This window comes from Magnolia sinica, chromosome 1 (assembly GCF_029962835.1).
Source record: "Magnolia sinica isolate HGM2019 chromosome 1, MsV1, whole genome shotgun sequence".
Taxonomy (NCBI): domain Eukaryota; kingdom Viridiplantae; phylum Streptophyta; class Magnoliopsida; order Magnoliales; family Magnoliaceae; genus Magnolia; species Magnolia sinica.
In genome coordinates, this window is record NC_080573.1 from 28,396,782 (window position 1) to 28,468,870 (window position 72,089).

The 72,089-nt window shown below is 39.1% G+C and overlaps 2 protein-coding genes and 1 non-coding gene across 4 annotated transcripts; 1 reads left to right on the top strand and 2 right to left on the bottom strand.

The window, feature by feature from the left end:
• Window positions 1-15,316: 15,316 nt before the first annotated feature.
• Window positions 15,317-15,423, top strand: LOC131222035 (small nucleolar RNA R71). The gene has a single exon (XR_009159748.1). It is a non-coding gene; the product is annotated as a small nucleolar RNA R71 (small nucleolar RNA).
• Window positions 15,424-17,500: 2,077 nt separating this feature from the next.
• LOC131245274 (probable calcium-binding protein CML25) lies at window positions 17,501-28,279 on the bottom strand. The gene is made up of 2 exons (XM_058244615.1): window positions 27,985-28,279; window positions 17,501-17,712 (listed from the first exon to the last, which is right to left on the bottom strand). The coding sequence occupies exons 1-2, from the start codon at window positions 28,277-28,279 to the stop codon at window positions 17,501-17,503; spliced, it is 507 nt and encodes a 168-aa protein (XP_058100598.1).
• A 29,717-nt stretch (window positions 28,280-57,996) lies between these two features.
• Window positions 57,997-60,160, bottom strand: LOC131238999 (galactokinase-like). 2 transcript variants are annotated; one of them, XM_058236590.1, is made up of 3 exons: window positions 59,514-60,160; window positions 59,024-59,158; window positions 57,997-58,228 (listed from the first exon to the last, which is right to left on the bottom strand). In XM_058236590.1, the coding sequence occupies exons 1-3, from the start codon at window positions 59,622-59,624 to the stop codon at window positions 58,220-58,222; spliced, it is 255 nt and encodes an 84-aa protein (XP_058092573.1). In that variant the 5' UTR covers window positions 59,625-60,160; the 3' UTR covers window positions 57,997-58,219. The 2 variants fall into 2 exon arrangements, 1 of the variants encoding a protein (XP_058092573.1); XR_009168068.1 differs by lacking the exons at window positions 57,997-58,228; window positions 59,514-60,160 and adding an exon at window positions 59,235-59,501 and having other exon boundaries at window positions 58,648-59,158.
• Window positions 60,161-72,089: the final 11,929 nt, after the last annotated feature.

The window sequence follows — 72,089 nt, forward strand, 5'->3', positions numbered from 1 at the left end:
TAGTTTGCCCCACTCATATTTCAGTTTGCCCCGCTGTTTTTCTAGTTTGCCCCGTTCATATTTAAGTTTGCCCCGCTGTTTTTCTAGTTTGTCTTGCTCATATTTCAGTTTGCTCCGCTGTTTTTTTAGTTTGCCCCGCTGTTTTTCTAGTTTGCCCCGCTCATATTTCAGTTTGCCCCGTTGTTTTTCTAGTTTGCTCTACTCATAATGCAGTTTGCCCTGCTATTTTTCTAATTTGTCTCGCTCATACTTCAGCTTGTCCCGCTGTTTTTCTAGTTTACCCTACTCATATTTCAGTTTGCCCCGCTCGGGTGGTAGACTCTTAGGAGTTTCAACACCCGGTCAAGCGTTCGAGTATCCGTAGGTGGTGAAATTCCACTAGTGTGAGTGTGTGGGGGTGTGTGTTCATGTTTCCCCTGCTAAATTTCATGTTTCCCTCGATCAATTTTCTAATTTGCCCCACTCAATGTTTTCTCAAAGCGATCATTTTTTATATATCGCAATGGAGAATTACATCGTTTATAGTTGAAAAGAAGAGTCAAAAGAGGTTTTCTAATCTGATGGAATAATAGAAAATAACTGGGTTGGTTGACTAAATTAGCTTCTCCTACCCCAAAATTATATGTGGTAAGTTAAGTAAATCATCCTAGTTTAGGAGATATGCTTGTTAAATAAATAGACAAAGAAATAAATTAAAAGATAGAAAAATATTTTTATATACTTATATATACATATTTACATAATTATGTATTAGAGAAAAATGTAAGGGGGAAAAAGTTCTCCATGTAAAAAATAAAAAATAAAAAAAGAGAGAAAAAAGTGTATAGCATTATAGTTATGGCTACGGTTATTATCCGTAGCCATAGGCCAAGCTCTGACCCGGTCGACCGGGTCCCAGCCCGGTCGACCCCAACTCGCTGGCTTCTTTTCTTCTTCTTTTTTTTTCCCTTTGTAATCCCCACTGATTTTTGTGGGTCTCATTATGAGCTATATGTTATATCCAAACCGTTCATCTATTTGACGAACTCATATTAAGGCTTGAGATGAAAAATAAGACAGATCTAGCTAGCAAGGGGACCACAATGTGAAAGGCAGTGTGGAATTGAACCTCTACCATTGAAACCCTTTTAGGGGTTACAGAAGTTTTGGATCATTATGCAATTTGTTTTTCCTCTCCGTACAGGTCTTTATGACCCTATGAATGAACTTAGACGGAGAGGATTTCTCACAAACATCACAGTGAGCCCCACCTGAGTTCCCATTGCCCGACCGTCCGTCAGCGCTCGTCTCTGCATGCCTGCACGAGGAAGGCAGGGGTATTTTCGTCCTCAAATTCGGTGTCCGTACGAGGAGGTCTTGGTGCGTATGTTAAGTTTGTATTGCTTCGTAAAAACCACTGGATAAAAGGTGGGGTCCACAGTCGTAAATTTCTCCGTTTCAACAGAGTAGGAAACGGATTGGCTACTCTCCCTGCCACCAGCCCGGTGGCTGATGGGCAGTGCTCTGTAGCCCCCACCATGATGTATGTATTTCATCCATTCCGTTCATCAATTTTTACATATCATTTTATGTATTGGTTCAAAAAATGAGAGGGATATAAATCTCGGGTGGACCACACCACAGGAAAACAATAGTGATTGGATATCCACCATTAAAATCCTACTAAGGCCCACTGAACTGTTTATTTGACATCTAATCTGTTGATTAGGTCATACAAGCCCAGATGAAGGGAAAAAACAAAAATCAGCTTGATCAACAACTTTTATGGCCCCCAAAAGGTTTTTAGTGGTCGACTCATTCAACACTGTTTCCTGTAATGTGGTACACTTGAGGTTGGGATATACCTAATTTTTGGTCTCATATCATAAAATGATCCGGAAAAATAGATGGACGGCATGTATGAAACACATACATCATGGTGGGGCCCAAAGAGCACCGACCACCAGCCATTGGCTGGTGGCAGGGGGAGTAGCCAATCCGTTCCCCCGAGAGTATACCAGTGGCCAGGTGGGGCCTATATAGACTTGCTATTTACTAGGCCTGGCCTTGGCCCGGCACTTAAGGCCCAAGGATCCAAACCAGCCCAACCTGGCATGGCCAGCATAGTAGGTCTAAGTTCCAACCTTGCTTGGGCCTATATATATATATATATATTTTTTTTTTTTTTTTTCTGACCATTGTTGAGTGGGTTATACATACACAGAGAAATAAACATGAAACCAAGGATCTTTACCTAACCAACTGTCTGAACGAGAACATTTACAGGATATAACACATGAACAATAATGAGATAGACTAAAAGGACACAGGCCCAAGTCCAATTTGAAATTGGTTGGGCCATGCAAGCAAGGCCAAAAGCCCAACCCACCGAAAAACCTGATAGATCAAGCCCAGCCCGAAAGCTATGTCAGGCTTAGGGCTGAAAGTCGGGCAGGTTGGTGCTCAACCCTAGCCCAACCTAAGGTTCTTATACCTCAACCCTAGCCCAACCCAACCTGAGCGGGCTTGGACGGGTTGGCTGGGTTGGTCAGGCGGATACATACTAATATTTTTCATTATTACCTTAGTTTATTATATTTCAATACACGTATTATTTTTTGTACCTATAATTTTATTTTATTTTATATATATATAGTTATTTATTGTAAACAACTTCACTTTTTCTAAACAAAGAAGCTAAAATACAGGACTACTCCTTTAAAAGTCATGTTGTGTAGTTGATGCAGTTTTCCGGCAGACCTTCTATCTATCTTCCCCTTCAACCTTTATAAGCAAAGGTGAGAGACAAAGGAGGCTCTAGTTTGTTTAGGGGACTCTCCGCTGCCTAAGTCAGGCTCGTGGTCTAAGAAGGATCTCCACAAAAGAGATCAAAGTGGTGATTAGGGTTTTGTAAATGTACCTTTTTAGTGAAATATCTCCACATATTTATAGGGTAGGGAGAGATCCGCCGTATGGGGACTCTCTGACTGTTTTGGAGATTTGGTATGATATAGGATCTTCCCAAGGTCATAGGATCCCGAAAACATCTGGATCCGGTCTTATCTCTTCGAGATCTTCGGATCTTTCAAGGATCCTCTGTTTGATAGATCGGCTTTGGGTCGGATCTGGATCGGGAGATATCTCGAGCGACTCAGCCCTCGTTGTAACTCAAGCTTTGAGATCTTTCAAGATACCCCGACCCCACCGAGGAAGTTGTTCTGGATCATGACAGATCTGTGACCGGGCTACGGTCGGTCTATGATCATCTTATATCTAATCTTTGAACGATCTATGGCCGATCTATGACCGAGCTATAGCTGGTCTGTAATTCGTCCTGTGAACGATCTATAGCTGACCTGTAATGACCCGGAAAATTTTGTGTCAAGACCCGAGTACTACCTCTATTTTCCTTAGAAGCTTTTGTGAGGTAATTAGCGCTAAACTCGATTGCTTATGAAAATTGCATCAATCACTTTAAATTAAATCTGCATGACTCAAAACCTGTAGAATCATTAGCGCTAGGTTACTCTGAAATGTGGGCTTCAACGCTAAATCCAGTTGCTCTTGAAAATTTTTGGAAGCTTTGAATCGGACCTAGACCTTGCTTCGAAAGTCCGATAGTAATGATCTTAGGCTATATTGGTCACCATGTTGGACTTGGCCATTACCTCAAAAATCAAGTCCAGATGATGTTCTGGGTCGATTTGATTGAGTCCGGAGTGAAGAGTGTGAGAACGGTGAGAAATTAAATATGCTTTTATGAAATCTGAGTTGTGTCGCTTGCACGATGATTTTAAGCAATCTGACCGTTTGATTCTGACCCAATTTCACCCTCGGATCAGGGAAGGTGGCCCAGGCATGTCATTATGCTTGTGGACCTGATCGAGTTTTGGTGACTGTTGAATTGAGTGTGGTTCGCCACGGTCGATCTGAAGATCCAATCGGTATGAAAACTCAGTCTGACTTAGATCCATGGTCAGTGAGCTTAAGTCCGACCGCACATGGAAAAAGGCCCACCGGAAGTGTTCCGTTGGATCGAGAGAGGCCTGTTTTGGTTATAACCTAAGTATACCTTGGCCCTGGGGTTATTTTCATCAATGTTAGGCCTATATAAAGACCTTAAAACCTTAACTCTCTTTTCCATACGAATTTCCTAACCCTAGCTAAGAAAGAGAGAGGAAAAGAGAGAGAAAGTGAGAGAGAAGTTGGTGAATCATCTTAGATTCTTTCCTGTTACTTTACATGCTTAGACCATCACTTTTGAATCATTATTCCGGTGATTCTAAGTTCATCCTTGGGTAAGTTAACCTAACCCTAATTAGTTTTAGAACTTAGAATAGTCTTTGTGTTGTTGTAGCTCATTTCTCTCCTTGCTTTAGGTTATCTTGTCGCCGTTGACGAAGACATATCGTCTGAATCAGTTCGGTGTTCTTTTCTGGTTTAAGGTGCGGACTTTAATCGTATAGGTTATGGTTTTCAAGGCTTTCAATTCCAGTGAATGGTTTATTCTTGTTATGGATGAGTTTTCACATGCCAAATGCTATGTTTATTTTGTGTTCCTGATATGCATGTGTTATATTGAGATTTGTGTATTCTATGTGTATGTAGGAAGTACCGTATACGTATAAAATATGAGCATGTGTTTGCCAGGATTATTTGTCATGTATTTATGCTAACTGTATGTGTGACAACTCCTTGGTAAAAGAAATTGTCCAAATGCGTGTATTTCAACATACGTCATGTATGTTGAACTATGTATTCTAGGTATTTGTAGAAATGTCTGAATAATCTAAAGTGTGATATATTAACCTAATCGCGGGCGTTGAGAAGCGATTCTCAACACTCCTATTGATGTGTATGATTTACCACATGCAAGTCAAATTCCTTGTTGTTTAAGTTCAAGTATTACTTATGTGAGAATCCATGCTAAGTTGATACTCTTCAAATGCTTACATACCACATGATTTGAGTTGTTGTTCCATTACTATTCTGAATGGTTGATATGAATATCTATTGTGGTGGAATGTGTTTGGGACTATGAATTAGTCCAGGAAATCGGTAATCGGCCTTGAGTTCGTGGTTGAGGTTGCTTTCACCACGAAGGACATGATTTGGCGAACCCGAGTCATATTAGAGTTGTCGGCAGTGGTTTGGCCACACGGAGTGTTTGCGCAGTCTATGTCGTTCAACCCAATGTGCGCTCGTGCTACTCGAGTTCGTCAAGTAACCCGATTGTCCAATGTATGTTCACCATGTATGGACGCTATTGTATGAATCTAGGGTACCAAACTTACCAGTGCAAATCCTATTAACCATGGTACCTTAATCCGCTAAGACTCATGAGCCAGATATAGTGGTATGGGACACCGTGGTCGAGCTGTCGGCCTACGCTGGGGTGACGAGCCTCCCCCTAGTGACCAGTGAGCAACCAAACCCGTGAGCCGATTATGGTGGTATGGGACATTATATTCGTGCTGTCGGCCTACATTGATTAGTGACGAGCCCTTTGTAGTGACCTCAAGCATACCTGGATACCGCATTGAGGTGACGAGCCTTATTGTAGTAACAAAGGTATGATAGATGTGCATTGATTGGTGACGAGCCCTTTGCAATGACCTAAAACCATATGATTGTATGAGATTGTCTAGGACTGACGACCTTAGAATGGATCACTATTTGGACATTGATATGAGGAAGGTACCTTAGCTTCCCAATCCTGCTGTATGAAAAGGACCAATAACAACTTAGTAATCATGTTCATGCACCGCATTGCACGTGCCTGGAAGAGGTGGAGCACTTTGAGGTGATGTCAACGTAAGATGAAGACGCTGAGGGTGTACGCGCGAGGGTACACATCATTCTATATACATCCTTGCACTAACAAGAGTACTTAGGACATGTTTGGTTATTCTGCTTTATCATACTGCTTAATTGAATTGATAACATGTTAACCTTTGCTTTATTGTTCCACTGAGTTGATCACTCACTCCCACGTTCTGGGACGGTGTTTAAACACCCACCAGACTCTATCTTAGTTGCAGATGTTGATGAGACCCCTGAGGCAGAGCAGGAGTTCGAGGATGATGAGGCTGCATTTTCTTTCATGTAGTTTTCAGGCGGGTTCTAGTGAGCCTTGTTCTGATGCGTGGGATTCTGGGATTTCTTTTTGGGAATAGATGATGTCATTTGATACTTGTAATTTTGATAGCAACACTTGTAATACGACCTGGTATGTATATGTATTTCAGGGATTTGCACATGTATACATATATTTTTTTAAGTCTTCCGCTTGCGTTTCTCACTTATCCCTGAATTATATTTGCAGTTTGGCTTAATCTATTCCATGTTTTATGTACTCTTACAGACAACATACATCTATCATCAAATATGTTGCATAAGTGATGTTTTAAAACTCGGGAGCTGAGTTATGCTCGACCCCCGAATTTCAGGGCGTTACATGACCTGTGATCGGCCTATAATCGAGCTATGTTCGGTCTGTGACTGATCTTTGGCTGAACTATGGTTGATCCGTAATCGACCTTAGGCTGACCCAAGAATTAGGTCAACCTTTTGACCTTCTTTTGGCTTTTATGGTGTTCGCATAGGCATTACCCTTTCAGGAGGGCAGTCAGTTCTTGCGCATGGAGGTCATACCAGGTTTGGACCACAATGGGTCCAAGCCGAAGAGTTGGTCCATTCCATAAGCCAACTTTCGAACTTGTATATTTTTCCCCAACAGTGAGCCTCCCTTGCTTTTCGAACAGTGTTTAGAAAGTAAGCTCAACCATCATTTGGTTGGGTTATGTGCGGTCTAGGTCGGACTGCGTAGTTATTAATTCAAGGCATGGTGGTCAGCATGACAGTCGAGGCATCGCTCATTATGTGTCATTGTGTGGTTCGAGGTCATGTGGGAGTTGAGCCATCGTTTCGATGACCGGCTAATAAGGCCACGTAGCGCTGCGAATTATTTTCCGACCGAGCGGTGCTTCTGGTTGTGACAAGTGGCGCGATGGGGTAGATGAGGGAACGTCTGTACGGTGTGAAATTAATGTGCCCTTAAACCATCGCCACGTGGCGCAGTTATATAAGGAGAGCCCTGGCGTTCTAGGGCTCTTCCCATTGTCTCTTTCGTCTTCTCCCTTCTCATTTTTCCCCAAATGCACTTCGGCGATCGTCCTTGCTGTAATCCACTGTTATCCCGCAAGTCCTGTCTCCGATGAGCTCTGTTTCTTCTCCCTCTCCATTTGATTTCGATGTCTGGGTCTAGGAGCTCACAGGAGGTGATTTCTGGTGGCAGAAGTGGGGCAAGCAGTCACCTTCGGGTAATGTCGAACCCACCTTCGCCATTAGTAGTAATGGTAGATGCCGCTTTCTGGTATTCGTCCTCCATGAGAGCGGAGGAGAGGTCTCCGGCACAGAGACCGGCGCCCGCTGCCAGGGCACCTTCCATTAGGGTGCTGGAATTATCGCTCAGACAAGAGAGGGCTTCTCGCGTGTTAGAGCCCAGCCCACCTTGGCCAACCGACTGGGTTGCTGAGGCGAGTAATCCTCTTGATGATGGCAACGGTGCGTGTGAGGGGGACCCAAAGGGGCCAATTCCCTCGACTCTGACCACTGACGATTTAGTCCGGATCAGATTCAGTTACTACATCCCCGAGTCTGGATCTTCGGACTTCCCTCGACAGAGGATCTTCCAGACCGACCTCCTGAGGGAGCGGTGGCGGTCTTCCAGGTTGCCCTTCAGTGTGGCCTGCGTTTTCGCTCCAGGGGATCGTTCGGCGTCTCCTGGCCTGCTCGGTTTAGCCCCGGGGTAGCTAACTTCGAATGGGTGGAGGGACTTATTCGGTTGTGCAGTTCTATGGGCTGAGCAAGAGCAGCCCAAGCTGACGGTGGAGGAGTTCTTTCATCTATATCAGGTGAGACCTAACCACTCTCGACCTGGCTGGTATTACTTCTCCGCATGGCGGAATACTGGTGGTCCCCTGATAACCAACTCTCCCTCCTCTAATAAGCACTAGAGGGATAGGTAGTTTTAGGTATATGGAAGTTGGGAGACGACCAACCCAGAGTCAACACATTCTCTCGTTCTCCGAGCTTTTTCTACGCCAGGTTTGTATTTCAATGATGGGTCATCCTTCGTCGGTCGGCTCATGCTGTTCGCTGATCTTATTTTCTCTTTTGCTTTTCAGTCGTCCTGAAGAGCCAGCCCTTGCTCAACAGCGGGTCCTTGGCTCGGATCAGGGACTTGTGGGCTTTAAGCTGGGAGAGGAGATCTTGGAGAGTGCTCCTCCAACCAGAGCGTCTCCTCCGATCAGGCTTGGATACAGCTCTGACAGGTACGATTTTTGGTAAGGCCTTCTGTCGAGCTATTAAACTTCTGACTTTTAAGTTAAGTAGATGTTTCTGACGTGTTATCGCATTTTGCAGAGATGTCTGAGGCTCGGCCTATCCTTCGACCCCCTTCCAAGGTACGGGCTCCTCTTAGGGACGACACTCCTGCTTCGAAGAAGAAGAAGAAGAAGATGTCCGCCAAGAGCAAGGGGAGAGTTGCCCCCTCTTGCTCGACCGTTATAGAGGGTGTGGACGAGGGTGCGGACGTGGCTTCCTCCGAGCCATAGGAGCCTGCTGAGCCCCCTACCGAGGTGCCCCCTTCTGAGGTGTAACCTTCGAGAGGGGAAGAGGCCGAAGAGGGGAAGGGGAGCTTCCGTTGGACAGTGGAGGACATCCTCCCGTGGGCGGATCGTTAAGGCGCCAAAGAAGAATTCGCCAGCTTGTTCAAGTCCTCCATGGATCAGATGCTGGCTCACATGACGACCACGCTCCTTGAGGTAAGAGCTTAGGCCGATGCTACTCCTTGCCTGTTTTGTCTTTGGATGACTTGTTCTGATTTTCTCTTCTCTATTGCAGTTTTCTCTGTGCACGTTGAAGGCCCTCATCTAGCTTGCTCAGGCTCATAGGCGAGCAGAGGAGGCTGAAGATCGGGCATCGGCTGCTGAGGCCGAGCTAGAGGCGACGAAGGGTGCCCTTGAAGTAACTTCTCTCAAGAAGGCTGGGATGGCCTCGCGATTGCGAGAGGCTAAGGTAGTGTACGATGACTGCCGTGCATGGCTCATTGACACAAACGCCATGCTAGATCGGCTGAAGACGGAGACTAAGGCTGCCCTTGATATCACAAGAAGGGATGCTGTGAAGGACTTCCAATTGTCTCAGGCATTCTCGGATGAAAGGGATACTCTCTTTCGCAAATGTTACACTGAATGCGTGAGGGCGATGAAAGAGAACTTCCCCGAGCTATATCTCTCGGCCTTCGATGATCCTGAGTTAGGCTCCGATGGGTCGAGTGACGAAGCAGCTCTTGAGGCGGCTCCTGAAGTGGCTTCCCAAACGGCCTCAAAGGTGGTGGCTGAGTCTTAAAGTTAATTTTGTAGAGCTTTTCAGCTTCAGATGTTTCAAGCACGCCAGGAGCACATCCAGCGTTTTCTTCCTATTTAGGTTCTTGGTCATCCTCTACTGTACAACTTTGGATTTTGTAGTCGATGTAAACAGGCATTTGAGTCTTTATCAATGAAAAGTCTTCTTTCAACTGCTATGTGTCAATTTTCATGTGTTTGAGCTGACCTAGTAAGATTGTGTTTTCAATTTTTTCTGCCATTACCGAGCTGTTGCCGAGCCACCACTTGGGTGCTGATCCAGGTCAGGCTAAGGTCATCAGTGCAGATCGAGCCTTGATCGGACCTGGGACAGATCTTGCTCGGACTCAGGTCGAATGTAGGTCGGATATCAATCGGACATAGATCTGATGAAGCTCTTATCATTTATTCTTGATTATTATAAAGAAGAACGAATATTATTTCAATCTTCATATGGATAATAGATCTTCAGATGCTTGGCGTTCCAGGGGTGCAGGAGTAACTGACCACTGAGGTTCTCTAGTCGATACGATATGGGTTGGCTTATATGTGATACCATGTATGGTCCTTCCCAGGTCGGTCCTAAGGTTCCTACCCCCTCTTCTTTGGTGTTCTGAAAAACTTTTCGGAGGACTAAGTCCCCAACCCGGAATCTCTGACCTTGACCCGAGCATTATAGAATCATGGCACTTACTGCTGGTGAACAATGGTCCGAAGCCGAGCCAGCTCCCTTTGTTCTTCAAGGAGTTCGAGGCTGAGGGACATGAATTCGTCATTAACTGGTTCATCAAACAAACTTACCCGAGCTGACAATAATCTGATCTCAATAGGGGTGACCGCCTAAGCCCCGTATGCCAAAGAAAATAGGGTTTCTCCGATGGTGGTCTGAGCTGTCGTTCGGTAAGCCCACAGAACCTTGGGAAGTTCCTCGGCCCAGGCTCCTTTAGCCTTCTCGAGCTTGGTTCGAAGATGATGTTTGATCACCTTGTTGATCGCCTCTACTTGCCCGTTTGTCTGAGGATACCGAGGCGATGAATAAACGTTGCGAATCACAAGGTTCTTACACATCCCTTGGTATTGTTGGTTATCGAACTGCTTCCCGTTGTTAGAGACGATAGTGTGCGGAATTCTGAACCTACATATGATATTTCACCAGATAAAATCTGTGACCTTTTGCTCGGTAATTTTTGCCAAAGGCTCGGCCTCTACCCACTTAGTAAAGTAGTCGACTGCGACGATGTCGAACTTGGTCTGACCCTTGCCTGTGGGGAGAGGACTGATAATATTGATCCCCCATTGGGTAAAAGGCCAGGGCCCGACCATCGGTGTGAACTCTTCCAGGGGCTTTCGAGGCATGTTCGCAAATGTCTGACACTTTTTGCATCTTTGGACGAGCTGTCGAGCATCATGTTGGATGGTCGACCAGTAATATCCCTACCGGATGACTTTATATGCTAGAGACCGCCTTCCTGAGTGATTTTTACAAATTCCTTCGTGGATCTCCTTTAGGATGTACTCTGCTTCTTTTGGACGGGCGCACCTTAAACAGGGGAGGTAGAACCCTTTCTTATAAAGTATGCCATTAAGTATGGTGTACCGGGCTGCCTTGACCTTCATTCGCCGTGCCTCTGTCTGATCTTCGGGTAGTTTGCCATTCTCGAGGAATCGGATGATCGGATCCATCCACGTTGGTTCTTGAATACTCGGTTTAGCCAGGAACTCGATCGGGATGGACCTCGGAATCTCATCCTCGTCTGTTGTAGCGAGCTTCGCCAGCATGTTGGCCTTGGTATTTTCTGCTCGCGAGATTAGGGCGACGTTACATTTCTAGAAGCTCGCGATCAGTTCCCTAGTTTTCTAGAGATAGGCTTTCAGGCGATCTTTCTTAGCTTGGTAGACGTCGGCTGACGATCAACTGTGAGTCATTGAAAACCTTGAGGTTCCAAGCCCCCATGTTCATTGCTAACTTGAGGCCGACGACTAGAGCTTCATATTCCGCTATATTATTTGAGACTTGGAATCCAAATCTCAAGGCATACTGCATGCACATATGGTCAGGGGTCTCCACAACTACCCTGGCATCGCTTGCCTTAGAGTTGGATGATCCATCGACGTAAAGTGTCCACAGGGGCGGGTTGGGAGAAAGGTGAGAATTTGCATGTGCTGCGACTGACTGATCAAGGGGAACTTCGGGTCCCTTTAGGTCGGCTAAGGGTTGGCTTTCGGACAATTCTTGCTTGGGCGAATGCGTTAGTTCGACGATGAAGTCAGCTACCGCCTGGCCTTTTATCACCGTGCGCGGTTGGTACTTGATATTGAACTCGCTCAATTCAATTACCCATTTAGTCAGTTGGCCCGAGGCCTTAGATTTCTACAAGACTTAGTGAAGTGGATGATCGGTCAGGACCTTAATCGAGTGAGCTTAGAAATACGGTCGCAGTCGCCGGGAAGATGTAACTAAGGCTAGAGCCAATTTTTTCAGGATCGGATATCTTGTCTCAGCAGAAATCAATGCTTTGCTGACGTAATGACGCGTAATTGCTTTCCTTTGCTTTCCCTTGCTTTCCCTTACCATTGTCGAGCTTACCGCTGTATTAGACACAACTAGATAAAGCAGTAGTGTTTCCCCGGGCTTAGGTTTGGAGAGCAAGGGGGCGATCCTAAGTATTCCTTGAGCTTTTGGAAAGTGGCTTCGCACTCTTCGGTCCATTCATTAATATGCCTTCCCTTTGACTATTTGAAGAAATGAAGGCATTTATCAGTGGATTTGGATACGAAACGATTGAGGGCGGCCACTCTTCCAGTTATCTCTGAATGTCTTTGATCGTCCTTAGAGATTGCATCTCAAGAATGGCCTTTATCTTTTCAGGATTGGCTTTCATTCCTCGTTGGCTGACAAAAAATCAGAGGAACTTTTTTGAGCCTACGTCGAAGGCACATTTGCTCGGTTTTAGTTTCATCTGATATTTTTGGAGGAGAGGAACATCTCCTCTAAGTCGCCCACATGCTCGGCGGATTTTATACTCTTGACGAGCATATCGTCGATATAAACCTCCATGGTCCGACCTATCTATTTTGTGAACATCTTATTGACCAACCTTTGGTAGGTCGCTCTTGCTTTTTTTAAACCGAAAGGCATCACTCGGTAATAATAAAGGCCTTTGTCTGTAACAAAGGCAATTTTAGATTTATCAGTTGGGTGCATTACAATCTGGTTTTATCCTGAATAGACATCCATAAAGCTAAGTAACTCATGCCCTACAGTGCTATCGACCAACTGGTTGATCCTAGGTAGAAGGAAGCTGTCTTTTGGGTAGGCTTTGTTCAGGTCGGTGTAGTCTACACAGACGCGCCATTTGCCATTGGCTTTCTTCATCAGTACGACGTTGACCACCCATTCTCGATAGTAGATTTCTTCGATGAACTTGGCCTTGAGGAGCTTGCTCACCTCTTCTCCGATTATTGTGTATCTTTCTGGGCTGAGAGCGCGTCGCTTCTTTTGGGTCGGACGGTAAGATGGATCGATGTTCAGTCAATGCATCATGATAGTGGGGTCTATGCCAGGCATGTTTTTATGAGACCATGCGAAAATGTCGATAAAGCGTCGAATGAGAGCTACCAACCTGTCGCGCACTAGAGGCATCAAAGACGACCCAATCTGTACCGCTTTGGAAGGGTCAAACTCGTCCAAAAGGATCAGAATGAGGTCTTCCATGGGTCGGCTACGCACTTGGGATTCTTCTCGTAGGTCCAGAGACTCGATCATCATTGCTTCGCGGTGAACCCTTGAGGCTGTAACATAGCACTACCGAGCTTCCTATTGATCACCCTTGACAAATCCTACACCATGCTCCATCGGGAACTTCATAGCGAGGTGGTATGTGGACACTATTGCTCGGAGAAGGTACAACAACAGTCAGCCCAGGATGGCATTGTAGACGGAGGGTTAATCGACCACAAGAAAGTCGACCATCACAGTAGTCTGATTGGGGTCATCACATAATCGCATCGGTGGTATTGTGAAGTTCCATGTACGTCTGGAATGACTCCATGTATGCTCCCTGTATAGGGGGTTATTTGAGGTAGCCAAAACCTATCCGGCAATCGTGCTCGCATAATATCGTCCATGAAGGGAGATTCTGTCTCTTTGGGAGTGGCCACATTGCCTCGATAGGTCTGTTTTATGTCGAAGATTTGTCGCTGCAGGCTTTGCAACTCATTTCTCTAAGGCTCCCCACTGTCGGCGGTGGCTTCGACCGAGGCTCCGCTGCATCGCCATCGATCTATCTCGTGCTGCAAGTCAGAGGTAGGCAGTGGTGTTGTCCCCTATACATGAGATAGAACTGGCTCGGCAGGAGCAGACTGCGGGTTCAGTTATGACGGGATATGCACGACGGAAGGTTGAGGGGGATCGGCATGTGTTTGAGCATGGCTCGACTGGCCCTCTCCCTGATGATTTGGCTGACGTGCGTACAGGGGTTGCATATTCTCCATCATCTACTTCAGATAGCCTAGATCGGCCCTAAATCTCTTACTTCCCTTTCGAGACCGTCTCGCCAACCGCATTTGCTGACCACGTCAGCTCAAACCTGAAGTAGCCTGGTGTTGCAGGGAGCCATGACGGCTCTCCTGTCGCTCGAGACTTTCGATGGGATTCAAAGCTTGTACGACAGAAGTGGGTACGGTCGCAGTTGGGAATCAGATTTACGCTCGCTCCTAAGTCAAGAAGTGCATGATCAATTCGATGGTTCCCGATTACACATGATATGGTTGGGCTACCGGGATCCTTGAATTTCTGCGGCACGTCTTGCTTCAGGATGGCACTCACTTTCTAAGTCAAGAAGATTTTCTTTTGAATAATTTTCTGTCTTTTGGTCGTGCATAAGTCTTTCAGAAATTTGGCATATGAAGGAATCTGTTTCACGACATCAAGTAGAGGAATGTTGACTTTCACTTGTTTCAACACCTCTAGGATATCCTGAGAGTTAGAAAGAGGTTTTGGTGAAACCAACCGTTGGGGGAACGGAGTAACTGGCTTCTCTAGAAGTTCCGGTTCTAATTTTTATGGGGCATCACTAGCTCCATCATTGTTGTCCTCTTCTGGTTCTTGAGGTTTTTCGGGTCTAACCGGAAGAGTTTTATCAATGATCTTCCTACTCCTAAGAGTGGTGATGGATTTAGCATGCCCCATCTGATTTGAAGAGCTGGGATCATTAATCTCGTACTGCGGTTTAGGATTGGGGAGAGGTTGTGCAGGAAGCATCCCCTTTTCTATAACCGTCATATAAGAATCTATCTTTTGCATAAAATCTGTAATTTCCCGCATTGCCTGAGCCAGCTCTTGTATGGGATTTTGAACCGATTCCTCTTGAGGTTTCACTTGATTTGGATTTTGATTGAAGAAACCTAGAGGGGTCGCCGTTTGTCCATTCCTCCAACTAAAGTTTGGATGATTTTTCTAGCCAGGATTGTATGTATTGGAGTTAGGTCCAGTAAAAGGTCTTTGATAGTTGTTTACGGCATTGGCTTGTTCATTCAACACTCCTCGAAAGGCGAGTATTGTAGGACAGTTTTCAGTTGTGTGAATGTTGCAATCACAGATGCCGCAAACAATTTCATTGACCTTATCCTTCTTTCCTTCCATGGCCTCAACTTTCCTTATGAGCGTAGTCACTTTACACTTGAGATCATCCTCTTCTTTCAAGAGATATAATCCACCTTTCTCCTTTAATTGAGTCGGCCTAGACGTGGTGTTCGACTTTGGGTAATAGTCCCAAGATTGTGTTTTTTCAGCCATACCGTCGAGGTAGTCCCATACCTCATCGATATCTTTATTAATGAACTCTCCATTACACATTGTCTCGACCATTTGGCGCATGGAAGATGTTAGTCCATCGTAGAAAAAATTTGTAATGCGCCACGTTTCAAATCCGTGTTGTGGGCATGAACTGACCAAATCTTTGAACCTTTCCCAACATTGGAAGACTGTTTCATCTTCCTTTTGGGCAAAGTTCATGATCGCTTTTCTGAGGGTAATCGTTTTATGATGTGGGAAGAATTTTTTTATGAATTCCCTCTGCATGTCGTTCCATGTGCCAATGGATCTAGGACGCAGTGAATGTAACCACGTCTTAGCTTTCTCTTTTAAGGAAAGGAAAAAGGAAAGAGTTTCAGCCTAATTGTATCCTCAGATACATTAGGAAAACATAATGTAGTTATAATCTCATCGAACTCTTTCAAATGTAAATATGGACTCTCTTATTCAAGTCCATGGAATTTGGGAAGGAGTTGGATAACTCCTAGCTTGATGTCCATTTGTCCTGTGTTTTCAGGAAAAATCATGCATGAGGGCGTACTCACTCTCGCCGGTTGTAGATAATCTCGTAAAGTACGAGGTGGGGGTGCCTGTTGCACCTCATTTTCATCTTAGGTATCCTCCCCCCTAGGTGGAAGTAGAGGAGGTTGGTCTTCAGCCATAACCTCAATTAACTCAGGGAATTTCGAGCGGTGTCTAATCCTGCGATGGATAGTCAACCCCTCAACCAATCCTCCTTCAGTCAAGAGACGTCGAGTGTTGTCACGGGCCCACTTGGGCATGAAAACACTCGCAGCCCTCAATTAAAAACCTAATCCTAAGAAAGGAAAAGAAAATCTAGAAAGAAAGAGAGAGTTGGAAAGAAATTACCAAATTGGAGTCCTGAGTTAAAACCTGCAAAATAAAATAAAATAAGTTAGATTTTTAAAAAGAGAAGGACAATCCTTTAAAAGGAAGATAGAAGTGAACTAGCTTCTAAAAGAAAGAATTCCTAAAAGAAAATGAAAATTTCTAAAATAAATTAGGAGAGTCCTAAACTAGAAAGTAAATTACTAAAAGAGAATTGAAAAATAGAAAGTAGGGAAGGAGCTTACCGAATTAGAAATTTCTATCTTAAAGGCCTACAAAATAGGAAGGTTAGTTTCTAAACAAAAATTCTAAAAATAAATTAGGAAACAAATTAGATTTTAAAAGAGTTAAAATTAGAAAGTTACTAAAATAGAAAGTTTAATTTCTAAAAAGGGAAAGAAATAACCTAATTTCTAAAAATAAACTATTTCCTACAAAAGGGAGGATACTAGAATTAGAAAATTTCTAAAATTTAATCCCTAATTCTAAAAATAGGAAAAAGTAGAGAGATTAGGAAGGAATTACCAATTGAGAAACTTATGTCAAGATCCTATAAAATAGGAAACAAGTTAGTTTTGAACTCAAATAAAAATAAATAAAAAACTAAGGTTAGTAAAATCCTACTCTTAAACTAATCCTAAAACCAATTAATTTCAGAGAATCGTAACCGTCAGTCCCCGGCAACGGCGCCAAAAACTTGTTCACTCCCCAAGTATAGGGTTGTGATGTAGTAATAAACTCGGTAAGACCGAGGTCAAATCCACAGGGACTGAAACTTGTACGTGATCTGAAACCAAGTAGAACTAGAACTAGACTAAGATGTGATCTAAACCAAATAGAATTTAAGGAGTAATTGTGGAGTAATTATCTAATAACTTAAGGAATTCAAAGGAAGGAAACTAGGGATTCAGAGGATCCACTTATAGAGATCAGGGAGATCTTATGCCTGTTCCAAAAATTATGGAAATTAAACTGAACTTCTTCTGTTATAATTTTAAAGAGATGAAAGGTATATGAATTAGAATGGATTCCATCACCAAACCATGCCCAGGAGACAAAGTAAACAACAGAATTAAACTAATTACCAACCAACCAACAATGTATGAAGATCAGGAAGAGTACTGTCAACAACAGAGCTTCCTGACTTCATAACATAAAAAAAGGGGAAAGAAATACTCAAAGCCATTGCAAACCCATTGTAATTTCAGTCACAACAGACCATTAAAGACTAAGAAAAATATTCCTTAATAATCAACTAAATCAAATTCAGTTTATGAATTTTAAATTAAAGGCACAAAATAGAATTTTCCATCTCGCTACAGGCTTCACCTCTTAGCCCTAGCTAAGAGGTTCAGCCACACACAGGCATGATGCGGCTGGATCCCTTAAACCAAGTAAACTAAAACAAAAAGAAAAAGAAATAAACGGAAAAAAATACCAAACTCCACTACTCTTCCTCTTGTGCAATCGTCCAAGCCCAACTGTTGCTCACGTCCCTGCCAAGCTTCTTTCCCCCACGTCCCAGCTTCACAGCCAAACAAAAACCGAGCACACGTCCAGCGTTTGCCCCTGTCTTCTCTGATTCCCTTTCTCTCTCCCTTCCTTCACGTCCCCTCCTTTCAGCCACGTCCAGCAGAAAAACCACCGCTGCTTCCAATCCTCCCACCGAGCAAAAAAACAAAACCGAGCACACACACCCCTTTCTCTCTCCGTTTTCCTTCCTTTTTAAAGATGAAAAACTCCCTCTGGCGCTGCTGTGGAGTCCTGAAAGGATTAGGCTGCGGAAACAGTCCCTCCGCAGCCTGGAACGCACGTCCCTCTGCTGCGAGGTACCTCACGCAGTCCCGAATTCCACGTCTTGGTTCTTGTTCTTCTTTGCCTTCTTTCCAAAAGGACAGCGTCCTCTGGGAGATTTTTGGCCCACCTACATGATGAACGGCTCAGATCAGCCGTCCGATCGCCAAACAGAGTGCACAACTCGCCGTGAAAACCGGACGGCGTCCGATCGCAAAACAGAGTGCGTTACGCACTTGCGCTGGCTGATGGTGGGGCCCACATAGCTTTCGTTTTGGGAAATCCACGCCGTCCACTGGTTTCCCCTCGAAATTTCAGTCAGGAAGGTATATTTTTGGAGTGAAATCGAAGGGGTACACAAGATCTTCTACTCCGCCGTTCATCATGCCTTTAACGGTTAGGATTCTGCAATATTTTACATGGTCTCAAAAGGCCGCCTTGGTGAGGTAAATACCCCACCTACGCACACAATGGACGGTCCCGATTGATGCTATGCATGATGTGTGGGGCCCACAAGCAGAACCGACGGTCGGGCAGCGTTACGCTGTTGCGTAATTTGAAAATTTTGAGTTTGAGTCGGTCAGCGCCTGCTGACCGACTTTGAGTGCACGGGTGCACGGCTGGTGCACGTGATGTTATGCACATTCATCACAGGCGGGGCCCCACAGGGATGTTAATGAGAAATCCGTTCCGTCCATCAGCTTTTTCACCTCATATAATGGGTTGAGAAAAACTTGAAGCATATCCAGATCTCAAGTGGGCCCAGAATCAACTGTTTATGGGCTGATCTGACCGTTGGGCCACTTCTACAGTGATCCAGGAGCTGAAATTTTACGTGTACGGTTCATTTATGGTCTTCAGGCCACGTATGGAGTTTTGAACTGATCAGATGGTGGGAACCCTATGATCTTGCATTCTGGACACTTTTCAGGTCACTTGAGCTTCAGTTCCTCAATTTTCTTGGATCCCTAGCATGCACATCCGTCGATATTGGTCTCCTGGGGTCCATCCCATGCTTTGGTATCATCAAAGCGTTAAATCCATGCTTTAAGTATCCTTTTTCAATCAAAGCTCCTTGTTACATCCTGCAACAAAAACACGATTAAATTATAATATTAGGTATTATCGTGTACATAAAATCAGGCAGTAATCGGGGTCTGATATGCAATATTTGACCCTCAACAGTAGCAAGTAACCTATTTGGGAGAGAAATTTGGCATATCTTACTAGCTTGAGTCATCAAAGTGGCATGGACCAATGAGACCCAACGGCCCTAGAATTTCATGTGACTTCAACACAAACAATCCTTACTCAATTATAATTTATTACATCGATCGGGTTCGGGTTGGGTTGGGCAACCCAGACCTCAACCCAAGCACAACATAACTTTTATTGGGTTGGAGTTTATATAGCCCAAACTCAAAACCAAATCCAATACATCCTGCCCGAGCCCAACCCAATGCCGGGTTAGTCGGGTTGAACTCGCAAGACTTTCAGCTTCAATCAGGGTGAGGCAACTACCTACCCCATCGCTACCCTTAATATAAAAATGGTACCCGGGCATTTTAGAATACCATGAATCATGAGTAACACTTTCATTGTAATGAGGCACATCAGATTAATGGACTATATAAAACATAAACTCTGCAGTGGACCTTAAAAAACTAACGGTTGGCATTCATTCCATCCTAACATTTATTTGAGTTGTGGCCTACATGATTGAGTTTTGGATTATCATGATTTTTGGGTTCAATAGTACTTAAAATGAAGAGTGAAGTTAGGATGTGTTAGATATCATGAAAGTTTTATTTGACTAGACGTTACCCTAGGGACCGTTGATAGGTCAAGAATTCCCTGCAAAAGGAGTAATTGAGTCAATGGGGAGTGGAAGCAAATTTCCAGTAAGGGAGTGGAATGATACTCTGTCTGCACGTGTTACTTGATATGCGGATAGTAAGATAATGTGGCATATATTAGCTCAAATAAATCAACTAGGTAATTGGGAAGCTTGCAACATTTGATTTTAAACAGATTTTTATGGCCATTATATATATATATATATATATATATATATATATATATATATATATATATATATATATATATATATATATATATATTCATTATGACCGCCTTTAATCTGGATTGTTCGTTAGATACCACCAAATTATTTATTTTTTCTACTAACTGTAATAGATTAATAACTTATTTTAGATAAATAAATTTGGTTTATGATTAATCGTAAATAACTTTTTTACGAGACAGGCTCATAAAGTTACTGAAACACTTTAATTCAATAAGTAGAAATCAAGATAAGTTACTTATGACATAAGTAACTTATATTAAGTAATTTACAATCCAAACGTCTCCTAAACATCCACCAATCTAATAGCCAAATAATCAGATAACCACTTTTTTTGTTCATGATACATTTGTGATACATTTGGCTATTATAATTTGGATAGTTTAATTTGACTTGTTTTCAAACATGGAGTGTCAAATAAAATTTTAAGTGCTTGTATGGGGATGCAATTTGGTTGGTTGGTGAACCTAACACTAGTCAACTAACTAATGTCAAAGGTCTAAGCTTTACCATGGTTGACGCATGGATGGATGTGATGAGGTCCAACACCATCTTCCCCAATGATAACTACTCCGAATCCATCGAGTTTCTCTAGATTCCTCATAGAGATTCCTTGAATCTACGAGAAAAATAGATAAATTCTAATAAAAATCGAAAATAACTTCATTGATGATAAAAACGCATTTACAATCCTTTAAATAGTGATACCAAACCTAGGAAGAAGTTTCAGAATCAAACACTCTAAAATAATAACTTACTATAGATAGTAAACTTATTATTTATAAATGATCATGATTTCCACTAGACTTCATGGTTTCAAGCAAAAACTAGTAAGTGTCCAATTTGGCCTAACCACGTTAATCCCCTAATTTTTCTAAACCCTTTTCATGTTGGGCACAATTCCTAAAACTCAATGGATAAAAAGTTATGATCGAACTAAAACTTACTATAAATAGTAAAAACAGAAATAAAATGGATTTTCGACGATCGATCTAATGGAATCTCGCAAATTCGGCGTAGCCAATCCGGCGTAATAGGTTGGTTGGCTAAAGTAGCTTATCCTAACCCAAAATCATATATGGTACATGCAATAAGTCATTTGGGTTTGAGTTATGCATGTTCTAAGGTTCTGACTGTCCGGATCACTTCTGCCTCCGATTGGGCCTCCTTTGATCCATCTTGGCCATGAAATTGTCCATGAACTGCTCTACATCAATGGTGTATTTATTTTATCCACGTTACTCATTCATTTTGCCACCTCATGTTAAGAGTACTAGTAAAAAATAAGGCAAGTAAAAAAATTAAGGCAGATCTAAAGCTCAACTAGAGCACACAGCGGAAAAAGTGGGAATTGAACTCTTACCATTGCAAACTTCTTGGGGGTTATATGTGCTTTCCTTTCATCTAAGTTGTGTGACTTTATGAACGGGTTCAATGACCAATAAAGATCACTATGGGTCCTAACAAGGTTTTAACTGTGGATATCATTTTCCTCACTATATTTTAGGGTTTAGTATACTTGAGCTCTGGACTAGACTCATTTACTAAAATAATTTGGAAATGATTGGACAACATCAATACACATACATCATGGTGGGTCCCACGGAGCTTTGATACCAAGCTAGTTGGCCGGTGCTGGGGTAACTATCCAAACCGATCATTGCCTCTCTCTCTCTCTCATGTAAGACTAGACGGGAATTCATCCTGTTGTCAACATAACATCGATAACATCAATAAATCCGCTCCATCCATTAGCTCGACTAGGGCCAACATCAGCAGTAATATTCAAAGCTCAAGTTAGCCATACCCACTACAACAATTCAAACTTTTTACGACAAGTGAACTTGTTGTTAAAAACTCTAAACTCGTTGCTAAAAACTTTTTGTGACGAGTATTGCTCGTCACCAAGTTTATTGCAAATCCGGCTTTACAAATTCTACTTAGTAACAAAAACGACAACCCGTCACCAACGACTCAATTATTTGCGACGACCTAATAACTTGTCGCAAAATATATCTAATTAGCGATGAGTTAACACGTCGCCATTGCATACCGTAAAATGTCGCTAAATATGAAACTCATCATGAATAAAGACATTTTACGACGAGTCCTCATCGTCGCTAATAACCCCAAACTTGTCACAAAAGCTTTTTTGCAACAAGTGTTACTTGTCACCAATTTCGTCGCAAATACTAATTATTTACGACGAATTAATAAATTGTCGCTAAATATAGCTTATTTGCGACAAGTTTACATATTGCCATTACATATGATAAAACGTCACTATACATAAAACTCATCGTGAATGAAGATATTTAGTGATAAGTCTACAAATTACTTAAAAAACATAAAGTCATTGCAAAGCCTTTGTAGCGACGAGTGTTGATCGTCATCAATTTTGTCATAAATTCTATTTAGTGACAAAAAAGAAAATAGTCGCTAATGAGTTAATTATTTGCCACGACCTAACAAATTATTACAAAATATTAACGATGAGTTGACACGTCGCCATTACATATCACTAAACTTAAAACTCATCGCTAATAAAGACTTTGTGTTATAAACCTACTCGTTGCTAAAAATCCCAAACACGTCACCAAAGACTTTTGTCAAAGAGTATTGGTCATCATGAATTATGTTGATTTATTTATTAGCGACAAGTAAAAGTTGTCCCTAATACAAATATTTTTTAAAATATATTTTTCCTATTTGAACTAGCTAATCGAACAAAATAATTTATATTAATCAATATTCATCATTATCCATTGAAATATAAAAATAATTTAATTAAATTAAAACCAAATTTATAATTATTCAAAACACAAAAAAAAGTACACTTATCCAAATTATCCAATAAAAATTAATAAAAAAGAAAGAAAAAAAATGTGCGTCCTTGATAATGCGGTGGGGCCTAAGAAGATAGCACCAGTCTGTAGGAAAATCTGTAAAATAATTAAAATAAAATATGATTAGTGACTATTCTACACTACTTGCATAATTTAAATGTGACATTCAACTTACCACTGAGGATGTGATTAATGTTGCTCTGACATGAGGGTACGTACCATCTCCTCCAACTGAGCTTAGCGTGTTTGCATATCATTTATCGTCCTCTACATGACCTACACCTTAGTCCTAAGCTTAGCCACTATTGCCTCTACCTGCTCAGCCCTCCTCATACCCTCATTCACATCCAGTTACCTTTACGTAGGTACATATTCACAAGAACAAAATCATCTGTGCTTATTATTTCATCAAGACATAAAATTTAGCTAATTGTCTAATGCCCTCTCAAATGGGAGCTTATTACATTATTCAAAGTGTGTAGCAGAAAATAAATAAAACTAAACATAAAGCTATCTCCTCCTTTATTCAGAATAATCTTTCGAAGGGAGATTTTCATCTGTATCTTCAATCTATATATCACCCGCATCATCTGTATGGTTGGAGATGGTCAATGCCCTACTCATAGTGATGGTTATCCTTTAAGATTAACAATAATTCAAGAGATTTATAAGAATAATGTGAGGATTTTGATACGTCTTGTACTTCACCACTACGAGTGGTATCAGTATGCGTAACCAATATATATGAATGCATGCCTAACAAAGTGTGTATGGTCCATCATACGTAGTGATCATCACAATGTGGAATATAATTCATAGAAAACCCGATTCGCCATGCATCCCATACTACGGAGATTCGTTGGCATGTCTAACGCTATCGTGGATTTACGTGAACACATCAAGACGACATAATACAGAGATTAGATGAATTACGTGATACGATTTGTTTATGGAGCGACTATTTGCGACATCCAATCCCATGAGTAATGTAACACGTATTGCGGATTACTTACATCGATTTGTGCACCACTACCCAAAATTTATAGAATTACGTGTCAACCAAGAGGGTCATTACCCAGAGTGCATTACGTCCATGATATATAATATATGAATTACTAAATGTGAGACTTCTAACACATCACTTATATCAATAGAGAAATAAGTCGACCTATGAGAGTTTTAGATTTCTAAGACACATGTCTAAGCCATAAAGGGAGGTATCACAAGGTTGACCTAATAAAGGAGAAGAGTAGCAATAAGCTAACTCAATAAAAGAGAATAGTAACAAATAGTTTAACTCAATAAAAATAAGGGGAGAGGAGAAAAAGACAACTCAATATAGAGCGGAAGCACGCATTGCTCTCAAAATTGGCAAAGGGCAAGGCTTGTATTCATCACCCCACATAAATTCATAAAAATCATGCATAATTAAAATCATAAATCTCAAAATGATAAATAATTGATAACGGTCGATCAATTAATTGCATGAAAAATCATAGTAATATGAAAGTATATAAAAATAAGATAAATGATATCAACTCAAATTAGTGTAAGCTTTAAAGGAATCCATCACCTTAACTTTCGATCTAAACCCTGGGTAGATTTCGACGTAGGAAAGCTTTTACATGAATCATAACATCGCTTGAGCAAGAGGGAGACACCATCCGTGTGGAGAAGGAAGAAGATGATAGCATCTAGGCTTTCTCTTTCTCTTTCTCTTTCTCTTTTTCCATTGGGCTTTCTCTTTCTCTTTCTCTATTGGACGTTGGGAGATTGGGCGTGTGAGTGGAGAAGGGATGCGCACCCCTTTTATAAAGGAGTGGGCTTGTGAGAGGGGGTGTGTTTCACATCCCACTTGGATTGAATTACCTAGTTTTATATATCAATTCAAAATACATCTAGAAAAATTATAGAAGTAATTTTATAGCGTCTAGTCTTTAGGTTCTTTTTAAATAAAAAAATAAAATAAAATTGACCTTATTTTACTTTTATAGTAGGAGCCAAGGCTTAGCCTCCTATTATGATAGAACCGCTGATAGTGGTTCGAATTTTCTACTTACCATAAATAGAAATTTTTTATTTGTTACAATGTGTGGAAACAATTCATGTAGCCAACCCCTATTAGTTGGTATAAAGCTTAGATGACGATGGTGAAAAACTGATCCCTTTATGACCCTTTTAGCTGGAGAGGCAACTAAAAGTTTGTAGGAGAGAGAAAATTAAAGAGTGGAAATCCCCAATTGACCATTTTTCAAACCATTAACCCGTTTTTGTTTTCTCATCTTTGTAGGTCAGTGGCATTGTTGACCAGCTGGTTCAAATTTAAGTTACGATTGATGGTGTAATATGGGTCAATCAAAAGCTCTAGATTTAGGAACAGTTGGTAAGCCTAAAATGGATAACTTCGCGGCTAACTAAAAGCGAGTTCTCATATTTCACACTTGGTGTATATGATGAAAAATCAAAGTCATTCTTACAAAGGAAAATATCTTACCCACGACCTTTTTTTACTCGATGGACACCAAAATCAATGGTTAAGGGACTGATTTGTTAATTGGGCCACTTTTACAATGATTTAAATGTTGAAATTCGATGTGTATGGTTAATTTATGATAAATAGACATGATATAAAATTTCACATGAAACGGATCATGAGAACTATGTGATCTAGAATTCAGGAGTATAGGTTAATGGCATTAAGTATTTACGATTTTGTTTTCTTTTATTTTTCTAACTTCCACCATTCATAACGTTAAAGTACACCATTCAAATTCATTAAAATTTAACAGACATTTTTTATTTTTCATTCTCTTTCCATTGCCCCATTTTTGGGCCTTGATCACTTATCGATGACCAAGATGCCTTTTTAATAGGTTATACCGCTCCGAGGTCTAAATCAACACTTTTGATATATCTAATAAAGAAGTCAGCTGGTAATTGTGGCATATACCATATACCATATGATCTTTAAACTGAGCAGTTCATTCTAATATTTAGGTGGTCCATTTGACAGATCCAAATATGATGGACAATTAGATGACATGTTAAAAATAGAAAAACTTGATGATTAGTACTCTGATCATGTATGTAGGTGGTTGTATGGTCGATTTTGTAAACGGATGAACACAAGTAGATTTTTGGAGTGATTAAGAAGTAGAAAATGTATACCGTTAGATTCAAGTAACTTGTTCACATGTATAAGTTCCTTAAATTATAGTCCTGAAGGTGGATTAAGCATATTCGTAGGTGGTGTTCAAGATGAACAGATCAACATCTCGATTCGATAAGTGTACGAGAGGATATAGAGACTAGGTAGTTAGTTTACCATGATTGGGTAGTCCAAACTCAAAGTGGACGGTCATATATCTTTACCTAGTGGTGAATAGTTGATTGAACGGTTAGTTATGATGAACAAGTGAGAATACTTGAATATATATTGATCCTGTTCTAAAATCAACGGTCGAATGACTTAATCTATGGATGAAGATTATTCTCAACGGTCAAATTCAGGTTAGAGAATAAATGTAAGGTTAGGATAGGCTAAATTGGTGACATACACATGTATATACTAAATTAAATTTCATGGTAACACTTAAGAATTTTCAATACTCGGGTATTGAAAAGTTCAGGGTGTTACAATTTACCCCCTTAAACAAAATTTCAACCCCAAAATTTAATTCCTGCTACCATATACCTGATTTATCTTGTTTTTACATACTTTTAAATCACTGTAATTTTTCATGCAATTGATTAATTAACCACTATAAATTATTTATCATTTTGGGATTCATGGTTAAGTTATAATTTTAATTATGCGTGATTTTTATGAATTTATATAAGGTTATGGATATAAGCTTTGCCCTTTGCCAATTTTGAGAGCAATGCATGCTTCCACTCTATATTGAGTTGGCCTTTTGCTCATCTCCTCTTATTTTTATTGAGTTAGCCTATTTGCTACTCTTCTCTTTTATTGACTTAATTTATTACTACTTTTCTCCTTTATTAAGTCAACCTTGTGATACTTCCCTTTATGGCTTAGGCATGTGTCTTAGAATTCTAAAACTCTCATGCTTCGACTTATTTTTCTACTGATGCATGTGATGTATTAAAGGTCTCACATCTAATGATTCATATATTTTATCATCGACGTAATGCGCTCTGGGTAGTGACCCTCTTGGTCAACACGTAATTTTATGAATTTTGGGTAGTGGTGTACAAATCAATGTAAGTAACCTGTAATGCGTGTTACATCACTTCCGGGATCGGATGTCACAAATAGTTGCTCCATGAACAAATTGTGTCATGTAATTCATTCAATCCGTGTGTTGTGCCGTCTTGAGATGTTCACATAAATCCACAGTAACATTAGATACACTGACGAATCTCCATAGTATGGGATGCAGGGTGAGCCGGATTTTTTATGAATTATATTCCACATTATGATGATCACTACATATGATGGACCGCTCACACTTTGCTAGGCATGAATTCATATATATTGGTAGGGGTGTACACGAACCAAGCTAGCTCGGTCAACTCGCTCGATTTGGCTAAAAAAAGATCGATTCATCTCGGTTTGAAGCTGAGTTTGATCCGAGTTGAGCTAGTTTTTAAAGCTCAAAAATGAGTTCGAGCCAAGTTCGAGCTATAGCTCTAACTTGGCTCAACTCGGTTCGATATATAGCTCGAACTCGGCTCAACTCAAACAGATGGGAGAAAAAGAAAAAAAAACCTGAATCACTTTTACCCTTTCCCTTTTATTTAAAAAAAACTGCCTGCTCGACCAACGACCCTAGCTCTCTGCTTCTCTCTCTCTCTGTGCTCATCCCGCCTGAGTAGCGAACCTTGCTCTCTGCCTCTGTCCCTCTACTCGTCCCACCTGACTAGCAACCCTAGCCTCTCTCTTAGAGCTGTACACGAGTAGCAAAAGCTCGGTAACTCGCTCGACTTGCCTCGAAAAAGCTTGACTCGACTCGGAACTCACTCGACTCTAGCCAAGCTAATTTTTGGAGCTTGAAATGTGTTTGAGCCGAGTTAGAGCTTGACCCAGCTAGACTCGAATTTGGCTCAACTCAGCTCGACTCAGACTCGACTCGTGTATATGGTATATATACCCTTCCCAAACAAAAAAACCCTACCCCTGTTGAAAAGTACCCCGCCCGTGCGCCCAACCCCTTCCCAAATAAAAAAACCCTACCCCTGTCAGACCGCTACCATCGCAATCCACCCCACTAATCATCTTCCTACATTCTGCCATCGAGCTCTCATCGCCCAAGCTCTGTAGCACCCTTTGCAATTCCTCCGGTGAAATTGATCCGTTCCCTTCGAGATTAAATATCAAGAACGCATTCCATAAGTCTTCCAAGATTGTAGATGAATCCACGTCGGTAGTGTTAAGCTCTATGAATTCATTCAAATCAATGAATCCATTGCCGTCAAAATTGACCTGTCTCACCATCCTTTGAAGCTCTTCTTCAGACGCAGGGTGGCCTAAGTTGCTCATTCTCGAGCCTAGCTCCGACCATGATAACTTTCCATCGCCATTGGTGTCAAACTTTTGAAAGACGTGCTAGAGTTCATCAATTTGGGTTCTTTTCGAACTCGGTTCGAAATATGCTCGAACTCAGCTCGAACTCGGCCGAGCCGAGCACGATCTGCTGCTCTAAGCTCGAAGCCAAAGCCGAGCCAAGCCAAGTATGAGCTGGGGCTCGAGCAGACCTAGTCAAGCACGATCTGGGCAAAGCTCAGCTCGGCTAGACTCGTGTGCACCTCTACTCTCTCTCTCTCCTCTACGTGCTCGACCAGCGATCCTAGTGGCCTAACCTCTCTCTCTGGCCTCTGCTTGACGATCGACCCTGGTCCCTACTCCTTAACCTCTCTCTCTCTCTCTCTCTTTGCTCGACCAGCGACCGACCCTTCACCGTCGCCCTACTCAGCTGCCTCCCCATCCATCTCCTTGTGTTGTCCGGTCTCCGATGGTCCCTACCTAACTATCTTCTCTGCTAGCCCTCCTCCTGCCCTGCCTGACCGTCTATAGCCTACTACTCGCCCTCCTACCACCACTCGATAACCTGACCGTTGCCTGCCCTACCCACTGGTAAGCACTTAAACTCGGCTCGAATTGGACTCGAAAGCTCGAGCTCAAACTTAGCTCGAATTGGTCCAATCTGCTGACCGAGCCGAGTTGAGCTGGACATGATGGCTCAGTCACATTGTGATGATCACTATGTATGATGAGCCGCACACATATTATTAGGAATATATTCATATGTATATTAGTTGCGCATACTGATACCACTCGTAGTGGTGGAGTATGAAACGTATCAAAGCCCTCACATTATTTTTATAAATTTCTTGAATTATTGTTAATCTTAAAGGATAACCATCACTATGAGTAGGGCATTGACCCTCTCCAACCATACAGATGATGTATGTAATGTACATATTAAAGATACAGATGGCAATCTCCCTACGGAAGATTATTCTAAATAAAGGAGGAGATAACTTTATGTTTAGTTTTATTGCTTTTCCACTGCATACTTTGAATAATGTAATAAACTCCCATTTAAGAAGGCATCAGACAGTTAGCTGAATTTTATGTCTCGATGAAATAATAAGCACAGATGATTTTGTTCTTGTGAATGTGTACCTTCGTGAAGGTAACAGATGTGATCTAAATTAAAAAAATAATGTGCGATTTTAAAGCATCCAATTATTACTTTATTAACACCTGAAATTCTAGAGCACGAGTATGTACTTGGGCTGTGAAAACTTGGGGCGTTTCATCTTAACCATCCATTATTTCCATATAAGCGTTGTTTGTTGATATAGTGCTATATTCGATTATGCAGACTATGATCCAATGGTACAACCATGTGATTTTGTGGGGCCCTCTTAACCCTTGACATGAGTAATTTGCCATGTCATCTGTTATCCTCAAATCCACGTGTGAGGTCATGTTTGTGCTAATTTCAGTGCACCAGAAAAAACTACGCTAAATAAATTTAGACAGTTAGATTGCATCTAATTTTTGACTTATTTTTTAATCACCTTAAAAAGTAAACTATACATCTGAGAGTACTCATCGATACCTTCGAAACGGGTAGTCGCATGCCTCAATCGGACATCTAATGGCTGAGATTTTTCTTAAACAAGTTTAGGTGTCCAGGTGCATGCGTTCTACAATTCGAAGCGACGCGCTATGATTTGTGGCCCACTTTCAGGCAATCCGATGATCTCCTTTGGAGAATCTAATTTGATGGGATTATGGTTGTTGGCATCAGTTTCAAAACGTGGAGTCGTTTGCCCTGATCGAAGTACAAGCCGTGAAGTTATTGGCCCAATGAGATTGATTCTTTACTAACTAAGCAATGGCCTACATTGGGTGAACCATATCTTAAGATCAAGAGATCAGATTGAGATGATTTTTTTTTTCTGAGTCATATCTTAAATATGCATTTTGATTGGACAACAGATTAGACATTGGGTGTCCAGAGTTGCTTAGAAAAATCCTGGACCATTCATTGTTAAAAGTTCCCTAAAAACGAACCGTTTTGATCAGATCTGTTAGATTTGATTTTAGATTGGGCCCAAACTTGACCCATGGCCCAATTTGCATGTTTTGAAATTTTATGTTGACTCAAATTGGTTCACTAAGTGCTTGATCATGGAGATCTGGTCAGATCAGTACATGGACCTTGACTGGTTGTTTTTGGTAGTTGATTCATGTAGTATTGTTGATCATGTGCATGATTGTAATTTGGATCCCTATTTGATTTTCGATTGTGACCACACATGTGGCATATGTGGAGCCTATACACCCTTGGTGGATGATGGCACCACATGTCCAATCATGATAATCATGTGGGGCCCTCATTTCGATGAGCTTGCCATGCAAATTAGCCCCTATCTTATTTGGATGATGGTTTGTAGGTCGTGTTAGACCCTAATGATAATCCCACAGATGTCATTGTGATTTGTGTCCTGAGGCCTTAAAACTATCGACAATGCCCTGGTTGTATATGTAGATGTTCGATGCAATGCACGAGGGAGGACAATACAAACGCCCTAAGATTGGCATTTGATTGTGTTATATACTTGTTGTTGTTTTAAGACTACATGTCTTGAGTTTATGTAGGGTGTTGTATTGGCTGGCAACCACATGCCCTAATGCACACTCTTCATGGGATGTCAATTTTTGGATGCGTTCTAAAAGTTTTGGGTTATGTTACCCATTGACTGCTTAGTGCGGTGGGAGTTGTCGGTCGTGCCAGGGACACGACAAGACTGGCTTCATATCTATGTTCCTAAAAGTATCATATTCCTTGGTAAAAGATGCAAAAACACTAAACTCTTAAGTCGTATGGTGACAGACGTGACAAAGTTTAATACGATTTCTGAGGTTGTTTATTCTGAGAAGTTGATATAGGGAAGGACATGATGAGGTCGATCACTGTCTTCCTCATGGAATAACTGCTCCGAATCTACGGAGCTCTCTGGACTCCTCACAGAGCTTCCTTGAATTCACAAGATAAAAATAGAAATAATTTCTAATAAATTGATTAATAATAAAAATTAAAACTACAATCCTTTAAATAATGAGCTCAAACCTATGATGGAGTTTTAGACTCAAACACCCTAAAAACATGACTTATTATAAATAGTAAACATACTATTTATAGGTGGTCACCATTCCTACTAGACTTCACGGTTTTCAGCCAAAAATAGTAAGTGTCCAATTTACCCTAACCATGTTATTCTCCTAATTTTCCTAAGTCCTTTTCATTTTGGGCACAAATCCTACAACCCAAAGGATAAAAAGTTGTACTCGAAGTAAAACATACAATTTATGGTAAAAACAAAAATAAAAGGGACTTTCGACTATCGATCTGATGGAATCTCATAAATATGGCATGGGAGACCAGGCTTAGCAGGGTTGGTTGGCTAAAGTAGCTTCTCTTACCCCAAAATCATATATGATATGTCGAAAAACTCATCCCGATTTGCGAGATATGATTGTTTTAAGGTTATGACGGTCTGTAACATTCCTGCCTCCGATCGGGCCTTCTCTGGTCCATCTTTGCCATGAAAGTGTCTACGACCCACTCTACATCAGTCCCCTCCACTTCAAAAGAACTCAACCTCAAGTTCTCTTCTAACTTCGGTTAATGATACTCGCTCAGGTCTGTAACGTTGAAAGTACGTGAGATCTCCATGTCATCCGAAAGATCAACAATGTAAGCATTATCATTAACCTTTCAAAGGATCGGTATCGATCCATTCTTCTTGTTCTTCAACTTGTTATAGGTCTCGATTGGAAATCTCTCCTTTCGTAGATGCACCATAATATGGTTTCCCACCTTGAACACCTTTTGTCACTGATGCTTGTTGGCTTGCTCCTTGTACTTGTCATTCGAAGCTTGCAACTTGGCTTACACATCCACATGAATTTCCACAATTCAGTCCGCCATATGTTCTACTACAATGCTCATGCTCTGGAGCTTGGGCAAAGGGACTAAGTCAAGTGTGTGGTGGGGCATGTTGTTAAATGCAAACTCTACTTGAATAAGGCCAAAATCCTACTACTTCGGTTTGTTACCTGAAATATACCAAAAGAGATTTCCCAATGTGTGATTCATAACTTCAATCTACCCATCGGTCTGTGGGTGGTAGGCACTACCGAACAGAAGTTGCGTACAGAACAAATTCCATAAAGTCTGCCAGAAGTGCCTAAAAAACTTCATGTCACGTTTAGAAGTAATGGTCTTGCAAACCCCGTGCAGCCACACGACCTCTCTGAAGAATAGATATTCCATGTGTATTACATCAAATGTCCTTTTATATAGGATAAAGTGTGTCATCTTTGAGAAACGATATTCCACCACGAACATCGAATCCATGCCATGCTGTGTTTGTGAGAGACCAAGCATGAAGTCCATATATAAGTCCTCTCAAGGACCGTCAGGCGTATAACTCAAGCTCTCTCTGAATAAGATAATGCCACCAATGTCGCCACGCTTGAACCATTGCGTACAACTCAAGCTCATATGTCAACCACTTCTTACGAGTTTCGTTGAGCTTTTCGTTATAGAAAGCTGGCCTGCCTTCCTATGATAAGACTCCTCCAATTTCGACATATGAGACATCACACTCAACTTCAAATAGCTTGTCAAAACTGAAAATAATCAAGACCAATGTTGTGGAAAATCGATGCTTGATTTTAACAAAACTCTTGTCAGCCTCATCAGTCCACTGAAATTGACCTTTTTTTCATGCAATCTGTAATGGGTGTGACTATAGTACTGGAATTCCGCACGAATTGACGATATAATGTTATCAACCCATGAAAACTCCTTACTCCATGAATGTTCATTGGAATTGGCCATTTCCTGATGGCTCGCACCTTTTCATCATCCACATGGATGCCCATGAATGTCACAACAAATCCTAAGAGGAATAGGTTGTCTGTTAAAAATCTACACTTTCTCAAGTTAAGGCTCAACTTGTTAACTGCTAGGACCTATAACACCTACCTGAGATGTTCCATGTGCTCCATCACACCCTGGTTATATATCAGGATGTCATCAAAAAATATATAGTACCACAAACTAGCCAATGAATGACTTCAACACTTGATTGATCAAACGCATAAAAGTACTCGGTGTGTTCAATAGACCGAATGGCATGACTACATACAACCATTCCTTGGTCTTGAATGTTATTTTCTACTCATCATCGAGCTGGATATGTATCTAATGGTACCCGCTCCTCAGATCGAGTTTAAAGAACACTTTGACACCTTCTAGCATATCAAGCATGTTGTCCAACCACAATATCGAAAACCAATATTTAATGATAATCTTGCTAGTTGTCCTACTATCGACACACATGTGCCAACTCCCATCTTTCCTCAGCTTTTATAAAGCTGGCACAACACATGAGCTCATGCTCTCTCTCAAAAGACCCTTACGGATTAAGTCCTCCACCTGCCCCTGAAGTATCTTTCACTCTTTCAAACTCATCCGATAGTGAGGGTGGTTAGGCAAGCTAGCCTAGGGATAAGGTTTATGTGATGTTAAATATCCCACAGGGGGGACAATCCATCAGGTCACTCTTTGGACTAGATTTCTTTAAATTTGTTCAGCAATGGCCTTAAACTTAGAGGAATGTCTAAGGGCTCTGATTCCTCGACCTTTACCACCACGACGTATACCTTATCGGTTCCTTGGATTCTTCCATGAAATCCTGAATGGTCAGGAAGGAGCTCCCCTCCACTTTAGAAGCTTCGAGGTGGTTCTCTGGTGTCATAGGGGCAATGATCATCTTTTGACTGTCCTTAATGAAGACGTAAACATTGTGTCATCTTAGGTGAGTCGTGTCATGTTCTGATTACCATGGTCAACCAAGTAACATACGACATGTTTCCATGTCGACCACATCACAAAATACTTAATCTTTATAATTCCTACCAATTGAAAATGAGACAATGCTTTATTCAGTTATCTTGGTCTCGTTCACCTTTTTTATCTAGGCAATCGAATAAGGGGAAGGATGATTTATCATAAGTAGCCACAACTTGTCGACCATCACCTTCGAGACAATGTTCTCACTACTGCCATTGTTTATAATTACATCACAAACCTTGTCGTTGACAGTACACATGTACGGAATATATTTTGCCATTGCGGGTGCACCTCCTCCTTAGAGTGTACAATAATCGTCTCACGACCAAGGATTCGCCATAATCCGTAGCTAATATTCTTCGTCACCATCTCCTTCCTCAATGGCTTGTTCATCTTCATCAAATCCAGGGCCTTCTTTGCTATATCACCTTTAGTGCCCCCTTCGTCAATGGCCAAGTGGGTTGTGAGCATTAAGGGCAGGTGTTTGATAAGGGGCAAGGTTGCCCACAACGATAACAATTGTTTGGCCTTGGTCAACCATAAGGATTTGGAATCCTACTCGGACTCACTGTTATGGGTGATGCATGTTGAGGCCTAGATGGACTGCTCACCATGTCACGGTTTGCGGTTATAGGAGATTGAGGATGCCTTCCCATTGGTTCATTTCCTTTGACCAACGCTGGATCCTACGCGGGACTCGTCATGTGAGGCTGATTTGAAAGATAAGGCTGAGTAGGGACTCTCACAAGCTATGTCTCTGCTCTATGTTCCAACTGAACCACTTCATCCACGGTCCTGACCGGGTGCATCTAAACTCGATCTTGAATTGTCGGTCGTAAACCGCCTATAAACCGTATTACCTTCTGTGATTCGATCGGTCTTGAATTGTCGGTCGTAAACTACCTATGAACCATGCTACCTTCTGCAATTTGATCTTCAACAAATCATTCTGTGTTGCCAACTGCTAGAATTTTTTGGTGTAATCTGTGACAGTTTGATTCTCCCATCGGCAATTTTGGTATTGTTGGAACTTGCTCGTAAATAAGGAATCATGATCGAAGAATGCATCTCATCTGCAGTCATGATCGGATGAGCGCCTGGTTATGTCAGGCACATGAGAGTTATAATTTCTCCCACCATGCAGAAGCACTAGATTTCAATTTGAACGCAACCAATTTCACTTTCTTATATTCAGTACATCCGTGTAATTAAAATACCTCTATTTCTGCTAACCAATTAAGGAAGTCTTCAATACGCAATAAGTCATTAAAATTGAAAAGTTTAGCCTTACCTCGATAGTCTCTTTCAACATGATCTAGTCGATCATCTCCATGGACAGGTCGTTGGGCAATGACACCACAAATGTCCTTGTTGCTAGAGCTCGACTCATCTGGGATAACCCTACGACTCACCTTTGAAAGTGCTCTACGAAAATTAGGGTTATGTCATACAACGATCACGGGCAGCTAAGCATTGCCTTGTGCTTGGGGAAAAATTCGCACATCTGCAATATGTTCGAGGGTTGCCTGCAGCCCTTGTATGGTCAACTGACTCTCCTAGTGGAAGGCTTCCATTATTTTCAATAGATAACAAATCCTTTGATCACTGTCCACATGATTTTGGTCCATTCCATCATTTGTCATCGCCTGAGGATAGTCCCCGCTCTGATGCCAATTAATGCAGGGAAGGACGTGATGAGGTCAATCACCATCTTCCTCGAGTAATAACTACTTTGAATCCACGAAGTTCTCGAGACTCCTCACAGAGCTTACTCGAATACACGAGGGATAAAAATATAAATAATTTGTAATAAATTTGAAATAAATTGATTAATGATTTTTTTAAAAAAAATTGCAAACCTGTAAATAATGAGCTCAAACCTAGGACAGAGTTGTAGACTCAAACTCCAACTCAAAAACCCTAAAATCATGACTTACAATAAATAGTAAACTTAATATTTATAGGCAATCACCATTCCTACTAGACTTCATGGTTTTTTGCCAAAAATAGTAAGTGTCCAATTTGGCCTAACCACATTATTCTCCTAATTTTTCTAAGACCTTTTCATGTTGGGCGTGACTCCTACAACTCAAAGGATAAAAAGTTATACTCAAAGTAAAACTTACTATTTATAATAAAAATGAAAATAAAAGGGTCTTTCGACCATCAATCTGATGGAATCTCGCAAATCCGGCATGGGCAACCCGACATAGCGGGGTTGGTAGGATAAAGAAAAATCTCTTGTAATTAATGGAAAGTTGAAATCTTATGGGATTCTCCTTTATGGACACTATAGAGGTTGATAGACATTAGGATTTGCCAATAGAATCGGTGTTTAAACTCTAGAGAAGGCTTGAGATCATAATTTTCTTGTAGAGGAGCTTGGAATGTTTATTAGACTAAAGAATCACTAAGAAGAGAGCATGGAACTCATTGGGATAGAACTTATGAGGTTTGGTAAAGCTTAGGATACATTAAGGTCTTTAAAATGCCAAAATTCATAAATTGCTCAAATATCTTAACACAATATATATATATATATATATATATGTAATGTCCCAAAAAAATTCATACAAAGACCCGAGTACCACCTCAGGCAGAAATCCCTAAAAGATCGTATACTATGGAAATTAGACGAAAATTAATTAAGTACTAAACTAAATTAATCGATGGATTAGTTTGGACCATTATCTATACGAACTACAAGACCCAAAACCATTAAAATCACTAGCTCAATGTTACTTGGAAACCTCAGAAAAATTCTAAAAACCAGTTGCTTTCGGGAGCACATTAAAACTCCGTATCGGACCTGGACCGTGCATCGAAAGTCCGATGATCGCGAAACTATAGGGTTATGACTGTCATATTGGGCTTGACAACCATCATGGGAATCAAGCTCAAATAGTATCTAAAAACGCACAACTTGAGCCTTGAGCGAAGTGTGTGAGAAACATGAATATCTTTAGAAAATGAACCCAAACCTAAGTGAATTGGACCATTCGCTTGCGGGTGAAATTGAAGACTTCAGACCATTAGTTTTTGACCCCACTACAGCCATGGGTCAAGAAAATTTTCCTGCACCAATCGGTATACTTGTGGCCCTGATCGAGGGACGACGGCCGTTAATCTGATACGGGTCCTTCACGGCCGATCAGTTTGTCAGATCGTACGATAAACACAGTCCTAGCGTGGATCCATTCTCAGGGAACTTGCTTCATGATTTAGGTGAGAAATGGACCTTCCCATAGGCCCTGTTTGTCAAAAAACAGACACCTTTTTGGCTATAACCTAAGTATACCATGGCCCTAGGGCCATTTACATCGCTTCTGAGCCGATATAAGGCCCTTAAACCACCCCTCTCATTCCATACGAATTTCTCAAACCCTAGGTGAGATAAGAGAGAAAAGAGGAGAAAAGAGTGAGGAGCAGAGTGAGAGTTCAGGAGATCATTGTTGGAACTCACTCCCACTACACCACATACCGTATCGCCTCCCCACATCACTACACGAACCATTCCAACTTCGATTTGGGCAAGAAATTATAACCCTAATCTTATTTTATGAATCTAAATAGAGGAATCGACAAAATAGCTAACTTATTTCGTGACTTAGGTAACCATTGTTCTGTAGACGGGAGCATAGGATTCAAACCGAGTTATCCGACGAAAGGTGCGGACTATAAAAGCTTAGGTTATAGTTTTCAAGGCTTTCAATGTCAGCAATGATTTATGTCTGACTTGATTGCTTTCATATGATCTTAGTTATGATGTATTCGATAAACTATACATGTGTGTGAACTATGTAAATTATAATGCATTCCATGTGTTTATTGAAATGTTTAAATGAAAGTGCAATTCTGATTTATGCTTGCCATGACTATTAATCTAGAATACATGTTTGTTGTATGTATGACAACTCTTTTATGAAAGGATTTGTCATAATATATGTTATAACTAATTTAGTTCACGATATAGTAATGCGTAGCCTAAGTGTTTGATAAAATGACTGAATGAGAAATTATTTGATGAATCATTTTTAATAAGGGTGTTGAGATATGATTCTCAACTACCTTATCCATATCTATAATTTTCTTCATGTAATGTAAATTGCCACTATATGATTTATGGATGAAATGCATATGTATATTAACATGTTCAATGTATTTGATAAAATGCTCAAATGAGAATTATGTTTGAATTGTTTGTTAAATGCTATTATGATTAACATATGCGACTACCTATTGCATTTGAGTATGATTGGGACTACTGTGTAGTCCAGGCAATTGGTAACGGTTCCTGATTGAGTGGCCGAACTAGTTTCACCACATTAGATATGTTCAATGAATCCGAGCCGTACAGTGATTGTCAACAGTGGTTAGGCCACATGGAGTGCTTATGCACTCCATGTCGATTAATTCAGTGTACGCTCGTACCAATCGAACTCGTCAAATAACCCGATTGGCCTATTGCGTGTTCACCATGTATAGATGTCACTGCTTGAATCTAAGGTACCGCTTACCAATGTAAAGCCCATTCTAACCATGGTACCACGATCCACTAAGACTCATGAGCCGGGCATAGTGGTGTATGGGACACCGTGGTCGAGCTGTCGGCCTACGCTGGGGTGACGAACCTCCCCGTAATGACCAGTGAGCAACCCAAACTCGTGAGCCGAATATGGTCGTGTATGGGACACTGTATTCAAGCTGTCGGCCTACGCTAAGGTGACGAGCTTTCCATAGTGACCTCGAGTATAAACACTTGAATTTACCTATCCACTATTTTCATTAGGGGTGATGCCCTACAACTTGCCTATTGTATATGATTAACTAACTAGGATTGACAACCCTAGATGGATCCCTGCATGGGTTAATGATATAAAGGGAGGTACCTTAGCTTTCCAAATTTGCTATATAAATAAACCTAATCAATTACTTAGCTAACATGACCATGCACCGAATTGCATGTCCTTTGGCGAAGAAGCGCACGTTTAGGGAGTTTGTCATGCGCGATCGTTAGATGAAGTCACTGAGGGAGTGTTGCGAGGGCATGCATCATTATTGCATATCATTCTTACATTAACAAGAGTAATTAGGAAGTGATTGATGTATTGCTTTATCATTACTGCTTGATTGAATTGATAACATGTTAACGTTTGCCTTATAGTATCACTGAGTTGATCACTCACTCTCACTCTAGGACAGTATTTTAAAACACCAACCAAACTCTGATTTAGATGTAGGTTCCGATGAGGCTTACGTGACGGAGCTGGATTTCTTAGACGAGGAGGAGGAGTTCTCCAATGTTTAGCTATTAGGCGGGTCTATATAGACTTCGTGCTGATTCGACGGGATTTCTAGGATACTTGATTAGTTGGACATTTATATTTTGATATTTTGTATGTTTTAAAACAACACTTGTATATATTCAGCTTGGAACAAATTCATACTTTGGATGGTGAAATAGTTTCATGTTATAATACTAGTATCTAAGTCTTCCGCTTACTTAATTTAATTGCACCTGGAGTATGATATGTTATTTTAGTATAATCTCACTCATGTTTAATGCACTAATATGGATAACATTTAAACATCATTATATATGTTGTATAAGTGATGCATCGGATCTCCGGAGTTGAGCCTTTGCTCGAGCCTGGCCCTCGATCGATCGAGCTTGGCCAAAAATGGTCCAGTGAATTCGTTGGACTGTTTTGGCCATGTTCGATCTATCGAGGTTGATAGCTTGAGAGGAATGGATGATTCATCAATCAATTGAGCTTATGCCTCGAGTGCTCAAAATAAATCATTTTTTTAGGCCAGCAGCTTACTAGACATTTTTTGCCATAATTGGTCGATCAACTTGATCGATCGAGCTTTACACGAGCACAACAAAGAGTATCCTGATTTGGGCAGTTTTTTTTTCCAACAGCTCTGGACGTCTATAACCTATCTTATCATGTTCCAATTCGACTCCTAAGGCTAAGCGATGATCAAACAAGGTTTATCTATTAAGACATGATCATCTAGAGGTTTAAGGGGTTATTTTGGGTCAAGGTTAGGGTCACCAAGACACCTCATATACCCTTTATTCACTTACTTGATGCCCCAGTTTTCGTTTGTATTCGGTCTTTGGCTTCCAAGGGCACAACCGATTCCCTGACACACAGATGCGCGTGATTAACAAATAAGGTGCACTAACACAAAGCTATTCGCACATTTGACTGGATGAAGGGATATGTTTGGAACTATGGGTTTTGTAATTTAATTTTTTTTTAAAATGCCTTCAAGAGGCCCATGTAAAATATCAAACATGGTTAAAAAAGATGTACATAATTTTATCTTTGACAAGCTAAAAGTAGTCTAGGCACTATATACCACCCTTATTTTTTAGAGTAGCATACCTCTGACTAGACCTTTTGAACCTCTATTTTTTACTTAAAAACCATGTTGGTAAGGGCTTATTTGGATGGTGAGAAAAGAATTTCCATGACCGCAAATTGACGCAGGGAAGGGCGTGAAATAATGAGAAGAAGATCATTATCTTCCTCTAGTGATTAAAACCTTGAATCCATAAGGAGAGTTCATGAGTCAATAAGAAAATAAGAGAGAATTCAGATATTTTATTGAAAAATGTGTGTATAATCTCTCGATTACACCATTAATAAAGAAAATCCAAACCTTAATTTAAAATTATCTAAAATAGTAAAAAAAAAAAAAAATCTACCCAAAGATTAAATTTGCCAAAAATAAAAATATCAAATAGACCTTACTGAAGCACTCTTTGAATTATTAGAAGCAATTTTTAAAAAAGAAGGAAATCCCAAAACTCGAAAAATAAGAAGGGAATTATTAAAAATAGTAAAATTTTCTAAAAATTGCAGTTCTAAATAAGAAGTGTGTTTTCTTGCGAAAGGGATGAACACGACCCACTATGTGGGCCGGTTGACCCAAGAAATCCCACTACATAAAGATCAATAGGTCGTGCATCCTTTAATGATACTTAGATCAAAAGTTATGGCCGATTTACGATTCACACTTTGAACGACAATTTCTCCCTATCTAGAATTAATATCTTTAAATTAGGTGCACCTAAGGCCTAGTCCTCAGGTTTCGTTGTGCCTTACATGAGACTAGGCCCAGATTTGACGAACTACTTCGCTTCCGTTTAGCCTTCTTTTGGTCCAGCCATGCTAAGAATGTATATGTGTCATGTCCTGCATTAGTCCCTTCTATTTGGAAAGAATTTGTCCTTGAGTTATTCAACGGACATAGTTCATGATACTTATATAGGTCTATCACATTAAAAGTTCATGAGATCTTCATGCCCTTGGAAAGATTTTAAAAAAAAAAAAAAACATGGGAGTTATCGTTGATTTTTCTAAGGATCAGAACAAGGCCAATTTTTTTATTCCTTGTTATAAATTTGGTCATAAATATTCCATTATGTAGATGAACTAGCATGTTATCACTTACTTTAAACACCTTATAGGCAAATGTTTATCAACATCTTTCTTATACTTGGCATTTGATTCCTATAATTTCATTCAAACTTTGGCATGCAATGTCATGATCCAGTTCACCATATTTTCTGTCGTAGCACTCATACCCAATAACTTAGGAAAAGGGACTAGGTCGCGTGTGTGTTTGGAAACACGACCATACACAATGTTGAATTGGGACTTACCGATGGACCAATTTTGTATGTTATTGAAGACGAACTCTACTTGAGCAAGAGAAATATCTCGAAATGGGAATAAGTCATTGGAAAGTTCATCGAGCGTAATCCCCTTGAATTCTTACAACACTAGTTTCAACTTCTCTGGATCTTCGTGAGTTATACTTTCCATTTACAACTAATGCATTGATCTCCCATCGTCTTCTTAAATTCTTTGACGAAATACTATATAGTTACGAGAGACCACCCCTCTACTTTAGAAGTCTTGGGTTGGTTCTCCATTCTCATATGAGCTAGCATAGTCTTTCTACAATCCTTAACAAAAATAAATATATTATCATGACCTCTATGCATGGCATCAATATTATATTGTCATGGTCGACCAAGTAACATGTGATAAGCTTTCAAATCGAGTACATTACGCATTACTTCATCCTTATAATATTTACCAATGGAGAAGAAAATACGATATTGTTCGGTTACCTTTGTCCCACTGACCTTCTTAATTCATCCAATTATGTACGGAGAGGAATATTTATTTATTTATTTTATTTTCAGTTATAGCTTTTCCATCATAATCTTTGACATGATATTCTTACTACTCCCACTATCTATGATCAAATCATATATTTTTTATTCACAGTGCACCTCGTTTAAAAGATGTTGTGTCATTGTAGATCTACTTCCTTCTTCGGCATATACAATAGCTTTTCCTCACGATCAGAGATTCATCGTAATCGTCATGAGTCCATTCGCCTTTCTCTCCTCATCCTTGGTGTGTTCGCCACTATTGACCTCCGGATTGTCCTCTCCATCTTCTGCTCCCCCATTGTTAATGCTTAGATTAGTCATCTGACTCTAAGGACACATAGTAGATTAGTGACTAGGTTGGCTACATTGATAGCACTTGCCCGGTTAAGGTCGAACATAAGACTTAGAGTTTCTACTTAGACCACCACCAGCAGTTATTGCCCTCGGAGGTCTAATTTGACTGCTTCCCAAATGTCGGTTCACAGTTGGAGGAGGTCAAGGATGCCCCCACAAGTTCATACTCTTAGGATCGTAACGTATCTTGCGAAGGTTCAAAAGTAGTTAACTTGTTTGAAGTATAGTTTCGTACATTGGAACTTTCCAATTGCACCTCTACGTGTGTAACCAATTTAACTACCTCGTTCATCATCCAAATAGGCTGCATTTAGATCCAATCTTAGATTGTCATACGTAAACTACTAGTGAATTTAGCAACTTATTGCGACTCAGTCTCTACCAGATCGTTTCTTTCAAATATGCGGTAAAATTTATTTGCGTAATACTTCATGGATCGGCTACCTTGCGGACAATTTTGGTATTATGGGAATAATACCTAGTCATAGTCACTCAGCAGGAATTATGTCCGCACAAACTTCTTCATTCACTACCATGTGTGGACCGACACTTTCATCTGCCTGGTTCATAAAAGTTGGAGTTGTTCCCACCAAGCCGAAGCTCCAACCTTGAATTTTTAGGCCATAAGCTGGACCTTTTTCTCCTTAGGAATCTCTATATAGTTAAAGAATCGTTCAACTTCAAAAAGTCAATCAAGGAAATCATTGATGTGAAGTTGGTCATTGAAGCTAGGAATATCAACCTTCATCCTGAAATCTCTATCTCGATCCGGCGTCGCACCTCTTCGTTCTTCTTGTTGGAGAATCATCTCATCAATTTCTTCATTACTAGATCTATCATCTTTGGCTAGTGGTCTACAATTCGCCACTAGTATCGCACCATGAACATGATGACTATGAGCTCTAATGCCAACCTCAAGCTGCTCATCAGTAGGAATATGGGTCTGTCTTAAGGCATCCGTCTAAAGGTCGATCACTTCTGCAGCCCTTACATGGCTTGTAGATTCTCCCACTGGAGGCTTCAAACGTCATCATTATCATAGGATTGTTTCCTGAAGCACCGTCCATGGAATTGTTGCCCGTACTATTGTTAGATGATATCGAACCAAGGAAAAACCTTGCCCTGATACCAACTGACATAGGGAAGAGTGGGAAATAATGAGAAGAAGATCACCATCTTCCTCAAATGATTAAAACCTTAAATCCACAAGGAGAGTTCTGAAGTCCACAAGAAAATAAGAGAGAAAATTCTAGTATTTTATTGAATAATACATGTATAGTTTATCGATTACACCATTAGTAAGGAAAACCCAAACCCTAATTCAAATTACCTAAAATAGCAACAACAAAAAAACTACCCAAACACTAAATTTTCCAAAAAAGGAAACATCAAATAAATCTTATCGGACTATTCCGGGCATTATTACAAGCAATTTCTAAAAACGAATGAAATCCTAAAACTCTAAAAATAAAAAGAATGACAAATTTTAGAATTATTAAAAATAATAATTTTTTTCTAAAAATTGCAGTTTTGAACAGGAAATGTGTTTTCTTGCAAAATGGATGGACATGACCAACTATGGTTAGTTGACCCCAGATGGCTTGCTACATTAAGATTGATAGGCCATGTGTCGTGAAAAGATACCCAGATCAAAAGTTATAGCTAATTTACAGTTCACATTTCAAATAACAATATCTTCATATCGGGAATGAATTTCTTTGAATCAAATGAATTTCTTTGAAACGAACCTGCTCAAGGCTCAATTACATTATGCCCTATATAGTACTGAGCCCAGATCCCATGGTCTACTTCTACTTCCGTTTGACCTTCTTTTGTTCTGGTGCTAATACTAAGAATGCATCTATGCAATATCCAACATTACAGATTCTCATGAATTTCATTCTGGGTATTGTTCACTTAAGTCTCCTTGGATTTCGTATGATGAGAATTTGGCTACGATGTTGAGACGTTAATTGCATGGTGAAATGTTCCATAATGGAAAAAATCATCCATTTTCCTTTCTTTTCTTTTCCTTATTCAGTCCAAACAATCCTTTAAAAAAATCATATTTTGGGCGTAGCTGACACATGATGACACTTCAGCAAACCTCCTACCCGTCCGGTCCGATCATGGCTTCAATTAGGATATTTTTCAAGACACATTCCATCAATTAATATGGGTCCACCAAACTAACTAGAAACATAACACTTAAGTAAGTTAAACATCTCGTCAGGTTGTGGGCCAATAATTCCATCTCATTTGCAGCAGCATTTGCTGGCTGATGTGGCCAACAGGCAGAGGCATGCAGACACCACGAGCCCACATGTCCCGATCCAAACACATTAAGCTCCATGTAATAAATGAACCAAGCTATGGTCTGCCAACTCCCAGCAGTAGTTGGAAATTGTGTGAGGATAAGATCCTCATTTACAAGTGGGGCTATGGATGGCTAATTCAAATGCTTGATTTGATGGACCCCAATTTTACAGGGTCATTTTCCAAGAATCTTAGATTGAAAAAAAGGTGGATGGTCATTTCCCAAACATTTAAGTAAGCTTGAAAGAAAGGTGGGAATGAAGCCGGTTCCCTTACAGGTCTTTAGAAGTCTTTGTAGGTTAGAGGTCGTTTGGCAACACAATTTGGGTGTATTTTAGTATATAAATAATCTAAAAGTTGTTTGGTAGGATGGATTTGGGAGTAAATTGAATTGGAGATAAATAAAATACACAACGTTGATGCATTTCGAAACCTCACACTTTTACTGTGATCCCAGTGTTATACAATGAGATGGCCTTTTTTGGCTCCCTTTTAAAGGCAATAGAGTCACACGGGTAATTAACAAATGTGGCGTCCTCTAGGATGCATGTTTAGTATAGCCATGTCGCCCATATCCATTTATTTTACCATGTCGGGCTGTGAGCCCATATTTGGGGTAGAGTTGTGGGCCACCCTTCATATAAAAATAGGTATGATAATGGCCATAATTGAATCTTTTTAGGGCCTACCTTGATTCATGTATTGGGCCCACATCGCAAAACGGCGCGGCGGCTACTACGAAACTTTTGGGGCGAGCCAAGGCGAAGCGGCCGTCGGTGCGGATCTTGGTGGCAGTAGCAAATATTCAAATGAGAACTTTGATGACCATTTCGGGCCCACCATGATCGTTTGTGGATCCTAGAATTTGTTGTCTCGTTTGAATGCCGATAGTCATATGTTTTAGCCGCTTAGGTGCGGGCTTATTGAGTGGGCCCATCGACTTGAAAGCCCACTCAAGTGTAGCTTTCTAGGGCCTGTTAGCCTTGGTTTGTAAGTAGGTCCCACCTATTGTAAATGATACATTTTCTTTATCATGTAGTGTGATGTTTTACATTTGTATTAGTACGACACTTCCTCGATTATTTATGTGGCGATAAATTAGTGATTGATCTAAGGTTTGTGCGTATACTTAATATAGCACTTTCTTTACATTGATGTCTTTAGTTTTGGTACACTTGTGGTTATGCTCGTGTGTAAAAAAATTTAAATAAATAAAAAAAAAAAAAATCACCCTGAAAATTCTCCTTACGGTATCCCAAGAACAGAAACTGGCATATGGGAGTTGAGAGCCGAGAATGAAGTACTACGGATGTTGTCACTGCCGGATTCGAAACTCGGGAATTCTGTAAGCCTGCTCACCGAGTTCGGGACGTGACAATAAACATGTCACTAACTAGACTACTAATTCATTATACACATGGCAGCTGATAATATTCGAAAACAATCTAAGGATTGGCTGCATTACTAAAATCACATCAATAAAATAATTCAAAATATCCAAATATTAGCCATGAAAATGGAGAATTAAAAGACGTTTGCAAGTTGCTCATTTGTGATCCTTATGCTTGTGGCCCACTTGAGGCTCAAAATTTTATCTTTCTTTTTTTTTTCTAAAATATATATTTCAATGGGCTTATTACAACCATTCTTTTAAATATCACATATGCATACTAATTTGAGATATTAAAGCTGATTTGTAATTAAATTTAAGTTTTTATAAATTAGTTACAGAATTGCAATACATTCTTATTGTATTACAAGCTCAACACAGTTGAGGATTTCGATTCACCTTGACTTGTGAATAGGATTCCAATGCTTCGATACATTCTTATTGTTGGATATTACAAGCTCAACACAATTGAGGAATATTTGGATTCACCTTGATTTATGAATTGGATTCTAATGCATTCCTGTTACAAGCTCCCAAATGAACCCTTATTTTACCATTACTGCATGTGGAGCCCACCTAGATGTGTTGATGGCATTGAAGCTGTCCAGCAAAGTCCCATATAAAAAATTTAAAAAAAAAAAAAATTAAAAAAAAAAAACAACTTGAAGCCACCACATGAGTTTCAAAGCTGGGAAGTTTTAGTAATCCTATTATTCTATGGTGTCACCCACCTAATGACTTAATAGACCTGATTTTGGGCCATCCCATCACCATTGTCGACAGTATTCTCATTATCAGCGACAATATTGATGTTAATGCCAACAATTCTGTATCTTTGGATTGGCGATACTGAAACCCACTTTAATCTTAGGATTTTGAGGTACCGATGATATGTCATCATTTGATTAATATTGTTCACGCATCACTACAGTTTCAGCGATATTATCACCAATTAATAGTAGGTTGGGGAGATACACAGATGGTGAAAAAAATATGAGAAAAAAAGAAGAGAATTTTATAAAAAGAAAAGTACTTACTTAGTATAGAATTAACATTCTAGAATATTTTTTAAAAGGTTTTCAATAAGTTTTTTCATTAATCAAAATAAGTATCATTAGAGCACCTTCTGTTAGATTTTTTGATGTCTGCTCATGTTGGCAGCTTAAACGGGCCAACCATGATGTTTATTTGAATCCACCCAACTACTAGGTGTGTCACCTCCTATTAGGCGGAGAGCCCAAAACTCAGCTCCATCCATGATTAAGGTGAACCAAATGATTGGAAGCAATTTATAAGGCAACGCTTGCCCTCCAAAATTTTCCCTTGGCATGGCCCACTTGAATCACATATGGGCCTGATTTTTAGGTTCCCGTCCTAGATTTTGGTGTGACATTTAATGGATGGAGTGAATTTCATATAATAATAACAATAGGCCCTAAAAAATCAAGGGTGGATGTCTCTCTCACAATTTTTTGCTTTGATGTAGCTCATTTGAATCATAGGTCATCCATTTTTTTTTGGCCCAGGACCTAACATAATATTACACATCTAATGATCAGATTATATTTCACATACACATCATAATGGGCCTTGTAAGAAATCAAAGGTGGGTATTCACTCTCCCAACTATTCCAAAGAGAGAGAGAGAGAGAGAGAGAGAGAGAGAGAGAGAGAGAGAGATTTCTGATTAAAAGGAAGTTGGATGCCCGCCCTTGACTTTTTATAAGATTAAGGTGGGCCACACCAAAAGAAACAATCGTGAGAGAGACATACACACTTGATTTTTACAAAGCCCATTATGATAATCATATCAAACCCACTCCAACCATTAGATGTCATAACAGAATTTAGGCATTGGGCCCAAATATCAGGCCTATTCGTGATTCAGGTAGACCACACGAAGAGAAATAGTTTGGAGGGTGGGGATTGCCTTATACATTGTTTCTAATTGTGTGGTCCACTTGAATCATGGGAGGGGGGTGACTCGCCTAGTGGATGGGTTGGATTTCTCATAAACATGGACCCACTCAAGTTGCCGACCCCTTTGCTTGCATTGTCAGATGGTAATTAATAAATCTAATGTAAGGTACTGTAATGATAATTACTTAACATAAATGAGTTAGCTTATTGAAAACCTTTCGAAAGAGGTAAGAAATGTAAATTCTATATTAAGTAGGTAGTTTTCTTTCTCTCTCTTTTTTTCTTTAATTTTTATTTTATGTAAACTTAACTTTAAAAATAAGGAATTTAGGATTTTTTATTTTTTATTTATTTTTATTTTTATTTTTATTTTTTTGCAGAGATCATATTTGGCACTTGATTTCGACCATTTGTTTTAAATTCTTATGTATCAAAATAAAATATTGGAGGAAAAGAAGAAGATCTAAATATTGGTGGGCTGGAACCCCCAAGGTATAAAAATTTGTAAAAATAAAAATAAAAATATATGTTCATGTGTGTGTGTGTGTGTTTATTTTTTTGCATGGATTTGTTCTCAAAATTGTATGGATGATTATATTTGGGTAGAAAATCGAGGGATTAGAGAATTGAAATGGAAACATTTTAGAAAATTTGGGGAAATTCGATTTTTCTCATTTTCTTTGCTAAGTAATTGGGGGGGCAATTTTTAATATGTTCATGAGGGTTAGTCGATCTATCAATTCATATTAATCTTTTGATTTTCAAGAAATTTAATTATTTATATATCGAAAATTTTAAAATTTTGTTTAATTTGAAAAAATATATATATTAACATTTTTTTTTGCTTAGATTTCTATTTTTTTTCATTTTTTTTTTTCTTATTATGGTTCCATGCTTATGATCAACTAGTTTCATTAGAAAAAAACATATACTTTCCATACGAGGCATGGTTTATCATAAAATGCATGTATGTATATGAGTACATATGCATGCATTGATCGATGGATCAATCATGGATGTATGTATGTAAACATGGATGGTGGGTTGGATTGAATAATGGATCATGCATGCTTGTGTATATGAATATATCTATGCATGCATGGCTGGATCATGGACATATTCATGTAGGGTTGCCAATGGACCTGGCCTGGAGTTGGTCCCGCCCATAATTTGAATTGTTACGGGCCAGCCCTATTCAAAATATTGATTTTAGCTTACCCGAGCCTAACCCATTGACAACCCTTTATGTGTGTATGCATGCATGTATGTATGTATGCAGGCATGGATGGATGGTTAGACACGTATGTGTGCAAGAATGGATGGATGGTTAGACATGTATGTATGTATGTATGGATGCATACACGCATGCATGTATAAATGGATGGATGGATGGATGGTTGGACATATACGTATGCATGCATGCATGGATTGATAAAAGGTTGGTTAGATGGTTAGACATGTATGTATGTATATATGAAGTCATACTGGTTACTATTGCATTATTTTTTATAGCATTGTTAGACCTCTATTGAATGAAAACTTATTATATATGCTTCTTTTTTTTTATAATTTTTTCATTTCTAAGTATATAAACATGTATATTTTACCATATCTTGAAATTTCCCTTAAAAAAAAAAAAAAACCAATGTTTTACATAATTAACGATATCTTTTCTGATATCGATGATAATATAAGGAATATTGGAACATGTCACCTTATTTCTGTTCAATTGTACATGTAGCACAATCCCAATAATACAAAAAGTGATTGTGGCCATGAGAATGTTGTGGCGAAGTGCGCGCTTAGTTGCTTTTCTGTTCAGTTATATAGATAGGGCATGGTATTGACTCGGATGTGAAAATGCACTTGATTTTTGGAGTCTCCACTGCTACGGAAAAATGCCCACATATGATCAATGTGAGCGAGGTCAAAAGTCAACACACCAACAAAGTCTGTCATGGTAATGTGCTACACTATACAATGCGAGTCCATTGTTACAAAAAATATTGATTTTAATAAAATATATTTCAATAATAAAATAATATATGATAGATAAAAAGTTGTTTTAAAAACACCTTTCTGTGAGTTTTTGGGAATAGTCCCACATGAAAAAGGGAAGAAAAAAATTTGTGGTTTATATGAAGGATGTGGAGTATTATAATATTTACCTACCTAGTCCGTGGACTATGGACCTTACGCACTAGAACACCCGCGCGCGCGCTCGGGCTCGGGCACAGGCTCGGTCTTTGTCTTTGTCTCGGTCTCGGTCTCGGTCATGGTCACGGGCTCGGTGCGAGGGCGTGGGCATGTGAGGCAGTGTGGCTGTAGAGGCGCTAGTGGCGCACTTTGCACTTGACTAAGTGGCTATGGCGGGTGGCTGGTTAGCAGAGAGACTAAAGGACAGAGAGAAATCTCTCAGTATAAATAGAGGGACTGAAAAGAGCTGTTGCAGCAGAAACTGTAACAGCAGATTAATGGCTTATGCACAACAGTCAGAAAACGGCCATAAAACGGCTAGTTTTTCAACAACCAGAAATGGCTTAATGAAATTTAAGTCTCTAGACCATAACCCCCTAGCCACTATAGCCTATAAAAGGAGGGTCTGGATCGGTTTCCAAACAATCTCAACTCACTCCAGCAAACCCATACGAACTGAGACAGCCAGCCCTTCTCCACTCATATATTCTAGTGTTTCTAGAAACATAGCAAGGCTTAAACCTTAGCTTGAAGAACAGACTAGCTGTGTGGTCTAGGACGGTTCAACTGAACCAGTGGCTGAAGATTTGAACTGACCTGTGCAGAAGTTGAAACTCTTTTCTCTTCTTTTCTTTTTCTTTTGAGATTTTTCTTTTATACTGTAATACTGCCAGAAAGTGTGTAATTGAGTTCCATTTGGTGGGCCTTCGTGTTTGGTGAACGCAGACCCATATTAGGCTCGTCGTATCCTAGAAGTTGTTTGCCTATAACCTATCAGCATACTCAATTCACTTGAGTAGGAGCCAATAAGGCTTTAAGGACAGCGTTTCAGACGTGCTTCAGCCTGTCTTGATTTCAAATTTATTTGCAAACAAAGGATAAGAGACATAAAAATTTATGTAGTTCAGTAATATGACTACTCCATAGGGTAATAACACAGAGCTTTCTTCTCCACTAAAAATAAGATAAACATAAATACAATGCTTATCTCTCTCCCCCTCATACAAGGAATCTTACACTAAAGAATATCCCAGAAAATGAATAAAATAAAATGCATCTCTCTACATATGTATCTCCTTATATTGATCACACTATGTGAGAGAGCATAAGGTAAAACCTAAAAGAACTGGACTTCACCATGTGCATCTGTACATACGTATAACATATGTATACAAGAGATGTCAATAGGAGATATCGTTACCTTCTGACATAAGACACCACCTCAGCATTCTCCCACTTAAAGACTAGTTTTTCTAATAATGTGAAAAACACTCCTAATAATAGCTACCCAAACGTCATCATTCGTTTGGTAAGAATAAGTCCAAGAGATGTCTTGCACCATACAAACTTCTCCATTGCAATAAGCTTTGTTAACATATCCATAGTATTGTCATTTGTGTGAATCTGTGTAACACTCACTCACTTTTTAATACTCTTTTAAGGTGTTGAGCTCAAAATTTAAGTATATCCAAAGATCATGTGGATCATACTACAGGAAACAGTACGAGTAATGATTTCCACCATTAAAACCTTTCTAGGCCCCTTGCTAGGCCCTATAGTGATTTTTAATTGTCATCCAACCTGTTCATAATATCATAAAGACATGAAAGAAGGGAAAACACATATATAAGCTTGATCCAAAACTTTAGTGGCCAAAGAATTTTTCAACAGTGGACATTCAATTCACGCTGTTTCCTGTGGTGTGGTCCATTTAAACTTTATACATGATTAATTTTTAGTCTCAAGTGTTTAAATTATATGGTAAAATAGATGAACGAAGTGGATAGGATAGTGAACATCACTAAATTTACTCAGCACACTAAGCGAACTGAGTTACCCGATATGCAATCCGTTCGCTTCCTCTCTGGCAAAACAAAACAAAAAAAAAAAAAAAAAAAACAACAAAACAACGACCTCTGGATCTCTCGTATTGAGTTCTCCGTCTCCTCTCGAGATCGGCCTCCCTCTCTCTCATATCTGCATTGACCTATTTCTCATCTCTCTTTCTAGCTCCCTTAACAATAGTGGCACGAGAAGGTAGCGGTAGTGACTTGTAGCAACTAAGGGGTATGCTCTTCTTTTCTCTTTTCTCTTTACGGATTTTGCTCCCTTCCGTTAATAGTTTTATGAGAGATTAGGGATGAATGTTTGAAATTGAAAATCGGTAGGGGATTTTTCAAATCCCTAATCCATGATTTGAGATTCTTCAAATTTTTAATTCCTAATTATCATTTTTATATTAGAAATTGAAAATTCATAATAGGGGATTTTTCAAATCCCTAATCTATAACTTGAGATTTTTCAAATTCCTAATTAACATTTATATATGAGAAATTAATTTTCATATTTTGAAAGTTTGTCCTAATTTTCATAAAACCCTAATCCATAATTTTCCCAATAGATTAAAAGTTTAGATTTAGTACATATATGTACAGATGCATGAAACTATTAATCTTTATAGGTATTTAGAAAGGAATTTTGAGGCTTTAAATATGAATTCTGTGTAGAAATTTTTCAGTTCTTAACCCTAAAAGCAATTGGTAATTTAATTTGGAATAGGACCATTGGATGATTATGGTTATCAAATTTTTAAATATATTTTTTATTAGCCTTTTTTTTTTTTTTTAAAAGATCGATTGATTTTTTTTGTTCATGTGATTATTTAGAAACTTTACTGGATTTATGTGAATGACTCCAAGTGATTATTTAAAAACTTTACTGGATTTACTTTAATTTTAATATTTGCATTCTAAAAATTTAGAGAGTGTTAGTATTGGGATGGTTTTGTTTTGGATTATGTATGTCATAGCCATAACTATTTAAACATATTATGGAATTATTAGTTTGATGTAAGTTGATCCCTATCCATTATTCCAAATAAATCTTTGGTAGAATTTTGAAAATATCTGAAAAAATGTTTCTTTTTTGTTCAATAGGAAAGACCTCTTTTTTAGCCATGCAGTACAATTCCATGACTTTAAGGAATTTCGCTATAAGTTAACTTTAGAGGCACATTTGGGTTTTATTTATCTAATTGTGTTACTTGTGTTTCCGTGCATAATTATAACCGTTATTATTTTATTCCATATGCATATTTTACATTATGAAATACATTATTTGCATGATTTGTATGCCTTTTACTTTTGAAGGTCAATTGTTAAAATGGATGATAATACCTTGGAGAGTCAAGCATGTTCTCAACCATATCGAAGGATAGAATTTGATACTGAAATAGATGTTTAAGATACAAGCCAGTGCAATGAAGACATAAGGTAAGATGTACTATTCAACACAGGTGACATGTTAGATGAAGAACCAAAACTAGGAATGGAGTTTTCTTCTGAAGAAAGTGCATACAATTTTTATAATAGCTATGCTAAAAAGATAGGATTCAGTACTCGAAGGGGATGGATACAAAAATCAGATGAAGATGTCATGGTTTTCAGACAATTTTATTGTTCTAAAGAAGGTCGAAAATGTGAAAAGAAACAAACCGATCTCGTGAGGTCTATTCGACCGATTACAAGAACTCAATGTCAAGCAAATATGAAGATTAGGCTTCAAAAAAAATAAAAAATATAGTGTGATTAAGTTCATAGTAGAGCATAACCATGAGGTTATTACACCAACAAAGGTGCACATGTTAAGTCACATAGATGCCTGACTGATGTTCAAAAATCTGCAGTGGATATAATGAAAGTTTAAACCCAAAAAAAGCTGTAGAATTGTTAAGTAGACAATATGGAGGTCTGGAAAATTTAAGTTTCACATGCGTTGATTACAAAAATTACTTATAAAAGAGACGAATGAATAAGATGGAAAATAGTGATGTAGGAGCTATATTGGAGTACTTAGATAAAGATGATCAAATGACGAAAATGTTCTAAGCAGATGAAAGGTCAATAGTGGACTAGAGTGTTTTTGGGGATGTCATTTTCTTTGATACTACCTATAGAATAAATAGCTATGGATGGCCTTTTGCTCCATTTATTGGGGTCAATCATCATAAGCAGACTGTAATATTTGGTGCGACCTTACTATATGATGAAACAATTGAATCTTTCAAGTCGTTGTTTCAAACATTTTTAAGTACGATGTCTAGAAAACAACCAATGACAATACTAACAGACCAAGATGCTGCAATGGCCAATGCAATAGCTTCAGTGATGCCAGAAACATATCATCGTCTGTGTATCTGGCATATAAACTAAAATGCTGCAAAATACCTTAGCAATGTATTTAATAATTTAAAAAGTTTGGGTTCTGATTTTAGTAAGTGTGTATATGATTATGAGGAAAAGGAAGAATTTCTAGCTGCATGGAATAACTTGCTTGAGAAATATGATTTAGTGTAAAACAAGTGGCTACAAAATTTATTGAAAGAAAGAGAGAAATGGGCTATGGTTTATGGAAGAAATACATTTTGTGCTAACATGAAGAGCATGCAACGAAGTGAGAGCAAGAATGGCGTATTGAAAAAATATTCGAGCTCCAAATACAATCTTTTACGTTTCTTCACTCATTACGAATGGGTATTAACCGAACGATAATTCAAGGAATCTAAAGTTGATTTCATTATAAGGCAGAGTACCCCAGTATTGTTTGTTGATGTCATGATGTTAAAGGAAGTAGTAAAAGTGTACACTCCAGAAATATTTGAAATATTTCAATATAAGTATAAGAAGTAGCTAAGTTATGCAATGTTTAAATGTGGTGAGTTTGGAATGGTTGTCGAGTTTCGAGTTGTTTCTAAATGTAAAATAGAAGGATGTACCATTAAATTTGACTCATTAGATAGTACAGTGAGGTATATCTGCAAGAAATTTGAATTTGTAGGAATCTTATATAGTCACGTATTGAAAATTTTAAATTATTATAATATAGACGTGCTTCATCCTCGTTATATTATGAAGAGATGGCAAAGATATGTAAAGGTAGGTTATGCTAAAAATTATACTGAGTTAACAATACAATGTGACCGCAATGTTACTTCAAGTAAACAGTACAATCACTTGTGTCACAAGTTTTTGAAAGTTGCGGCAATTGCCAGGGAACACGAAGAGGTCTTCAAAGTGGTTGATAAATATGCAGATATATATCATGATCAAGTGGTGGAATGTATGAAAAGAATCAAGGAACTTCCATTAATATCTACTGAAGTTGTTGAAGAAAGCGAAGATGATGAACCTACACGCCATTTGCTGACCAAAAGTTTAAATACCGAACATGCACACTCTAAATCTACAAAAAGTTTACATACTTTAATCTGACCAAAAGTGTACATACTGAAAGCACACGCCTTAAGCCAATTGAAATTGAAAACACTGGTAGCGGACGCCTTGGGACAATTGAAAAACAAGTTACTTTTGTTAATAGTTTGAGTTCACAAATTGTAAGAGGGATTAAAGTAAAACCTAAAGTTCGTGGCATCCATCGTGCGTTTAAAAATCCGCTAGATCAAGTAAGGAAGAAAAGATCCTCACCTAAAACTGTTCAACCACAAGCAAGTCAAATGTTGATGGTGATGGGAAACAACCATGCACCAAACGTCATGCACCATGCATCATTTCAACCTTCACATTATATGGTGATGGGATACCTTCCTGACCCTAGTGGATCTATCAATGCATTAGTGGCTCAGTGTAGGTACCAACTACCTAATGCTAGCATGTTCCAACAAAACCTTTTCAACGTTAGATGTCAGGTAAAAGTGAAAAATTAATTTAGTATATTTGTAATATTTCCTAATGTCATCTTAAAAAGAAAAAGGAAGAACTTGTAATATTACATGTAACATTTACATAATTTCTGCTATATTTGAGTTTTCATTATTGTCTTGTTGCTTTTTTAGAGTTCAAATATTATCGGAACGAGTTGTTCCGAGTCCCAACCAAGTATTAACTTCTACCAGCAAATTCTCTCAAGCATTTTGCATGATTCATCTATGGGAAGTGTCTTGCCTAGCCAGGTGAAAAGGATCATTTGTTTTTGGCATATTATTGAATATACCTTTTGAATTTATGAATGGTAAAAAATTATATTAATTAATATATGAATTTTGTGAATTTTCATATGCAGCCATCATTACCACCATATGATAATAATCAATCATTGGGGTGTGAAGATTACCACCAATGTTCGAGTAATTAGTATTTCTTTTTCTCAAAGGTAAGCATGTTTTCTAAGTAGTATTCTATGTTGATAGTACAAATTTTGGTATAACCTAATTTGTCTGATGTAACCCAATTTTTATCTTAGATGCAGGAAGAGATGTAACTATTGTGAGGGGTGGGACAACTCTTTTTGTCAGGCCGTCCCGATTGGCAATATGATTTCGAAGTGCAGTTAAATTCCCACAGGGTTTGTTCAATAAGAAAGATTGATTTTTTTTTTTTCATTTTGGAAAGTCTTCGTGAAGAAAGATTGATTGAAAAGCATGAAAGGGGGTTGTAAGGTTTCCATCTTTGTTCAATAGGCATGGATAGGGACATCAAAAAGCATTTAAAATGCAATGTTTTATGTTGTTAATGCGAATATGCTAAAATTGAATTTTCTTAAGAGGACTCAACTTTCAATCCATACTTGCATTTGTTCTTTGGCACGTAAATTATTGAAAAAATGTACGTTGAAACAAAATTGTTGAATGCATTTTTGTTTCCAGTCTATGTTGAGATGATTTTCACTGGGCATGGAATGAAAAAGTTTGAAATGTTTCTAGTCAGTACAATCATTGAAATGTTTAAAGCCTCAGTTATTCCAATGAAAAAGATAAGATCATTGAGAGATCGAGCTCCAAATCATAATCAACTCAGTACCCCTTAGCGTACTGAGTTACTCAATACACAATCCGATTCCCTTGTGAGCATCATCCATCATTTTTAAGGGCAATGAATACAGACAAAATCTAATTCAATTCTATTTTGAATCCACATTAAAGCCACATTTAATTCACATCATACCCATTGCTTGTGATCACACATTGATAGATATTCAAATCAAACAAGAGTGATGTATTCCCCTATTTACAATTACAACCACCTTAATTTCACCGATAAAAATTACAGCCAAAAGGTAAGGCGCAAGGCATAACAGATGCGTCTTTCCAATGCAACTCTGATTACATAATTCACAGATACTAACCCTTGCCTAATTGGTAATCTGGACCTAATTTGTTGAATGCTTGCTTGAATTACGGAATCACGTCGCCATTGGAAAGTTAACTTGATAAGCTAAAACTGATTTTATTTTATTTTTTTTTAGCTTGAGTGATGTTTAACCTTTGAACTATAGCCACACTCTTTGTTGACAAAAATAGATAACCACCTTGATTATTGTCAGCAACAAGCCTTTTGAGGCAAATATCAATTACAATTATTCATTCATTCAATTACAATCATTCATTCAATAATGAAAGATTGTAATTGAATGAATGAATCACTAACTTAAGTTCAACTTATGTTTTATCATTTAGAACTCATCAAAAATACATTAATTTTCAGAAGGAAAGCTATAGGCATTAGGGCATTTGGAAATGCCACCAAAGTTACCTTAGAAGCAAATCTGTTAATACCATGCCAATGACAACTCCTCTCACTGGAATTAACAGTATCTCGTGCCATGTATCAGCTAGTCTCTGCAAATGGAGCCAAGTAGTCCCTTCATTTAGAGTACCTGCCCAGGCCCATTCGTGTATTACATGAACCTAATTAAATTAAATAATGTATGTTAACAACACATCAAGGATCATGACTTTGGGAAGCAATTATGAAATGACCTCAGACAATCATTAAAATAGAAATCATGCATGTTTGAATCAAATGCTCTAGCAAATCAATATAGTAATTATGGTACTAAGATACTCTCCTAGCTTCACTACTACCAGAGAGAAACCACGTGTCACGAGAATATTCGAAGGAAATCAAAATCTAATATAAAATCACTGGGAGCATACATGATTTTTAAATGTTTCCAATACCAATCATATTGCCGGCATATGGTTTACCCAAACAATATGGTTTACCCAAACACAGATGATACACAGCGTATACTGACCACTTGCCAAAAAAGGAAAAAAGGAAATACACTCAACTAAAAAAAACAGATTGGTGAACTACAATATACCTACTAAAAGCATGGAGTAAATGATGGTGCATGCTAACTTGCTAACTGCTAAAAGAAAATTGCAAATATCACTCCCAACCTGAGAAGATTTTTAACTACTTCTGTGTTTTGTTTTTTTGTTTTTTTTTTTTGGGGGATAAAAGCTTGACATTCAGGCAAGTCCAAGTCACCACTAATTGATCTTACCAGCATATTTAAATTAAATAAAAAAATGAAGTTCCTTAACAAAGGATCATTAAAAAACATGGAGAATATGACGCAACAAGAGATGTAAACCGGGTGGAGACTTGTAATAAGTAAAGCATATGCAGTTCATGTAACACAGTACAGTATTAAAGTAATCACCTGAAATAGCTTAAAATGCTTCGCAGCTCTAAGTACAGCTAACGAAGTTGGTGAATTACCCAAGATCGATGTGAGACTTTCCTCTGTAATTTTCTCAATATCTTCAGCTTTATAAGGTTCCTCAGTCAGAAATTCCTGTATAAGAAATGTTTATCAACCAATGGTGCATTGAAAGTCTACTAGCTTAAGGAAACAGGAACTCTAATCCTACCACATGGAGGTTATCAAACAGTGGTTGTCAATGGGCTGCACTTAGGAGGTTGGCCCAAATTCCAAACTGTTCGGGTGCACAGTTTTTTCTAAACGGTGTAAAGAATTATTCCATTCAGCACAAATCCAATTTTCATGATTGAAAAAAACAGTTTGAAGTTGATTGCCACTTTGTTGCGAGAACTCAATCACCACCTTACATTTTCATAAACACACACGCGAACAGACACTCTCTCTAAATCCAATTCCAAAACATAACTAAAAAGAGAAAAATGAATACCTTAACAGCGAGCACAGGATCAGAAGAATCATGGCTATTAGCAAAAGATACGCACAAACCCTCAACATCAGAGAGAGTTTTCACTTTGGAGATTGCATCTTTTGGTTTCATCCCTAACTTTATACCAAGGACAATCTACAGGAACAACATTGTATGCGGAATTAGTAACATAGAATGCAAAAATACTATCAGCAGTAATAGAGAGTTTACAGAGTCTAAAATAACCCAAACAGCCTCCCAACAGCCAAAGTGTGGTTGATATAGTAGTTCGGGTTTTCAATGGGCAGGGTGAGATAAGGGCTAAAAAAAAGACCCGGCCCAACAAGTTTGAAGCACAAGCCCAAACCAACCAAGATCCGGTCCTTTGACAGCCTTATAAGCAGTAGAGATGTAATAGGATACTAAAATGGACCCAAGAATAAGAAATGAGTTTTCCACCTTGTGGACATAGGAAACAGGAAGAACTATATATGATGTTATGAATGTCATCCAAAGTAAGAGTTTAAGCTTTTGCAATTGTCACATCCAAGAACAGGGATGTAGTAGTGACACTATAATAACAGTGAAACATGCCATCAATTAAAGGGATAAACTATATGCAGCCAACCAGTGATACGTTGTCCTCTCTCTGAGGAAGCACTTGAACTGTGTGCAAGAATATGAGAACTCCACAAGGCACATGATAAAGCATAGCATGCACAAAACCCATGATATTTGTTGACACATGTGATGGCATTCCTTTGAAATTGTGCAAAATGCAGGTGGAGAAGAGATAAAGGTCATGATCAAGGAGGCCAACCCATTTCTGTCTCAAGTCCTGAAACTTAAAATAGTCCATTCATCAAATAGACCAATCAAAGGAGCAAATTGAGAAGCAGCCTAACAGGCCACATTCAATGCACACATGCGGTCCATGGAACCCAACTGAAGAACAGGTACATGTATCCCGTTCCATAGGACTGTAAGACTTGTGATCATACTCCTGGAAGAAACCTTGAAAGGTTTTCTTAATGTATTATGATATTATCTGTGTGTGTGACATTAAACAATCATTAACCACCATCCACCTTACCGCACAAAACCCAGCAGATAGAGTAGTTTCATTCCAATAGCCATTATATCCAAATTTCCAGAAAATAAATTTCAGGGTTAGCTACCATTCAAAACAGGGCATCCTGCATCCCCAAGTTTTAGGAAGTCAAGATCTAATATGAATTATATCCTATCAAGGAACAAAGAAATAGATATTGTGGTTGAAACTAGCACCCCAGAATAAAACCTTTTGTCTACATTTACCTCCGAGGATGACAAAATGTTCCTAATTAGGGATTAAAAATTAAAAATCATAACTAGATTAAAAAAAAGTCCCCAATTAAATTTACAAATGCAAAATCCTAATTAGGGATTGAAATTTTAAAAAAAAAAAAAAAAACACACATTTGATTAGGAATGTTATCTCTAAAAAAAAAAAACAAATAGGGAATCCCCTACTATGGATTAGGGATTGAAAAATGCTAACTAGAAATTTGAAGAATCTCGAGTTATGGATTAGGGATTTGAAAAATCCCCTAATATGAATTCTCAATTTCTAATATGAAAATGCTAATTAGGAATTATAAATTTGAAAAATCTCAAGTTATAAATTAGGGATTTGAAAATTTTCCTACTGCGGATTTTCAATTTCAAATCCTAATCTCTAATCTCTCATCAAACTGTCAACTGAAGAGAGCAAAATCCCTAATACTAAATCAACATCACTATGTAAAGAGAGAAGAGAAATAAGAGCAAAATTCCTAATCCTAAATCAACATCACCATATAGAGAAATGAGTTGATGTCAATCCGAGAAAGAGAGGGAAGTTGAACTCGAGATGGAGATGGAGAGGTCGATAGGCGCAATACAATTTCTGCTGGGGAAGATGACCAGCAGATCCCTTTACGTTTCTATTTATGGAGAGAGAAATGGGCTAATGCCGTTTGCTCTAACATTTGGAGGAGTGAAGCCGGCCCCACATCTCAAGGCCAATAGAATACCGCCACGTCAACTCAGTACCCCTTACGGTACTGAGTATAGAATGCTAGTATACGAGTATATCTATAACATTCAATGTTTTGTAAGGTTTATAAAGCATTTCAAAATTCCCTAATAAGGCAAAAATATTACAGACATGATCCTTGTCACAAGATTTGTTAATTGGAGTAAAACATGATAAGAATAAACATGTTTCCAAGACTCGTTATCAAGAATATTAGAAGTAAAATCTATGCTCGCAAGGCTCATCAATATGAAGCAAGAGTAGTAGTAGTATAATCATGTTCACAAGATCTTGCAGTGCACTAGGTTTATAGTAATTACATTAAAAAAATCAGCTCACTCGCTAGATTAGGCTATAATGGAATTCAAATGGATGTATAAAGCAAAGATGATAACTCCTCACCTTATATGTAGACATATTTGTCTTGAATATCCCTATGGTGCGAGCTCAAGTATCCTATGATCAAGTTAATAATAGTTCAATACAATTTCTAAATCAAACTTGAACCATCCGATAGTAGGGCCTTGTTAGCTACTTGAAGTAATTTAATTCAAGCTTAGTTGAGGGAGGGGTTGGTTCTTCACAGTAAGTGGTTGAAGGTGTTACCTGGAAGAGTTATTTCAGCGACTTACTACTGAGTCAACTCAGTTTTAAGATTTCTACTCAATATACTGATTGAGTTAGAGCTAGGAAAATACTTGTTGCAGTCATAAGATCACTCGAATCTTGAATATGGTGAGGCTTCCCAAAATCTCCTTAGGTAGTCCTTGACATTAGAACTTGGAGATAAATCAGGCCTAACTCAATGGGGTATTTGCCGAGTCAAAATCCATGATGAGATGTTGAAGGCCCTACCAAGGATCTTAAGATTGAATAGTGACCACTGGTTAAGAAACATTATTACCAAATCGAAGATTTGTGCATGTAAGTTCACTATCCATAACATTCATGCATGACATATGAGCTTTACCGGGTGGTTGATATAAGATACATTCTGCTAAGTCTACTAAAGACTTTATTTGAAAAAATTATTCTAACATAACTTTCAAATTTGTGTGCATTCATACCACTATGGGTTGCTCCCTTGGTATGAGGCTTTTTCGAGTGTTTAAGAACTCCTCGAGTGTATCCTGAATACTTTTCTAGGAGACTAAATTAACTTGGGCACTCTCACCACATAGTCTTTTCTAGTTAGTGAATCTATCTCGAGTGACCCTTTTACCAGTTGGATGTGCATCCCCAGGTTTGTGATTTTACGCATACATTCGTACATTCACATATATATTCAAGTAATATTATCCTCATTATAAATGGCTAAGTTGATTTGAAGTCTATTTTGGGTTATCATGACATGTATGAAATCTTGGAGGGTAACTTCCACTAAATTATCACTCACTTTATAGTGCAGTTACACCAAACAGATGCAAGGTTAGAGTGTGTTATCATGACATGTATGAAATCTTGGAGGGTAACTTCCACTGAATTATCACTCACTTTATAGTGCGGTTATACCAAACAGATGCAGGGTCAGAGTGTGAGGAAGAACCCCCAGTCGGGATCCCAGAGGAGGCTAGAGAGGAGTTTGTCGATGAGGGGTACTATGCTAGTGCAGTTAAGTTGTTTGAGCTCAACCAGTGGTTTATGATTTACTTACTTTTGTCATTAGGCCTTTATACTTTTGATTCCACAGCTTGTAATTAAACTCCCCTATTGAGGGATTTCTTTCCATTGACATTTACATGTTTTAAATCTCTCTTGTTAATACTCCTGGCATTATAGTTTATACGGTGGTTAATTCATATTATATCATGGGATCTCTAACAATGAAGGCTTATTGGTAGTAGACTTTTTAATGTAATACTCGGTTCTCAATGATGAGCGATCATCCTTGAGTCATGAGAATCAGAGTGTTACAATAATCATACAGGTAGTACATGTGGTTTAAATATATTCATGTCCAGATTGATGAGTAAGGTACAATTATCAGGGATACATGACTGCATCTGACAAGAGAAGCTACGTGATTTTGTAGCTCAAGACTAGTCATTTATTTTGTTTCATATGTTAAATTATTTCATTTTATAATTGTACGTATTGAAATATTGGTTTGTATAAGCCATATAGGCAGCCACTTGTTTATTCTAAATGTATATGTGAATTTCCTATAAGTTTAATTAATTTATTCTTTTCTGCTAAACTGCTTACTCTAAAATAGAAAATAATATATATATATATATATATATATATATATATACATACACACACATATATACACATGCGAAATTTAGCTATCTTTAAAGGTTAACACTCGGGTTTTCAGAAAACGAGTCATATACTTGAGTTTCGAAAACTGGGGCATTACAATCTTCTACAATGAGATCTGACGATCTTCCACCACGTCATATACAAGGTAATACTGAACATCGATATACTTGGTCTAAGTATAAAATACCAAAATTTTAGCCAAGTATAATGTGTTTTAACTGTCACAATAAATCACTTGCCTGAATTTTAATTATTCTAGTAATCTCTTCAACCAAATAACTTCTCTACATGCTTATGTAGCTGACCATACTATGCTTTTATAGTAGACAAAGCCTGTGACGCCCCGTCACTGTGGCTACATGTGAGCGGGCACACGTGGGCGGGCGCACATGTGGGCGGGCCCCAAGATGGCTGGCAGGCTACTGTGTGGCTGGCAGGCTACTGTGTACACAGTGAAAGTGAAACTTTATCCCACATCGAAAGTGTCGTCTGAAGTAATGGTAGTTATATGTGGAGTTGTCACCCTATACTACATGAGGCCTTTTGGGGGAGTTCCCCGAGAACAAAACCGTACGGGCTATGCCCAGAGCGCGAATTGACCGTGAAATGCATGGAAATGATCGTGAAGTGAAGGGAAATGACCGTGAAGTGCATGGAAATGATCGTGAATTTGGTCACATGTGGGCGGGCCCCAAGATGGCTGGCAGGCTACTGTGTGGCTGGCAGGCTACTGTGTACACAGTGAAAGTGAAACTTTATCTCACATCGAAAGTGTCGTCTGAAGTAATGGTAGTTATATGTGGAGTTGTCACCCTATACTACATGAGGCCTTTTGGGGGAGTTCTCCAAGAACAAAACCGTGCGGGCTATGCCCAGAGCGGACAATATCATACAGTATGGGTGTGGACTGTTACAAAGCCACTACTGACTGCATTCTCGACGTTCAACTAATCGCATCACCGGCTAAAGAGAACATATAATCCATAGTATATCTTCTTTTATTGTTATGTCTTGCATAATCTGCATTCACAAATCCAACTCACTCTAAATTTTTGCCGTTATAACAAATAGACACCTCAGAAGTATCTCTTAAGTAATGAAGGATATACTCCACAATAGCCCAATAATCTCTCCCCGGGGTTCGCCGTGTATTTACTAACTGCCCCCACTACTTACACAACATTTTGTCTGGTGCACACCATGACAAACATAAGGCTCCCTATTGCTAAAGAATATGGCACTTGAGACATATATACCTTCTCTGCTTTTGTGCTTGGACACTGATCTAAAGACAGATTGCAACTAATAGGGAATGGAGTATTTATTGAATTAGAATTATGCATATCGAAGTGGCACCAAATTCTTTCAATATAACTCTTATAGGTTATTCAGACTTTCATGTTCTTATTATCTCTAAGTACGACCATCCTAAAAATTTGATTAACAACACCTATATCCTTCATATCAAATTCCCTAGCCACACAATGATACAATAGTATCTCTACTAGTACATGCGACCAACATGTCAGCCATAAATAATAACTAGATAATAAAGCTACCATTAGCATAATTACAAATATAGACACAATAGTTTACCACGCATTTTTGAAATTCCAAGCTCATAGTGAAGGAATCAAACCGCTTGTACCAACACATTGTATCATGCTATGTTTACCTTAATAAACTTGAGAACAGTTTGGATGGCATAGAAACATCATAATCGACTCTAAGAAGGTTTCAACAGTAGACGTTTCTGTTCCCACTGTTTTGTGTGGTGTGGCCCACATGAGTTTTGGATCTTCCTGATTTTTAAAATCATGTCTTAATATGGCCTGGAAAAACTACTAGAAAGAGTGGATTTTTCACAACCATCTTTGTGTTCCCCACGCATTTGCCGACTATAGGAACTTCCTATGCCCCAATCCTAACCCAAAGTTTGCTTTGTGGGTTCCACCATGATGTACGCGTGACATCCACTTAGTCCATCATATTTTTTTCAGTTCATGTTAGTTTTTAGCCTAAAAGATCAGGTCGATCTAAAACTCTAATGAGCCACACCACTGAAAACCATGGGGATTGAGTGCTGACAGCTGAAACCTTCTTGAGACCTACCGAAGTTATGGATTAGGTTGGTATTTATGTTTCCTTTGTCCGGATAAGGCTTACTTGAGTTGGCACACATCACATGATCAGATAAACTAATGAATGGAGCGAATGTCATGCAGACATCAGTTAGCTCAGAGACCTTCATGATATAAGTAGAGTTGTACACTAGCATGATCAAGTTGAGCTTGGCATAGCTTGGCTCAATTTGAGTTCGGCCCAACTTGATACTTGAGCTTGACTAGCCAAATCCTCAACAGCTTGATTCGGCTTGAGCCAAGTTTGAGCTAAGTTCAAGCTCAAGCTTTTGAGCCGAGTTCGAATTCAAGTTTTTGAGTCAAGCAAGTGAGTTCTTTTATATATATATAATAAAATATATTAATTAAATTTATATATATATATATAAGTTATAATTCTAGCTAAGCTGAATCAAGTCAAGTTGACGCCAAGCTTCGAGTTAAGTCGAGTTGAACTTGGGCCAGTTTGAACTTGGCTCAAAATTAGGGTTGTACACGAATCAAGCCAGCATGGTTAGCTCACTCGACTCAACTCAAAAAAGCTCGATTCGTAGCTGAGTTCAAGCCGAGTCGAGCTGATTTTTTGAGCTCGAAAATGAGTTCGAGCAGGCTCCAGCTCGACTCGAATTGAATCCAGCTCGAATCGAACTCGGATCGAACTAGTTTGGTGACTCGGTTACTTTGCCATTGATGTTGCTCACCAACTGTTTGATAAAATGACTCAACGAAATGTGGCTAGTGGCAAGGAAGGTTTGGTTGGTGGCAAGGAAGGTTTGGCCGGTGGCAAGCAAGGTATGTACATTAAACAAATACCTTTTTTCTCTTCTTTTTTTTATTTTTATTTTTTATTATGTTACTTAAAAGGTGTTTGATAAAACACCTGTAAAACCATTGCCTCTATTTGTAAAACTATGGGTTTTTGAGGTTGCAGTTCAAGTGTTTGAGGAAATGCCTCAATGGTGAACTCGGCACGATCTTGGCTCGAACTCGGCCCGAGCTGGCCCAAGCTGCTGACCGAACCGAGCCGAGCTGGCCAGTTAGGCTCGAGGACTGAGCCGAGCCAAGTTCGAGCTGAGGTCAGCCAGTGTTCAAACCAAGTTGAGATAAGGCCAGCTCGACTCAGTTCGACTCGATGTACACCCCTAGTCAAAATTCTCTCACGCTTAAAAAACTATTTTGTTGGGTTTGAACCCAACTTTCAAGTGGAGCCAAGTTGAGCTTATGAGCTTATCCAAGCAGAGCCGATTGAATTAACTTAGTTAGCTTGGTTTGTGTCCAGCTTTAGTTACAAGCATTCACATGTAAGGATTTATTTTATTTTTTTAACCATTTCTGTTTGGTCACTCGTTTTGTTCACACTTAAAATGTGATGATTCTGACTCGGTTCCCCTAAGAGCCGTGACATGAGCATGCCACGTGGTGCTATCTTTTTTTTTTTACTAATCGGATTAAAACACATCATTCCGTGGGACCTTGTGATCAGGTCTCCTATTGCTGTTGAACTGTTGATTGCCATGGTTGGGAAATAGCTGGTAAGTCTGGACCATCCATCTAGTGGACCCTGGCAAGAATGGCCGACGGTACAAAAATGCATGGATTGAATTATCATAATAGATTAATGATCTTTTACCTACTTTTACCATCTTTAGGCGGACACCAGTCGGACGTCTGTGATTGCTCATCGATGTGGTACCCCAACCTCGTGGGCCATGCAATTTTGAAGCCCATTAAACGGATGATCTACATTCACCCACTACTCCGTAAGGGATCAGAGACATCTTCATGTAGAAATTAGGGTAAACATAGCATGATAGTCAGATGCCGGCCACAAAATCTGGACCATCCAAATGACGGCTAAGTTGTGGGCCTTAACTTGCTGGTCTGCTCTGTTTTACGCACTAAAAATGGGCTTCATTTGGCCTGATATAGGCCAGACCCATTGCCAGACAGCTTCGAGGACGGTCTATGCCTCACAGAAATCCTACCTATGCATAGAGCAGGCAAGGGACAACTCGACTCGTCCAACTCGTTCAGACCCGACTCGACCCGAATCGAATGGGTGAGTCGTCTGAACCGAGTAAGCTTAGCCCAATCCAAACTCAAACCAAGTCAAGTCCGAGTTACCAATTAACTCAATCTAAAACTCGATCTGGTCAGACTCAAATCATATATGGGTATATATATAATTTAAAAATAAATATAAATATAAATATAAAAAACTCTAATTTCTAAGTATCTCTAACCCTACCCACTGCAGCCGACTCTGACCTGATCTCAAACTCTCTGTCCCACCTTCATCCTCCTCTTGCAAGCCCGGCAGCCACCCACCACCATCACCACCCTCCTCTCTCTCTCTCTCTCTCTCTCTCTCTCTCTCTCTCTCTCTCTCTCTCTCAACTCAGTGTTTATCCAACTTGTTTCAGTCGTACGGCCCGCACTCAGTGCCAACTTGACCCAACTCAATACTTTTGACTAGGTCAGACTTAATCCAATCCATACTCAGACTCCGATCGAGTCAGGCGTGATGGACTCAGTACCGAGTCAGGTCGAGTTCGGATTAGGCCTATTTCAAAACTGGATCGACTCAGGCCAGCCCTAACTTGGTCCAACTTGACTCGATGCCCAGCTCTACCTATGCCGCATCATTTGAACCTGACCTGAGGTACATCGCTAGGTCCGTTTAATCTGGGCCTTATCCAGGCCCAGTAAGCAATTTCTATATATTCATATACGTGACTGATGTGTATCATGATGCAAATGTGGCCCACCCCGATATCCCATATTTCACATGGTAATCATCTAAGGTAAATATCAACCCTCCATATCTCTAAAAATGCACCAGTGGGGCAATTTTATGATTTTATCGGTCGTGATCATCATGAATTTGGCCTATCGAACAAGTGTTCACTTTTTCGCTGGTCCAGGGATCTCTGCCATTTCTCCTATGGACCCAATTTGAAACATTCCCTGGACCAAAAATCCAACTGTTCCAGTCATTAGGTGGGTAGAAAAAGAAAAGATGAACGGTATATAAACAACTAACACTTTGACCCCATCGATGAACAGCCCAGATCTCACACATCTATCATGCCATGTTGGTTTGTGTGGTAGCTCCACACACACCTTTACACGTAACACGCTTGCCAATCATGGCGAGTGTGTGGGAGATCTGAGGGGTGCATAAGGTGGCCGACTATGAAGATGAAGATTTGTGGAAAGCAAGCTGGTCTGCTTAGCAGGTGAGCCACCTTATGCACCGATCAGATTTCCACATGCTTGGAGGTTGGCACGTGTGAATGTGTGTGAGACTAGCAAACCTTTATGTGCTCCTATTTCATGATATGTTGGCAAATGCAAGTGTTGAATCCGGATGCACATGGCCTGGACTAAGAGCTGTACACGAGTCGAGTTGGCTTTGTCAGCTCATTCGACTCAGAAAATCTCAACTCGTCTCAGCTTGAAAAAGTTTTGAGCCGAGTTCGAGCTTGCCCGAGCTCAACTCGACTAAGATCGAACCTCAACTCGTATCGATTCAGGTCGAATCAGCTCGGTGACTCGGTTATTTTGATATTAATGTTGTTCACTATGTGTTTGATGAAATGACTCAACGAAGTGTTATTTTGGGTGTGTACATTCTCCATGAGCTGGTTACAAGGAAGGAATGGATATGAAACAAATCATTGCAAAAAAAAAAAAACTTACATTATAAAATTACCCTCAAATCTGGATTTTGATGCTGACAGCTGAGTGTTGGATGAAATACATGTAAGTTGCTCTTACTTTTTTGCATTCTGTGAGAAATTGAAGATGCACTCTATGTATTTGAAAAAATATGAAACTCGGCTCGAACTAGCCCAAGCTGTTACCAAACCGAACCGAGCCAAGTTGGCTAGTCAAGCTCGAGGACCAAGCCAAGCCGAGTTCGAGCTGGGATTAGTTACTGGGCACAGCTGGGCTCAGTTAGACTTGTGTACAGCTCAGCATCCTATGGGCCGGATTTGGAATGAGCCTATGGCCCAGATCAAAGCCTGGCCCATTACACACATTAGCTGATTGGGCCCAGTTCTAACTTCCCTGTGCCTAAAAGCCCAAGAGGACAACCTTACTCAAGCCCAAGGATCAGGCTTCTGTACTAATCTTGAAATGGGCTTCGATCGCCTGATCATAGACCTAAGTATTGGGTAAGCCTCGGCCAACCAAAGAAAGGCCCATATCAAGATGTATTATAGGATGCTTGGAGTTTCTAAAGTATGTTTAGGATATTAGTTTGTAAGGTGGGACCATGTTTATATTGATCCAATCCTTTGATGTGATTGTCCCCACGTTGATTGCTATACAAATCGAAAACCCTCAGGTTGGGAGATCCTATCGTTGAATCTTTGGCCTTATTTAGGTTGCAATCGGACCATGGATTGATTTGTTTCCTTTCTTATCCGTTTATCTGCTGCATGGGCCCATATTGAATGGTTAGGATTCTTTTTCGTGAATCATCCTTTCATATCATTCAACAGCTTCTATTACTAAACCATGGAGCCTGCTTCTACAAACTAATTGCTGGGGCAACGGCCACCAAACATCTCTTTTTGTGGAATAATTCTCCTAAGGTATTTCTTGATTTCTTGACCAGAGAAGTTATAATTTTTATTTCTTTTGTTTTGGCGTAAAAGAAAGTTCTAAATTGTTTTAGGGGATGGAATAATTCCCTTAGGGTATTTCTTGATTTCTTGACTAGAGCAGTTATAATTTTTATTTCTTTTGTTTTGGTGTAAAAGAAAGTTTTAAATTGTTTTTGGGGATGGAATAATTCCCCTAGGGTATTTCTTGATTTCTTGTCTAGAGAAGTTATAATTTTTATTTCTTTTGTTTTGGTGTAAAAGAAAGTTTTAAATTGTTTTCCCATGAACAAATGTATATTATTAAATCTTTATACCTCTTATCTCTTATTTTTATTTTGATTTTTTTTTTCTTTGGAAGTGGATGACATCCTGTCCTGCCAGATAATAATCTCTCCAAACAAGGCTATGTGAGGTGCACCGTGATGTTTGAGCTATTCATCCATTTTAACAAATCATTTTAAGGTACAAACCCAAAAATAAAGTAAATCCAAGGCTCAAGTGGACCACACGATGGGGATTAAACACCCACCATTAAAAACTTCTTAGGAGCTCCAAAAGTTTTGGATTGTGATGACCCTTTATTGAGGTCTATATGACCTTATGAATAGGTTAGATGGCAAATAAACATCACGGTGATCCTTAGAAAAGTTTTAATCGTGGGTGTTATTATCAACGTTTCTTCTTGTGTTGTAGTTTACTTGAGCTTTGGATCTTTATTCTTATCATACCCTAAAATGATTTGAAAAGATAAATAGGCCGCATGGTTAAAACCCATACATCATATTAGGCCCCACATAACCCCCACCTAGATGGATTATTGTCATGGCAGGGCAGGATGCAATTCGCTGCCTTTCCTTTTGTAGTTTTGTTGTGCATACATTGTGCTGGTATTTTTCAGCAACAGTAATGACCTATGAACCATCCAACTGAATATAAAAAATCCGGCTGAATGTTGGATGATACCTCCAAAACGATAAACCCCAAATATTCAGGTCCTCTGAGTGGACCCAAATTTCATTAATCTAGATGGCTGATCTTTAGTCCTACCATGTATGGACTATTTCATCAATCATTATGGTGAGATTATAGAAATCTCAGTTATCATAATTTTTTCAACTCTTGATGAAAAAATATTTAAAATCTAATATAATTCAGTTTATGTGTATATTTCTTGTTTTATTTATTTATTTATTTATTAATTTATAATAAATATTTAAAATATTTTATTTTATTAAATAATATTATGAGAAAAGGTCAAATTTTGAAAATCTCCTAAGAAATATCCAGGCAGAGAAGTCAAGGAGAAGGATAGTTGTCACTGTTGATGCAGAAATCTGGCTAGCCCTCTCTGGATTGACCTGCACAAAAAACAGATAAGAAAGACCTTGGCTCATGCAGGGGACCTTCGATGCCTAAAGCAGGTATGGAATCAGAGTCTCGGTTGAATGGAGGGCTTATGGTTAGAGATTGTGCGTACCTTTTACCATTAGGAGTACTCTTATTTATAGATGGAGAGAGGCGGTGGCATAAAGAGTCTTTC

Excerpts from the sequence above, each read along its gene's own strand:
- LOC131238999 (XM_058236590.1), bottom strand. The coding sequence starts at position 59,624 with ATGAAACCAAAAGATGCAATCTCCAAAGTGAAAACTCTCTCTGATGTT. Across the intron at positions 59,159-59,513 it reads ATCCTGTGCTCGCTGTTAAG|GAATTTCTGACTGAGGAACC; the intron begins GTATTCATTTTT and ends TTTCTTATACAG.
- LOC131245274 (XM_058244615.1), bottom strand. The coding sequence starts at position 28,279 with ATGAGCAACTTAGGCCACCCTGCGTCTGAAGAAGAGCTTCAAAGGATG. Across the intron at positions 17,713-27,984 it reads GGTGGATTGCGATGGTAGCG|GATTGGAAGCAGCGGTGGTT; the intron begins GTCTGACAGGGG and ends GCTCGGTGGGAG.